At 36.0% G+C, this 72,089-nt stretch overlaps 1 protein-coding gene across 4 annotated transcripts; it reads left to right on the top strand.

Annotated features, from left to right (window-relative positions):
- The first annotated feature begins 37,619 nt into the window (after positions 1-37,619).
- Positions 37,620-71,464, top strand: LOC141539648 (mitochondrial amidoxime reducing component 2-like). Of its 4 annotated transcripts, none has more exons than XM_074262702.1 (8): positions 37,620-38,094; positions 46,239-46,412; positions 47,216-47,378; positions 48,018-48,158; positions 60,084-60,145; positions 60,235-60,306; positions 61,234-61,370; positions 70,047-71,464. In XM_074262702.1, exons 1-7 carry the CDS (start codon positions 37,802-37,804, stop codon positions 61,358-61,360), a joined length of 1,032 nt encoding a protein of 343 aa, XP_074118803.1. In that variant the 5' UTR covers positions 37,620-37,801; the 3' UTR covers positions 61,361-61,370; positions 70,047-71,464. The 4 variants fall into 4 exon arrangements, with proteins under 4 accessions (XP_074118803.1, XP_074118804.1, XP_074118802.1 ...); XM_074262703.1 differs by having other exon boundaries at positions 37,626-38,094; positions 61,234-61,396; XM_074262701.1 differs by lacking the exon at positions 70,047-71,464 and having other exon boundaries at positions 37,626-38,094; positions 61,234-61,464.
- The last annotated feature ends 625 nt before the right edge of the window (positions 71,465-72,089 follow it).

Below are 72,089 nucleotides of genomic sequence, written 5' to 3'. Positions count from 1 at the left end.
TTACTGCCTTCCCTCTGAGATCACCCCTACTTTAATTTGCTCTGTTTCATTTATACATTGTTGTTTGCTTGCTGTATTTGAAGGCTATTTTTTGTTTTTGTTTTTCCCTGTCTTTATATACCAAGCGATATTAACCGGCACTCAGTATGTGCTTAATAAATGCTTGTTGAATGACTGGTTAGGAAAATGAAGATTGATCTTTAGAGTAACGCCCACATAGTAAATAGTCTGAACTTTCATTGTTTCTCAAGGAAGCAACAGTACCAGTAAGCTTGGAAACTCTTATCTAGTCAGCAGCTATCCTTGGAATTTCCTGGTTAATTGAGCAGAAGTCCTTTTGGCCAGGAGAAAGGAATTAGGAATGGTATTGAAGGATTGAAGGATGTCAATTATTTTTCCTACTCTTGATCTCAGTTAAGAAACTTTTTTCAATGTCTCTTTTTAAAAATGTTTCTCTCATGGTTGCATAAATTATGGTATATGAAAGTTATGGAATAAATATTATTGCTCTGTAAGAAATGACCAGCAGGATGAATTCAGAAAGGTTTGGAGAGACTTACATCAACTGATGCTGAGTGAAATGAATAGAACCAGAAGATCACTATACACTTCAACAACAATGCTGTATGAAGAGGTATTCTGATGGAAGTGGAAATCTTCAACATAGAGAAGATCCAACTCACTTCCAGGTGATCAACGATGGACAGAAACAACTACACTCAAAGAAGGAACACTGGAAATTGAATGTAAATTGTTAGCACTACTGTCTATCTACCCAGGTTACTTATATCTTCGGAATCTAATACTTAATGTGCAACAAGAAAATTGTATTTACACACATATATTATATCTAGGTTATACTATAACACATATAAAATGTATGGGATTGCCTATCATGTAGGGGAAGGAGTAGAGGGAGGGAGGGGAAAATTTGGAAAAATGAATACAAGGGATAATGTTATAAAAAAAATTACTCATGCATATATACAGTCATAAAAATTTATAATGATAAAATTTTTTAAAATTTAAATAAATAAAAAAATTAAAAAAAAAGTTTTACAAAAAAAATGTTTCTCTCATTGTCTCACTATTGCTTGTTTATTTATTTTGCCAGATCTCCAATTTGACCTCTTGAAAGGCCCTTATTTATATCCAATACCAACTTCTCACAATGCACTTAGACCTTTCCCCTAAATGCTATACCATGATACCTGGGCAGCCTCTCTGATAGAAAAAAATCTAGGAGCAACTAACTTTTCTCTATATCTTGATAGCATTCTGTCTTAAGGCATAGCCTAAACTACTGATCCCAATGAGCATGTACTTTGAATTGATTTATCAGTGGCGGAGTTTTTTCTGATTTACTTACCTGGGCTTCCTGTTTCCCTTTATAGAGATGACTAGAAAAGATTAGTATATACAAGAGAGTCTTTGGGGAAATCCAGTTTTCCCCTATGTAAGCCTGAAACATGATCTTCACCCTTAAGGACTTACAAAATGAAATAAATGCTTAAGGCTTGATACTAAGACCTAGATTTGGTAATCATTCCATTCAGTTTAATTCAACAAGCATTTATTAAGTGCTTACAATGGGTTAGGAACAATATGAGGATACAAAGACCAAAATGGCAGATCCCACACATAAATTTGACACTTTATATTTCACAAAGCTATGACCATCACAACAAACTTACCATACACATAATATGTATATGATCATCCCCATTATCTGATGAGAAGCTGAGGCTCAAAGAAATTGCCCACGGGTACATGCATAGTAAGTGTCAGTGTCTAGAGATGAGACTTAAATCCAGGTTTTCTGAGTCCATTCTATCACTACCTTAGATGCATGAGTATACTGCTTGACATCTGTTACATATAAATCAATATTCCATTTTTAGAAATCCTCAATTTTGGAAGGTGTAGATATTAGGGAGTATTGTTGGTACAGATGCTACCAACCAAAGCTACCATACAGGATTAAAGATGGAGATTTAGAGCAGAGGTTCTCAAACTACAAATTACTGGGAGTCCCAAAGAGCTTGTGTTTATTTGAGTTGTATCTGTCAATGTTTACTATATAGGAAAATAAAATGATGCATTTAAAAAAGTTTATTTTAATATTAATTAGTATGGTTAGGTAGTGCAATAGATAGAGTACTGTGCTTGGAATGAGGAAGACTCATCTTTTTGAGTCCAAATCTGGATTCAAACACTTACTAGTTGCATAGTTAAGAGCAAGTCACTCAACCCTGGTTGTTTCAGTTGTCTCATCCACAAAATGAGCTGGAGAAGAAAATGGTAAATCACTCTAGTAGCTTTTCTAAGAAAACTCCAAATGAGATTATGTATCAGTTGGACACAACTGAAATGATGGAACAACAACAAATTTAAAAATAAGAATAAAATAATCATGTGTTAATATAAATGTTATATTTTATGCAAAAATCCCTATTTTTCAAAACAAAAAAATTTAGTGAGAAGAGTAGTATGGTTTTATATATATATATATATATATATATTTTTTTTTTTTTTAATGTCTGGCTTAGTAGAAGACATTTAGATTCTCATTTCTGCTATTTTCATGAAAAGAAATGAAGAAAATCTGGCTTCACAGTCATGTAGTCTGAAAAGAGAGGAGCATTTTCATAGGCAAATAATAGTATTTTTTTGGAAATAATTTTGATCTCAGAAATCTTCTGAAAGGATGTAAAGGGATTATCCAGAAGTTCACAAACCATACAGTTGATTTAGGCTTATATTCTTTTAGGTTTTTATGCCCTAATATATGGCCAATTTTTGTATAAGTTCCATGAACTGCTGAGAAATATTTTTTCTGTCTCCAATCAACTTTCTCCAAAGATCTATCATACCTAACTTTTCTAAAATTCTATTTACTTCCTTAACTTCTTTCTTATTTATTTTGTGGTTCAATTTATCTAATTCTGAGAGAGCAAGGTTGAGATCCCCCACTAATATAATTTTGCTGTCTATTTCTTCCTGCAGCTCTCTTAACTTCTCTTCTAGGAATCTGAATGCTATACCACTTGGTGCATATATATTTAGTATTGATATTGCTTCATTATCTATGGTACCCTTTAGCAAGATAGTTTCTTTTCTTATCTCTTTTAATTAGATCTATTTTTGCTTTTGCTTGATCTGAGAGCAGGATTGATATCCCTGCTTTTTTACTTCACCTGAAGCTTAATGGATTTTGCTCCAGCCTTTTACTTTTACTTCTGCTTTAAATGTGTTTCTTGTAAATAACATATTGTAAGATTCTGGCTTTTAATCCAGCCTGCTATCTGCTTCTGTTTTATGGGACAATTCATCCCATTCACATTTACAGTTAAAATGACTAATTTTGTATTAATCACCATCTTATTTACTCCAAGTTATGCTTTTCTCTTTCCTTTCCCCCTTTCCCTTCTCCTCAGTATTTTGTTTCTGACTGTTACCTCCCTCAAACAGACCATCCTCCTTTATAGCTCCTCCCCTTTTCTTATATCTTTCCCCTACTACTTCTGTTTTCCCTTCTTTAGCTACAACCTTTCTTTTTCCCTTCTCCCTCCCCCCAATTCCCTATAGGATGAGACAAGTTTCTCTGTGGAGCCAAATATGTCTTATATTCTCTCTTTGAGCCAAATCTGATGAGAGTAAGATTCATACAATATTCATTACACTCCCTTATTTCCCTCACTTATAATAGATCTTCTGTACTTCTTCATGAGATGTAATTTCCCTCATTTTACCTCCATTTTCCTCTCCTTTCTATCTCTAGTTTCTTTTTTTATATTATCACAATAAAATAAAATTATACCTGCCTTCTCTAGGTATAACAGAGATATAGTTCTTAAGAGTTCTTTCCTTTTTACCTTTTTATGTTTAAGTTCTGTATTTGGAGTTCAAATTTTTTGTTCAACTCTGATCTTTTCATCAGAAATAAATTAAACTCACCTATATCATTGAATGTCCATCTTCTTCCCTGAAAGATAATGCTCAATTTAGCTGGATAGTTGATTCTTGGCTTCAATCCAAGTTCCTTTGCCTTTTGGAATATCAGATTCCAGGTCCTTCAATCCTTTAAGGTGGAAGCTGCTGAGTCCTAGGTAATCTTAATTGTGGCAGCTAGGTGGTGCAGTGGATAGAGCACTAGCCCTGAAGTCAGGAGGACTTGAGTTCAAATATGGACTCAGATACTTAACACTTCCTAGCTGTGTGACCCTGAGCAAGTCACTTAATCCCGATTACCTCAGCAAAAAAAGAAAAAAAAAAAAAGATATTTGAATTGTTTCTTTCTGGCTGCTTGCAATATTTTTTCCTTAGTCTGATAATTCTGAAATTTAGCTACAATATTCCTTTGGGGTTTCTTTCAGAAGATAATCAGTGAATTCTTTCAATAATTATTTTAGCTTCTGATTCTAGAACATCAGGTCAGTTTTCCTTGATTTCCTGAAAGATAATGTCTAGGCTCTTTTTTTCATCATAGTTTTCAGGAAGTCCAGACTTATATTCTTTTAAAAAATTATTTAGTATTTTGCTTTTCCCCAATTAAAGGTGCAAACAATTTTTAACATTCATTTTTAAAATTTTGAGTTCCAAATTCTCTTCTTTCCTTCTACCTTTCCCCTTAATTGAGAAGCCAAGAAATTTGATCTAAAATTTACATGTATTAGATTAATATTCTTCATCAACTATTGTGTCAATCACTATTACTATTCTTGACAGAACAAAGGGTTATCACCAGAAAATGTTTTTCTAAGTGTTTTCATTCACATTCAGCTATGCCACAGAGTGTCCAGTAGAGAAAGAAGTGATGCTTATTGCAATAGGGTAGATCAGCACAAGAAACAGAGTGAAACAGATGGAGTTTATTTTTTACAGCTCCACTCCATCCATGGTCATTTTCTCTCTCTGAAAGAACCCCCTGCCTTCTGGTTGGAGGGAGGGTATCACATTGTCCAGGGCTGGCTCTCCCTTATACAGCACAGTGAAGAAAAACTTGAATAAGTTTTTGTGTCAGGCAGATAGAGAAATAAAGTAATACTTGGTCACTCCAAGCAGATCAAATATTTTAAGAGGCCATTGCAGAGCTAGCCTTATAGCTCACTTACATCTGAATAGTGGTTACAGAAGAAGCCTAAAATACCTCCCACATTTCATCAGAATGTAAGGTTTGACCCATCCCTTCTGCTTGTGCATTAGATTAATTCTAGACCAAATACAGAAGGTGCAATTCCATTGGCTATTTCTCATAAGGTGTGTGCAATGATGGAGAAGCCTCACCTGATGGAATCATGGAAGTAGAATTAAAAGGGTCCTCAGAGATCACCTAGAAAGTCCTCTTCATTTTTACAGATAACTTTAACAACAGGTGAAATTAAATATTGTTCCTAAGGTCATGCAAATGATATAACAGATATGTGATTGGAACTCAGGTCCTTGGACTTCAGATCAAACACTGGCTATTTATATTGCATGATGGAATTCTGACATCCAGTGTATCTTGTGGTACAATGGGGAAAGAACACTGGATATGAATCTGGGTTCTGATCCCAGCTCTAATCTCTATTATCTGTGTAACTTTGGGCAAGTTACCTATACTGTAGCCTTATTTTCCTTATTTGTTAAATGATACTTAATTTTTAGATTCCTTTCCAATTTTTAATCTATGAATTCACTTATAGTCAATCAACAAAAAAATTATTAAGTGCTCACTATGTGCCAAGCTTCATGCTTGGTATCTCTGTATCTGCTTGTGCACAAAGAAGAGCTAAGAAGAAAAAAGCTAAAGAAAACCTGGAAGGATTAATTGGGTATAGATGAATCCATGAAGAGCTGTGTCTTTGGCACTTACTGACTGTCATGGCAGAGAGTCTTTCAAAGAACTCCATACATAGGGTCATGGGTAGCTAGATGGGTGTTGACAGGGGAAAACCTGAATTACTATAAACAATATGGAAACCTAGTTACTCCCTGAGGCCAATGGGAAGGAGGACTGATAGGATCATAAATAGACTTTTCATTTTGATTAGACCTTTTGTTCAAGTGAATTTTTATTACAGCTCCACCTCAGAGGGCTTTGATGGGATTCTTAGCTGAATTCTTTACATTGATAAAACCATCATAATTCCACAGTTACTGTATTAATTCAGAAAGCCAAATTAAAAAAAAAAAGTTTTACTTCCCCCAGTTACATGTATGAACAATTTTTAATATTCATCTTGAAAACTGAGTTCCAAATTCTCTTCTTTCTTTTCTTTCACCTCCCCTCTTAATTGAAAAGCCAAGCAATTTGATATGGATTATATATGTGTTAAACTAATATTCTTAATCAATGATAGTATCAATCTCTATTGCTATCGCTATCACTATCACTATCACTTGCTAATAAGGTTTATTACCAGAAAATGTTTTTCTAAGTGTATCCATTCATATTCAGCTATGCCACAAAGTGTCTAGTAGGGAGAGCAGAAGAAATGCTTCCCCCACCCCCAGGTTATATTTCCCCCATAAAAGACCCACTCCCTAGTTCCCTCCTCTCTCTCTCTCTCTCTCTCTCTCTCTCTCTCTCTCTCTCTCTCTCTCTCTCTCTCTCTCTCTCTTTTTCCGGCCTTTCTGAAATCATCCTGTTGGTCATTTCTTACAGAACAATAATATTCCATAATATTCATATACCACAATTTATTCAGCCATTCTCCAATTGATGGGCATCCACTCAGTTTCCAGTTTCTGGCCACTACAAAGAGGGCTGCCCCAAACATTATTGCACAGACAGGTCCCTTTCTCTTCTTTAAGATCTCTTTGGGATATAAGCCCAGTAGTAACACTGCTGGATCAAAGGGTATGCACAGTGTGATAACTCTTTGAGCATAATTCCAAATTGCTCTCCAGAATGGCTGGATGTATTCACAGTTCCACCAACAATGTATCAGTGTCCCAATTTTTCCATATTCCCTCCAACATTGCACATTATCTTTCCCTGTCATTCTAGCCAATATGACAGGTGTGTAGTGGTATCTCAGAATTGTCTTAATTTTCATTTCTCTGATTAATAATGACTTGGAGCATCTTTTCATATGGCTAGAAATAGTTTCAATTTTTTCACTGAGCATTGTTCATATCCTTTGACCATTTATCAATTGGAGAATGGCTTGATTTCTTATAACTTAGAGTCAATTCTCTATATATTTTGGAAATGAGACCTTTATCAGAACCTTGGATTGTAAAAATGTTTTCCCAGTTTATTATTTCCCTTCTAATCTTGTCTGCATTAGTTTTGTTTGTACAAAAACTTTTAAATTTGATATAATCAATTTTTTCTATTTTGTGATCAATAATAACTTCTAATTCTTCTTTGGTCATAAATTCCTTCCTTTTCCACAGGTCTGAGAGGTAAACTATCCTATACTCTTCTAATTTATTTATAATCTCATTCTTTATGCCTAGGTCATGAACCCATTTTGACCTGATCTTGGTGTATGGTGTTATGTGTGTGGGTCAATGCCTAGTTTCTGCCATACTAATTTCCAATTTTCCCAGCAATTTTTGTCAAACAGTGAGTTCTTATCCCAAAAGCTGGGGTCTTTGGGTTTGTCAAACACTACATTGCTATATTTATTGACTATTTTGTCCTGTGAACCTAACCTATTCCACTGATTAACTAGTCTATTTTTTAGCCAATACCAAATGGTTTTGGTAACCACTGCTTTCTGGTACAGCTAGGCCACCTTCGTTTGATTTTTTTTTTTTTTTTTCATTAATACCCTTGAAATTCTTGACCTTTTGTTTTTCCATATGAACTTTGTTGCTATTTTTTTAGGTCATTAAAATAGTTTTTTGGGAATCTGATTGGTATAGCACTAAATAAATAGATTAGTTTAGGTAGTATTGTCATCTTTATTATATTTGCTTGCCCAATCCAAGAGCATTTAATATTTTTCCAATTGGTTACATCTGACTTTGTGTGGAAAGTGTTTTATAGTTTTGCTCATATAGTTTCTGATTTTCCCTTGGCAAATAGATTCCTAAATATTTTATACTATCAGTAGTTACTTTAAATGGAATTTCTCTTTGTAGCTCTAACTGTTAGATTTTGTTAGTGAGAATGCTGATGATTTATGTGAGTTTATTTTGTATCTTGCAACTTTGCTAAAGGTGTGGATTATTTTTAATAGCTTTTTAGTAGAATCTCTGGGGTTCTCTAAGTATACCATCATATCATCTGTAAAGACCCTCCTCTCTTTTTAGGGAATTAAATTCCTTTTAAGATTATCATGGCTTAATCTCCCTTTTCCCCCAATCCCTTTTTGGAGTTAGCTGGCTTGCTAAGCATTGAGGTAGTTAATACCTATTGGGACTCTAACTCCTTTTCAGCTTAGTTGGTCAATCAAAACTGGTATAATCCTTGACTTACCATTCCATGCCTCGTTGGTATCTTCTTCCTGGTTAATTGCTAAAACCCTCTTTCCTTACTAAAAACCCTTATGGATTTAGCTTGATGTTAGTAGCTTAATAAAATCTTTGTCCCTTGATTTGGTGAAGGTCTAAGCCTACAAATTCTTTTGAGACAACCCATGACATCAGTTTTTAACTTCAATATACTTTTGGGATATTACCTCACATCCCCTTCATTTGTTGGCCTAACCCGATATTTTGATGGCCTTGTATGGGGAAAGTCTGACTGCATCTCATAACCTCAACAAAATTGCCCTGTGATTTCCTTTTAGCCTTATCATAATACTGTAAGCAAATCTTGAATTAAGAATAGGGAGCATTTTCTAAGTAATATATATTCACTCACTCCCTCTCTTCAGACTACTTTTTTCCCCATCCCTCTACCATCTAGAAACACTCAGAGAGACTTGCCTGGTAGTAAGAGCAAGAGGTGTGGCTCAGGTTTCTGGCTCTCCTTCCCAAGTAGAGTAGGTAGAGGAAATGACCTCTGATCAACTGCTATTTTCAATTTAAGGAGGTAGGAATCTTTAACAATGTGAAAAGGGTTTGTTTCTTTGAGTCTAAGCTCAGACTTCTCTTTATTTGCTTAAGCAGTACAATGTCCCTAGGCTATGCCAGGAATCCAGAGGGGCCCAGAACTCTCAAGGCTATTTTTCAATGTAATATTATTTTGCCTTTGAGTTTCTGAAAGATACACATATCTGCACATGGATTCCTGACCTAGGCCCCTGCCCCCAAGGCAGGCCTTTTTGTTCAGTTGTGTCTTATGATTTGTGACTCCATGTGAAGTTTTCTTGGCAAAGATACTGGAATGGTTTGCCATTTCCTTCTCCAGTAGATTAAAGCAAACAGCATTTAAGTGAGTTGCTCAGTCACAGAGCTAGTGAATATCTGGGATCTGAAGTCAGGTATTCTTGGCCTGACCCTCCCTGACTCAACCTTTAAATACCTAGATGCTCCTTAAAATCATGATAGGAGGTGGGGGCATGGGACCAAAAAGTACTTTTCCCTCTAAACTTCTTCTGTCTTTTTTTTCCCTTTAAAGCTCCTTTGTTAATTGTTAGTGAGTGCTGCTCTGACTATGATTAAACAGTAGAAAAATAGATTATAATATCAACCTTTACAAAAGTAATAGAAGGAACTTCTGAGTTTTCTATTACAAAATTATGCAATCATTAAAATTTGCCTTCATCTCCAACCTACCTACAATGGCAGAGGTATTAGGCACTCCACTGTTAAAAGATATATCCTGATTTGAGCTTCTCCCTGGTTAATTAAAGGTAAACTCGGGAAATAAGACAAAAAGGTGTTTATTGCCACCTTCCACACCAAGCAGTTGGAATGCTGAGGGCAGCCAAATCCAAACTCCAGTCTGCTTTTATAGAAAATAGTGAAACAATTTATACATAAGAGGAAGTCAGTTCTGATTGGTAGACTTTTTAAAGAGGTGAGATGAATGCCATCTCAGTTTCCCCATTGTGGCATAATGGGAGGTGAGAGTTCTTCTTAGGTAATTGGAGTGTGCAACAGGATGGGACTTCATCCTCTCCTGCAGATAGGCTGAATACCAAAAATGAGCAAGGTTAAAATATGGTGGTTACTCAGATGGTATTTTGCCTAGTGGCCTGACTTATTGAAGTCTATCCTCCCTATACTGAAAGTTTCAACCCTTCCTCCCATTCCTCGTTACCTAGTCCCTTCATGGATAAGCTCCACCAAGGTTGCAACTCTGTTTTATTATAGCAGTACTCTCTAACACGTTCCCTTCTAACCTTTAACCTATCTCACAACAACCCTGAAGATACATGCTATTATTGTTTTCATTTTACAGATGAGGAAACTGAGGCAGATACAGGTAATGTGATTTGCTCAGAGTGGAAGTTGAATTTGAACTTAGGTCTTCCTGAGAGAAAGATATCCAAAAAACAACCTGGATGCAAACCCAAGACTGTACAAAGAGCCCATCAAAGAAAAGGGACACCATACCTAAAGGGAATGTCTTTAGGACTCCAGCAAAAGAACTTCTAGGAGCCCTTTGGCAGACATTAAAGATTCATCCTGGGCACTGACCAGTCATCTTGACTTTTGTCTTGCCACTGGACTTTAGTGTCTCAATAATAGAGTGAGCCTGATGACTCTGTACAATTCTGTTTTACTTAAATCCAATTCATGCAGGAGTCAAGACATCACCAGGATGTCTTTGGTCTTCCTAACCAAGCTCTGAGCATTTCACAATGCCTGCTTAATCTGCCTTCTTGGACAATGGAACAAAATGTTCCCATCCATTCATTTTAACAGAAAACGTCTTCAGGGGCAGCTAGGTGGCGCAGTGAATAGAGCACCAGCCTTGAATTCAGGAGGACCAGAGTTCAAATCTGGTCTCAGACACTTAACACTTCCTAGCTGTGTGACCCTGGGCAAGTCACTTGACCCCAACCTCAGGAAAAAAAAAGAAAAAAAGAAAAAGTCTTCATGTAGTTGGGTTAGACATCTCCCTAACTCACTGATTGGTTGAGACCTGCCAAAGATAACTTTGACCTGATTTAGCCTGTTTCTTGAAATTTTTTTGGGCCATTGTGCAAGCTATAGATTCTTGGAGGTATAAGGCAGAGTTAGGTGGACAAGAAAGGTGGATGAGTAGATCTGAAAAGGCCTCACGAAACCTTCATATCAGAGGCATTAGTACTCTCTGATATCTTGGAAAAAGAAAGGGTTAATTGAGTAAATCTAACAGATTGAAAGTAATTGATAACTTCCTGATACTTTAACCAGTTGAGAACAAATTTTAACCTATCAATCAATCATGCATTTTGGACTAAGTGAGATAGGAATATTATTGAATAAGAAAAGGTTTTGGATTGCCTGAGAAAATTTGGCAATGCCCTGTGATACCTAAAAACACCAAAAAATAAGTTCAAAATTTAGAAAATTGGCTAAATACCTGAGAAGTATTAAATTGTGGGATCAGGGCTGTGAAGCAAAGAAAACCTTTGGTTTTGGCTTCCATCTTCCCCCTTTCCCTTTTAAGTGGAGAAGGACCTTATGAATGTCTAAGGCCCTGGGGAATTTGGGATTTCCCATCTTTCTATCATATCATAGCAGCATCCCTAAAATAGCTGACACTAGTATCTGTGTTCAGAGTCAGGGACAATCAAGGGATGGTGAAAGAAAAACTACATTGTACCTAAGGACACCAATGTAAGGACTTCAGCAAAAGGACCCTTAGGAGCCCTTTGCCATATATACTTTTAAGTTTTATTCTACTTTCCCCTGGACTCCAGTGTGTCACTGACTTTTGAAGGCTGTTTTTCTATCAATTTATTATACTATCTTATTATGTTTATTATACTATCTTAGTAATAACCCTTTCTAAAAACTAGTGGAATCCAATTTGAATTTAGATCTTTCTGACTTCAGGTCTAGCACTCTATGTATTGTTGTCTACTTTGATTTTCTTCATTGTTAACTTCTTGGGGGAAAAGAATAATACATGTATAACTCATGCAGATTCTATAGTTACAGTTCTGACTTCCTTATTCATTGACAAGTTCAGCCCTCAAGGCATGGTTATCTATTTCCTTTCAGAGTTCTAAAATTAGTCCTGATTAATTAGACATTTTTCCATTGTTTAAAAATGTTTTCAATTTAATTTTTTAACTAACAAAAATCTATTTTCTTACCTCTCATATTCCCTACATTAAAACAAATAAATAAACAAACCCTTGATCATATTTATAGTCAAGCAAAGCAAATTCCTACATTGGCAATACAATACAATGGCAAAAAATGTCAGATTTTGAATTGATTCTATCACTTCTCTGTCAGAAGGCAGGTAACATGCTCTTTCATCAACTCTTTAGAATTATGATTAGTTATTGCATTGTTCAGAATTCTTAAGTCATTCAAAATTGCTTGTTTTTGCAGTGTTGTTGTTATTGTATTCCTTTCATTTGTCATGGCACAATTGTATTCCATTACATCTATTTACCATAATTTGTTTAGCCATCCTCCGATTGATGGATAGGGGTTGTTTATTCTAATATTATTGCTCATGAATCCCTTTTGATATACTTCTTAACAGACATTGATGTTTATCAATCAGCTAGACTCAAATTAGGTTCTTAAAAAGTTTTGAAAAAGTTTAAATTTCTAAGATAGTATGGTAAGAATAATTGATAGAAAAATAACCCTTAAAAATCTTTGACATCCATATGGAAACTAGGGGGAAAATAGATAAAGCTTAGTGAGTATATGTGGCAAAAGGTTCTTAAAGATCATTTTACTGGAATCCTAAGACATTTCTCTTAGATATAGTGTCCCTTTTCTTTGATAGGCTCTTTGTAGAAGCTTGGCTTTGTATTCAGATTTTTTTTTTTTTTTACTGAGGCACTTGGGGTTAAGTACAGCCAGGAAGTGTTAAGTGACTGAGGCCAGATTTGTGTTCAGGCAGATTGTCTTTTTGATAATATCTTTCACTCTGCTTCTCCTGACTATTTTTCACTAGTAATATATAGCAACCAACTCACATATGGCCTTCCATTGCTCTTCAGGTGACTCAGAACTTTATTTCTTCAGAGACTGGGATATTCCCATATAGCCATATAGCAAAGGAGAATATTGTTGTCAAAAATATGAGTCTTGAGTTTGTAGCCAAAGCCCCCTATTATAAAAGAGCCAACCTGGAGTCCTCTCTTTGCAGAGGTCCCAAACATGGCAGCCTTACATCTACCATGTCAAAGGATCTCTGCCTGCTGGAACTCTGGTTCTAGTGCCTTTTATCTCTACCTTCAACTTTACTAACTAGACTTTACTTCCAAACCCCATAATAAATATCTTTTATCAATCTAAAAAAAAATTATGAGTCTTTGTTTTAGACCTTCATTGGAACTAGATGATGCAATTGATAAAATGCTGGACTTGAAGTTGGAAAGACCTGAATTCAAGTATAGTCTCAGCACTTACTAGTTGTGTGACTGCATGGATAATTAAGGTAAACCTCTTTGAGTGATTGTGAACCTCACAGAAGAGTCTTAGAAATCTTTAAGACTTGAAGTATTGCTTATAGAGGTAGAAATAATGTTAAAGGAAAAAATATGGGAAGAAACACTATATTAGATCAGAGAGGAAGTCTTTATTATAGGTGGAATGGTATTAAGTCAGTAAGTCATCAATTTTGAAATTGTTTGAAAGAGTGGAATCTCAAACATTTGTCACAGATCACATACTTTGTTATTGTCAGAAAAAAGTGACAAGTAGAATAACAATAAATCTTAATTATTACTAAACTATATACTCACTTTCAAATCTAAAGAAAAATTATGAGAATAATCTACAAAGACACCAAGGGAATTCTTGATGAAAGTATAAGAAATATAAGATTTTTTTTTAGCCTGAAGATGCAGAAAAAATAAGTTTCCACTATGTTTATTGTTTGTTAGCTTTTTTTTTTTATAATTAAAGCTTTTTATTTTTCAAAACATATGTTTGGACAGTTCTTCAACATTAGCCCTTGCAAAACTTTGTGTTCCAATTTTTCCCTTTTCCCCTAACCCCTCCTATAGATGGCAAGTAGTCCAATATATGTTAAACTTGGTAGAAATATATGTTAAATACAATATATGCATACATATTTATATAATTATCTTGTTGCACAAGTAAAATCAAATCAAAACAGAAAAAAATGAGAAACAAAATAAAATGCAAGCAAACAACAACAAAAAAGTGAACTCACACTTTTTTGTGTCCTCTTTTTAGGTATAGATGGCTCTCTTCATCATTAAACCATTGGAACTGATCTAAATCATCTCTTTGTTGAAGAGAGCCACATCCATCAGAATTTATCATCGTATAATCTTGCTGTTGCCATGTATAATGATCTCCTGGTTCTTCCCATTTCACTTAACATCAGTTTGTGTAAGTCTCTCCAGGCATCTCTGAAATCATCCTGTTGGTTGTTTCTTATAGAACAATAATATTCCATAACATTCATATACCATAACTTATTCAGCCATTTTCCAACTGATGGGCATCCACTCACTTTCCAATTTCTTGACATTACAAAAAGGACTACCACAAACATTTTTGCACACATGGGTCCCTTTCCCTCCTTTAAGATCTCTCTGGGATATAAAATATAAGACATCTTTGAGATAATTTGTTAGCTATTTTTAAAAGCATTGATTCAGTAGAGCTAAATGCTGCCCAAAATATCTTTTAATGAATCATATCTTATTCATATATCAAAATCACAAAATTATTTTAAAGTAGTAACAACAATCAGTTTTATTAATTGATCCTCTGATTATTAATATTAAAGAAGTCATAAAAGATGTATATATGTTTATCCCTATCCAGTGCACATTCTAAATAGAATAGTGATTTCTTATAGATTATTTGATTCTATTGATACATCTACCAAGATGAGATCTTTTGATTGCAGTGCATTGAATATCATTTATAGTAATAATTGCTGGGTCTTGAAAAAAATTCTTGAGAAAGATTTTCTAACCTCTCAGACAAATAGCATCCTGTAGACCATCCTGTTATTGCATACTTTTCTATTCCTCAACAGGACATGTGCTGCAAAAATAAAAAAGCAAAATCCTTTTGTGACAGCCAAAGAAAACAAATGCAGGGCAAAAACACTCCAAGGTCTCAAGGAGGAAGCAGGCAGCTGCAACTCTGCCAAAAAAACTTTGAAAATCAGAACAATAGACATGATTACTGAAGGAATTGTGTTGGCACTCCAGATATATATATAGTGCTATCAGGTTCAAAGGGGTCCCTGTTCTTTTAAAATTATGATTTGCCTATGAATCAAATAAGAAAAATAATTGTTTATATTAATATTAGGTTTTGAAGTTTGAGAAGTTCTTTCTGTATATTATCTAATCTGACCCTCTCAAAATTCCTATGAGAACAATGGCATAAGTATTATCTTTCTACAGATTGGAGATTTTGAGAATTAATCATAAATCTCTACAACAGTTCCTACCCTTGAGAAGCTTGCATTTTATTGAGCAAGACATAAGTAGTATTCTATTGAGTAAGAAATAAGCAAGATTATATGGAGAGAATGAATACAAAATAAATGGAAGGTAGTTTAGGGAGAAAGGGAATCAAAAAGGACTTTATGTAGCAGAAGGTGGTACTTGACCTGGGTACTGAAGAAAAACAGAATTCAGAGATGGAGGTGAGGATGAGATGCATTCAAGTCATGGGGTCAGTTAGTACCAAGGTAACAGAAATGAAGAGATGGGCAAGAACCCTAGTTTGGCTAGAGCGACTGTAGAATTTGTGGAAGAGTGCAATGTGAAGCCAAATGGAATAATTTATTTGAACCTGGGGTTTATTAAGTAGGTGAGTGGCTTGGCCAGATCTGTGCTTAAGGAAAAATAACTTTAGAAGTTACATAGAGAATGAATTGGAGTGTGGAGAAACTTGGGATAGAAAGAGAAATTAAGAGGCAATGAGTGGTCCAGGATAGACATGATGAAGACCTGAACTAAAATTATATGAGATGAAAAGAGAAATTGATGAGAGTAATGGTGTGAAGGTAGAAGTCACAAGATTTGGCAACTGATTAGATATAACAAGTGACAAAGAATGAGGAGTCAAGGATGACATCAATATTGAAACCTTGGGAAACTGGAAGGATTATGGTGCCCTTAAAAGAAATAGAGAAGTTCAAATGATGATAAGTGGGAAGATTTGGAGGAAGAAATCCTGAGCTATTTTGGACATGATGGGTTTGAGATGTTGATTAGAAATCCTGTTTGAAATAGTTTGGCAGCTGTTCTCCCAGGATTGGAGCTCAGGAGGGAGCCTGAGGGTAGTTATGTGGATAATTATGATAATTGTTATGGCAATAATTGCTAGCATTTATGTGCTACTTTAAAGCAAGGGATTTTTACAAATATTATGACATTCAATCTTCACAACCGGCCAGGAAAGATAGATGGTATTATTATTTCCATTTTACAGATGAGGAAACTGAGGCAGGCAGAGATTAATTGACTTGCCCAGTGTCATATAACTAATAATTGCCTGAGACTGGCTTTTAATTTGGGTCTTTCTGACTTCAAATTCAGTGCTCTATTTACTGTGCCATCTAATTTCTTCCATAATCTTTGTGGAGATGATTATTAAATTTGTGGGAACTGATGGGGACACCAAGTCAGAAAGCAACAGAGAAGACAAAATCACCTAGTAAAGAATCTTCAGTTATATTCACAGTTAGGGGATGTGATGTGTTATAGACACATATCTTGAAATATTGAAGAAGTTGACACCAAAGAAAATTGAGTTTGTTATTCTTATGCTGACAAAATTCTAACAAGTTGTGTCTTTCATTGCCTGCAAATTCTTCTTGAACTTTACTTATGTATAAGAACCTATGGAATACAAATTTTTTTTTCCAAATTTCAGCCAATGAGACAACTATCCAACCAATCAACCAACCAACTAACCAACCAATAAGCACTAAATAAGAATTGACTCTATTCCAACTATATGGCAATTAGATGGCACAGTAGATAAGATGTTGGACTGGGAGTCAGGAAGTCCTAAGTATGAATCCTGCCTCAGATGCTTATTAGTTGTGTGATCCTGGGTAAATCACTTAATTTCATCAATGAAATAGGTGTGATACTAGTACCTTTCTCACAAGGTTGTTTTCAGGATCAAGTAAGATTATATATAAAGTACTTAATAAAATCTTAAATAATACTAATAGTCTGCTTTTATATAATGCTTCCCCTCTCTCCCCTGGGGTTAAGTGACTTGCCCAGGGTCACACAGTTAGGAAGTGTTAAGTGTCTGAGATCAGATTTGAACTCGGGTCCTCCTGAATTCAAGGCTGGTGCTCTATCCACTTCGACACCTAGCTGCCCCCTATATAATGCTTTAAGGTTCACAATGTATTTTACATATTATCTTGCAGCAATTTGATCTTCAAATCAACCCTGTTAAATAATTGTTATTATTATCATCCCCATTTTATAGCTAAGGAAATCAAGGCTGAGAAAGATTAAATAATTTGCACGGAGTCACACAACTAGCAAGTGTCTGAACAAGATCCAAACTTAGAATTTCCTGACTGTAGGTCCACCACTCTATCCACTGTCCCATCTAGTTGCCTTAAAGCACTATGTAAATGCTAATCATTATAATCATTGTTTTTGTTATGATGATTAGAAAAAATTTAAAAAATGAAATAATTCCTACTTTTAAAAAGTGCTTAAATTCTATTAGAGGAGTCAATACACTGACCTAATATTAGAACATAACAATAAATTTAGGAGGCTCTCTAACTTTTTTAAAACAGGATCTGACCTACAACAGAAAAGACTCCTCTTTTTCTTTTCTCTTCTTTTCCTGTCCCTCCCTTTCCTCTTCCCACCTAAACAGAGCCTCTTCCCGTTTGCAAAATTTGGCTTTGTTTCTTGGCCTTCAAATTCCAGTAGGTCTTAATTCTAGATCTTTGCTGGGTTGAATCATTTAAGCTACTCTTTGGTTTCAAAGAATTTCCTCTGTAGAAATATCCAGGAAGCCAACAATAGTTTTCTTTATTGTCCATCAGTAAAAGCAGAAGGGCAAGTTCCTTTAAATTCTTTTTCCCTATTCCATTCTCCAGACATACTGGTCAGAGCTCCTCTCTGTGGATACCTAAAGCAAGTACACTGTTTGCTAATAGAGATTTTCACTTTTAAAATTTTATTTATTTTCATTATACTGAAGATTTCCTTCTATGGATAGATCAACAAAAGTACCTGTTCTTTTAAGGAAACAAAAAGATCAAAACAAATAAAATACCATTGTTGGGCTTTTGTCATTATCATTGATCCTTATCTTTCTCCCCTCTGACTTTGTTCATTTCTGGATTTAGAATGTGTTATAGGAATGCTGATGCTTGATGTGGATTTACTTTATATCTTCTTGCTTTGCTGGAATTACTATTTCGATTAACTTTTTAGTAAAATCTTTAGGATTTTCTAAATATATCAATAAATTATCTGCAAAAGGAGATAGTTTTATTACTCCATTCCCTATTCTGATTCCTTCTATTTCTTTTTTCTTTTCTTATTGCTATTGCTAGGATTTCCAGAACAATATTTAATAATATTGGTGACAATGAGCATCCTTGTTTCATACCTGATCTTACTGGGAAGGCTTCTAGCTTACTTCATTACAAATAATGCTTGCTAATGGTTTTAGGTAAATGCTTCTTATCAATTTAAGTAAAAGTTAATTTATGCCTATGCTTTCAAAGTGTTTTTTTTTTAAATGGAAATAAGTGTTATACTTTTGTTATATGCTTTTTCTGCATTCACTGATATTATCATATAATTTTTATTACTATAAGTATTAATATAATCAATTATGTCAGTCGTTTTCCTTATGTTAAATTATCCCTGAATTCCTGGTATGAATTCCACTTGGTCATAATGTATAATCTTTGTAATATATTTGCTGATATTTTATTTAGGACTTTTGCATCCCTATATTCATTTATGAAATTGCTCTATCATTTTCTTTGTTTTTTTCTTTTACTTTTCCTGATGCTTCCATCAGTATCATATTTCTTTCATAAAAGGAAAATTCCTTTTATGAAAAGACTCCTTCTTTGCCTATTATTCCAAATAATTTATTTAATACTGGAATTAGTTGGTCTTTAAATACTTGATAAAATTCATTTGTAAATCTGTCTAGTCCCAGTGCTTTTTTCTTAGGCAATTCATTTATGTTCTGCTCAAATTCTTTTTTCTATAACTGGTCTATTTAAATACTCTATTTCCTGTTCTACTAATCTGGGAAGTTTGTATTTTTGTAAATATTCTTCCACATCACTTAACTTGTTGAATTTATTGGCATATAATTGGGCAAAATAACTTCTTGTACTTTGTTTTCATCATGTTTAGCAGTATATTCACGCTTTACATTTTGAGATTAATAATCTGATTTTCTTCTCTTTTTAAAAATCATATTAATCAATGACTTATCTACTTTATTGATTTTTTTCATAATATCAATGCTTAGTATTATTTATTAAACTACATATTGGGAGAATGTATGACTTAAGCTTCTGACCTCTTTTGTCCTGTTGCTTTCGCAGCTCAATCTGGGATCTGCAACCTTTTAGTGTTTCCAAAGTGATGTGATCAAGAGCAAAGTCTGTTTTACAAATTCCCAAACTGGTTTTGGGCTAGTTGACTTGTCTCTGGTTAGATGTTTTGGCACAAGACCCTGAGTTAGGTCCTTTGGTTGGCAAGTAAAACCTTGAGGCTGGAAATATGTTGGGTGATGGAAGATGGGGTGCTGAGTGAGTTCAAGGCCAGCTTTAGTTATTCAGATTTCTTTTTACTTACATTCACTTGATATCCTAGATCATGGAGAGAACTGAAGTTGCTTTATCTTTGGTGTGTAATTTCTGTTTTGAGAGGTTGTGAAGATCAGAGAAAATAAGTATTTCTCCACTTGTTGGTTATATGACCTAGGCATGTCAAGTATAGAGTCCATAAAGCAATACAAGGATGTGCTGGTGAATTATTTAACAAGCAGACTCTCTAGGGAGGAAAATATACACACTCATACTATTTAGGCTTAATTTGCATTATGAACACTTTCTTAAATCTCAACAATCAACAACACAATAAATCAAGCCCTGATTTGTAACTGATTCCTGAGATGTGATTAAAATTTAAGACTTGGTTAGAGCTAGCCCCAACACACCCTTTCAGGTCATCTTTGAAGTGCTACAAGAGCAATAGCAGCTCACATCTGTCTCGACTACTTCTTTCTATACACTTACAAAAAAGCAACCCAGGACAAAGAAGTCAGGTGTCTGTGAGCTGTCATTGGTACCAATAATAGGCTCTGTCAGGGCTGCTGGAGTTCTGCCCATGGGCATCATCCTCCTAGGGTCTTCCTCAGTATATATCAGGAAGGTTGGAACATCTTCTAGACAGTGTGGACTTGACTTTGAAGATCTGAGAGATGAAGTTGAAATTGTTAAAGTTGAACCTGAAATCAAACAAAAAACGCTTGAAAATAAAGATGTGATAGTTCAATGAATTCATTTTGGTGAACTTGGGAGTAGTAGAAATGGCATTAATATGATTGAAATTTTAGTTGTCTTCATTGTTCTAATGAAGATTATGTTGCTGTTACAAGGAAGGCCCATAAAAACCATGAAAAATTACTCCATCTCGGAATTTTTTTTTTTTTTTTTTCCTGAGGCTGGGGTTGAGTGACTTGCCCAGGGTCACACAGCTAGGAAGTGTTAAGTGTCTGAGACTAGATTTGAACTCTGGTCCTCCTGAATTCAGGGCTGGTGCTCCATCCACTGCGCCACCTAGCTGCCCCCAATCTCAGAATTTTTAGGCAGGGGATGTTTTGATTGATGTGTATTAAGGAGATAAGGTTCTTCTGAACTAAATGGCTTAGTAGCTACATTCAAAACAGCTAATAAGAATATTAATGGGCAGCTATGACACCATGGTGGACAACAATGAAGGTGGCATTAAACCTGGCATTAATGTTAATTAAGTGAATAATACATGATTCAGACAACTGAGGACAAGTGATCAAGCATTGCAGATACATTTTACTTTGGTGGAAATGTTTGGGATTATAATAACTATAACATCAAGACTATAAAGGGCGGGGCAGTTTGGTGGTGCAGTGGATAGAGCACCAGCCTTGAAGTCAGGAGGATCTGAGTTCAAATGTGGATTCAGATACTTAACACTTCCTAGCTGTGTGACCCTGGGCAAGTCACTTAACCCCAATTGCCTCAGCAAAAAAAAAAAAAAAAAAAAAAAAAAAAGAAAGAGAGAGAGACTACAAAGGGAAAAAGTTTATCTGGGTAGAGAAGCCTACTAATTAGATAGCTTATCCCTCTACACAACATCTTGGTCATTCCAGGCATGTCTGACTCTTGGCAAAAAAGTTTGCCATTTCCTTTTCCAGCTCATTTTACACATGAGCAAAATAAGGCAAACAGGGTTAAATGATTTGTCCAGGGTCACATAGCTAATAAGTATTTGAGGCCAGATTTGAATTCACTAAGGGACATCTTGATTCCATGCTCAGCATTCTATTCACTGCATGATCTACCTCCCCTCTTTGTGACGAGTACTTAACTGGCTTTGGAAATCTTTCTGTAATGTATTTCTTTCCAAGTGCAAGAAATTTCATCAACAAGAGGTTAATATAATATGTGGGGAAGGTTTCAAAGTACATGTTTGTAAACTGGTTCAATGTATTTGCTGTTTTTGTGGTTCTGGAATTGTTCTCACATTTGGAAGCATTTTTCAACTGGACCAGAAGGCAATGTAGAAGGGTGACAGAAAATGTTTGGTAGATGATGCCCAGTTTGGAGGTGAGATAGAAAACCTGATCTTATCATCCACAAAAGTTTTGGAATAAATCACTCAGTGCTAATATTTTCAAAAGAGAGAACAAATATTTTTGGGTAATTATTTAACTGTAAACTTTATAAGAAATCTTATTAATAATTCTAAAAATGTAATATTCCCCCAAAGCAAAAGCATCCAATCTCTTTAACAATTTATTAATTCATTAACAAATGGGTGTAATATATATATTGTACACCAGATGGCGAGATGTAGGCTTTGTCAGCATGGATCAAATATGTATGGTTCTCCCATTGATTGAATACTGTCCCAGGCCTAGAAGGCACTCTCCCCTCTCCTGACACTCCCTTTTCTTCACAGAACCCTAATTTCCCTGATAGCATCACGCAAGCATCAGCTTTTATATGAAGTCTCTCCTAATTCCCTAACTATAAGTACCTTTCTCCCACTTAATGTATGGGAATATATATGTGTGTCTATCTATCTATCTATATTTATATCTATCTATCTATCTATAAATACTTTGTACATATATATACACATACAGCATGTGTGTGTGAAATATGTGTATTATATGTATATTTACAGTATGTATAGTAAAATACTATGTAGGTATAAATAGGGAGTTTTTTCTGTATATGTTATACTATGTAGTATTTAGTACTATTTTTAGTATTACTATATAAATACATATTTATTTAAAATTTATTCTGTATATATTTGTAGCAAGGTTTAGGAGTCAATCATACTCACATGTACATTAAGTTTAATGCTGCTTACCAGAGGGTACTCAGCCAACAAACTCTTAGTTGGCCTTTCTTCTAATATCTCAGAAACTAAAGCATTTGTGACTATCCATCTTTCCCTGCTGAGAGTAGCCAATCAGTTACCAGTCTTGCCACTGTATTTCTTTTTTCTTTCTTTTTTTTTTGGCTGAGACAATTGCAATTAAGTGACTTGCCCAGGGTCACACAGCTAGGAAGTGTTAAGTGTCTGAGACCAGATTTAAACTCAGGTCCTCCTGACTTCAGAGCTGGTGCTGTATTCACTGCACCACCTAGCTGCCCTCTTGTCATTATATATCTACATTATCTCTCCCATTCAATCTCTTCTTGGTACACCTGCTTCAAGTTTTCCTCATCCTCAATTCATTCTTTACACAACTACTAAATTCCTTTTCAGATCATGTCACTCTTCTAATCAATAAACTCTTTTGCAGAAATTCTTAACTTTTTTTGTACCATGGTAGTCTGATAAAGCCTATGGACTCTTAGAATTAAAAAAAATTCATAATTGAAGGGAATGCTAAATTTCAGTTAAAGATTAATGAAAATAAAGTTGCATTTTTTTTACTGCGCAAATGCAAATTCATGATCCTTGTAAAAACCCCCAGCTTAAGAATTTCTTCTTTAGTATCTACCTACCTAGATCACATATAATCTGTTTAAGTTTTTATATCCCTTAATTTTCATCTCCAAACCGCATTATGCATTATATCTCTGTACCTTACATAATTTTGTTTTGTTTTGGTTTTTGAGACAATCAGTATTAAGTGACTTGTCCAGTATGACATAGCTAGGAAGTATGTGAATTTGAATTTGAACTCAGGTTCTCCTGATTCCAGGGCTGGTAGTCTACCCACTGGTCCACCTAGTGCCCCCTCTTATACACTTTTTCTATCTCCAATCATCCTCCATGTCTGGAATGTATGTACTCTTTCCTTACTTTTGCCTCTTGACATCTAATTACTTTTTTTTTTCTCTTGCTGAGGCAATCGGAGTTAAGTGACTTGCCCAGGGTCACACAGCTAGGAAGTGTTAAGTGTCTGAGATCAAATTTGAACTCAGGTCCTCCTGACTTCAGGGCTGATGCTCTGTCCACTGGGCCACCTAGCTGCCCCCATCTCCTTTACTTTAAGATACATTTCAAGGATCATTTATAACATGAAGTCTTTCTATTTATGTCAGCTATAAATGTTCACCCCCCACTAATTATCTTTTATTTATTCTGCATATATTTATTGCAGGATTTGGGGATCAACCATACTCACATGTAGATTAGATATTCACTTCTCTCTTTCTCTACCTGCTCATGGTCCATGTTCTTTATTAATTCTTAGGCTTTTTTTAAAATTTTATTTTCAATTTAAGGAATAGAACAAACATAACACAACACAATTAAAAAAATGACTGCACACAAAACTGCAAATTTATCATGTACTCACAACTTGCAATTCCTTTCAAATATATTACATTATTATTGTGTACATTTTTTCTTTTTTCCTTTTTTTCTTCCCTTTCCCACTCTCCCTCCTAGAGATACTACTATTAGACACAAATAGGGCATGTGTGTGTGTAAAGTTATTTTATATAAACTTCTATTTGTTATTTCTTTCTCTTAATGCAGATAGTGTCTCTATTTGTCTTTTCCTTTTAATCTGTGCATTTATAATAGCCAAAATGACAGACACTCAAAGTCATTCTTCAAATAATATTACTGTTATTGATTATAATCTTTTGGTTCTGTTTATTTCGCTCTTCATCATTTTCATGCAAGATTTTCCATGCCTTTCTAAGATTGATGATCTTATTATTTCTTATAACACATAAATATATTTCTTATAACATAAATTCCATTACAATCACATACCATGACCTGATCAGCCATTCCCCAGTTGATGAGGATCCCTGCAATTTCTAGTTCTTGACACCACAAAGAGAGTTGCCATAAATATCCCATTCACATTCGAAGTTATAATTACTATTTATGGATTTCTCTCTATTTCAATTTTACTATTTCTTTTTTAGCCTTTGTTTTTACTCTATCCCTGTTACCTCATCTTATTTTATTTTTTTATTTTTTTGCTGAGGCACTTGGAGTTAAGTGACTTGCCTAGGGTCACATAGCTAGGAAGTGTTAGGTGTTTGAGACTAGATTTGAACTCAGGTCCTCCTTACTTCAGGGCTGGAGCTCTATCCACTGTGGCACCTAGCTGCCCCCTTATCTTTTCACTCCACCTTGACACTCACATTTCATGCACCTCTCCAAGATTCCCCCAATCTTAATCTATATGGTCCTCCAAAATCCCCCATCCTTTCCCCAGTCCTCCTAAATCTCAATCCACACACTGTGGATCTAAAATCTAAAATCTCTAAAATCCCTTCCCCACTCTGTCCCCCAGTTTTCTCACCTCTTTACATGTTCAGAAAACTTCTGCACCTTTCAGATGTGCATGTTGTTTCCTTTTCATCCCAGATGAGAGTAAAATTCCAATATTACCAGCTTTCTACCCTCACTTCTTCCCCTGTATATTAGTTCTTGCTACACACCCCAGTTTTTATAATCTGTTTGGCCCCTTTTGCTTTTTTCTACACAATTTTGTTTTTTTTGGAATCACTCCCTCACTCACAACTATATTCTAAGAAAATTGGGGAATATGTTTTGCTAGTACCACATTGGCTATTAAAACTGAACAACTCTTTAATCAAATTGTTCTGAACCCCCCCCCCCAATTTAATGATATTTATTTATTAAACTGGAGACATTAATTTGGTATTTTTCATTTATATCCCACAGGGAGAGTAGAAATTATTTCATTTTTTTATTTTTTTATTCTCAATACCTAGCACAGTACCTGGTGGATGATGGCAGGTGCTTACTAAATGCTGTTTAATCAATTGCCAATATGCCCTGGCACTAGCCTTAATTCAATATTAATTGACAGGCAAGAAAGAAAAATTGAATGTAATATTGAAACATTAAAATTATGGAACTCTAAATTGGCTTTTCCCTACTCCTTTTTGGGAAATTTCCTTCAATCTAGTGAATCCTGGGGCAACTAGTTGGTTCAGTGGATAGAGCACCAGCCCTGAAGTCAGGAGGACCTGAGTTCAAATCTGGTCTCAGACACTTAAAACTTCCTAGCTGTGTGACCCTGGGCAAGTCACTTAATCCCAATTGCCCCAGCAAAATAAAGAAACAACCAAATAAATAAACCTAGTGTATCTTTACATTATTACACTGAAGTGCTAAACTATTTTAACTTTGCAAAGAAAAATTTCATAGACATTATTAGCAAGTTATGGTCATGAAGAATTGAACATGAGTGAAATTATTGAATAACCACAAAACACACTGTGGTCACTTGGTTTAATGAAACAAAATGTAATAAAATCACCAAGCAGCTACTTTATTCTTGTAGAGGTCTTCCCCCAATTATCTCTTTCCTCTCCTCTTCAACCCACACCAAACTCCTCCTAGTGTCCAAAAGAAAGATTAACATAAAGAAACTTGTGTTTGGAAATGAACAGCTATGGTGGATAGAACACTGAGTCTGGAATCAGAAAAGACTGAGTTCAAATATGACCTTATACACTCACTATCTGTGTGACCCTGGCCAAGTCAGTTAACCTGGCTGCCTCAGTTTCCTCAACTGCAAAATGGGGATAATAATTGTGTGACGTCTGGGCTAGCTCCCTGGAGGCCTCAGAATCAGCCAGAGTCAGGATAAGCAAAAGTCCTTGGTCTTTAAGGGGAGAAGTGAAGGAGACAGACAAAACTGCCAGGAGTTTTGCCAAGGATCCTTTCTGGATTCTAGAAATCAGAATCTCCATGAATCTCCACACTTTTCTCCTCCTCCTCCTGAGGCCAAGTGAAGTTCTTTGTCCTCTCTCACTCCACCCCCTAATCCTTCCCTACAATTCTCTTAACCCCAAGCATTGAGCTGGCATTAACTATGAGAAGAGAAATTCTAAATATGCTAATAGAGTTATTGTCCAATGGGTAATTAGCCTTAAGTGCTGGGTTGTCTGATTCACCTATTCAGAGTTTCATCCCTTTACATAATAGCATCTCCCTCCCTGGATTATTGAAAGGATCAAATTAGATAATATTCAAAAAGTTCTTAGCATAGCACATCTGGCGCTTAATAGACAATATAAAATGTTTGTTATTATTAATAGGATGAACTGCAAATGATGAAGAAAAGAAGATCTGGAGTTGGCTCAATCACCTGGCCCAGTCTTACTGACTGTCTAGGTCTATGTCAATACGACTGCCTCTTGATGAAATGTTATGTTACTTCAACCAGTCTGTGGTTTCCTATCTCACCCTGGGTCTCCACCACTTTCAGCATAGCTAAAATAACTACCATCTGTCCCCAGTCCTGCCTCCAAGGCTTCCAACACAGCATCTGCCTTCTGTCCAATCAATAGCTCTATACCTTCTCTTCTCTGTTCCTGGCTTTATGGAAAGAAGGAAGGAAGGATCTCTTTTAAAAGCAAGGAAAGAAAAGATCAAAATGGTAAGAGAATGTCTCTAGTTCAAGGATTGTATTTTTACTTTTATTCTTAAGATCTCAGTAAATATCCTTAGAAATTAATTGATTTTAATTGATTAAATGATACTGAGATGCTAAATAGGTATATTAATGATATTGGGAAGATATTAATTGTTATTGATTAGATGATATTGAAAAGAAAATTGAGGGTTGATTTTGGGAAGAAGACCTGATGTGATAGCATAGGAGAGCCACTTGAAACTACTCAAGGATACCTCTAGGATTCTTTTTTTTTTTTTTTTTTTTTTTTTTTTTTTTGAGGCTGGGGTTAAGTGACTTGCCCAGGGTCACACAGCTAGGAAGTGTTAAGTGTCTGAGACCAGATTTTAACCCGGGTCCTCCTGAATTCAGGCTGGTGCTCTATCCACTGCACCACCTAGCTGCCCCCATACCTCTAGGATTCTTAGGAAGAGATGTAACCAACCTGACTCTGGGAATTCAACTCATTAGTATAAATGGGAGTTAGCAATAAGGACCCTTCATAATTTATTATAAAGTTTATGTAATCTAGGCTATCTATATGGGTTATCAACTACAGATCCTTGACAGTCACTGAAGTATCCATCCAAGGACTCTACCTACAGCTCTCCTAAGTTTGTAAGGGAAATGAATAGGGAAAATCAGGGCTCAGAATCCTTTCTTGATTACACAGGGCTAGACAGACCACTATATGCCAATCCATCCCATGAAACAAAAAAGGAATAAGGATACTGCCTCCCAAAACTAACAAATACATTTTGCATTAACCTACTTATACCTTAAATGCCCGGTAAATGAAAATGTTACGGATTTGTTTTAGCAAATATAAAACTTTGTCTTGTATGGCAACAAGAGCCACTGTACTGTTTAGCACTTACAGATGGAATAAGTCATATATAGTATGTGTATGTAGTCTGTTCTGCTCAAGATATAAGACATTTAAACCACTTTTATTTCCTTAGATTTTGAGCTCAAAATCATGAATGATTTTGTTAAATGCTAATCTACTGAAGCTTATAACATAAAACTTGGTGCAGATTTCATTGCAGTATTGTTATCCAGAATATATTTTTCCCCAATAAAAAGATGACCTTCTTCCTGAGCAACTTGTTATATTTAGATTCAAAAAGGATTGAAAAATTACTTCTCCATTAATGAAAGATAACCTTATTATACCTTATTGCCCTTCACAAACTCTATCATCCAGGTCAACTATTTACTTATTGTTTCTCACAAACAGGTTCCTTTGTTTAAACTTTAACTCTCACTGACTAAACAACAAGGTACCAGACTAAACCTCATTCAGTCATTGGTTGTGATAGCTCAGAATGAAGGTAAAAAAATAATTATTTTTGTTTGGTCAGAAATCCTGAGGGTCTTACCCTCCCAGATTGATTTTTTTTTAGCTAGGTAAAAGAAGCCATTTTTTGCCTGTTTTTTTTTTTTTTTTTTTTTTTTTTTTTTTTTTTTTTAACCTAGACTTAATCAGTGAATGGGCTTTGTCTCAGTCAAATGGAGACCTTGTAAAGACTTTAGCTTAAAAAGACCAAAGTATCCTATTGCATCTGCAGCCATCTCTAGTCATCCTGATCTATATCTGATGGTTAGATCCAGATGACTCTGGGGAAAAAATGAGTCTGATGACTTTGCACAGCCCTCCCTCACTTAAATCCAATTCACTTGCATGTCACGACATCACTTTTTTGATGTCATTATCACCTTCAAAAATGAAGGACAACCAGCCACAATTGTCCTTAAGCCTAAAATGAACTCCTTCTTTGTCCCTGACTCTTAGAATCCATTTTCCTTCAAATATTATCTCATATGTCACTTCCTACACGAGGCTTTTCATGATCTGTCCAGTTGGCAATTCCTTTCTCTCCCCTCTAAAATTACTTTTCATTTATTTTGCAAATATTTAGACACTAAGTATTTAAGGAACAGCCTTAGGTCTGTACTCTTCTCACTTTGAGAAAAGTTTAGCCTCTGAGACCTGTACTCATACTCCTAAGTACCTTGTTTCAATGACTCATTCTCTTAGAGAATGAGTACCAAGTACAAGTGAGTGCCAAGTTCAGGTTTTAGGTTTCTGTTTAGGAATTATAGGATCATTCATCAAACCAAACTATGATTCAATTGCCTGAAGGAGATCCTAGCCTTCCACACTAAAACTATATGGTTCTGGTGGAGATGGCGTGTGAAATAAAAATCCCTCCAGGACAGTCCCTCTATTCATAACCTAATCTTAAATAAAGACATGAGAGAAACAGAGAGAATGAACTAATTTATAAAAAAGAATCATGTTTACAGCATGTCACCATCAGTGGTGGGTAGCAAAGTAGGACACAGCTGGAATTTTTTTCACTTCTGCCAAAATATAGAGAGGGAAGGAGAAAGAAGAGATCCCACAGCTTTTGTTCTTTGAAGTTAGGTGGGGGAATCTATTACCTATCAGGTCCTGTCTCCAATTAGGCTGATATAATCTTGTCTGTTTGTTGTATAGGATGATGTTGGCTACTCTAAAGTGACACAGTTGATTTCCATTCCATTAAACTACTTCTTTGTTTCCCACTCTCCACAGTCTTGGCCAGCTGTATTGCTTTTCCATGATGCTCTTCTTCTCTTCCAGTGCCCCAAACTTTGTACCAAGATAATATAGCTTGTTCCCTCTCTACCAAATCCCAGGCAACTTCTACAGTCAGTCCCTTCCTCTGGAGAGCAATCTCATTTGGTCCATGAAAGCTTGTAAAAGCTGCAATAATCGAGTTGTCTCTCCCAGTAGAATGTAAGTTTCCCCCCCCCCCCCCACTTGAGGCAACTGGGATAAATGCTTTGCCCAGAATCACACAGCTAGGAAGTATTAAGTGTCTGAGATCTGATTTGAACTCAGGTTCTCCTGACTTCAGGGCTGGTGCTCTATCCACTGTTCCACTAGCGGCCCTAGAATGTAAGCTTCTTGAAGCTAGGGCCTGTTTTATTTTTCTCTTTGTATACCCAGCACATGATAAAGTGACTGGCACAGAGTAGACATTTAATAAATGTTTGCTGATTGATTAATTTGTTATCATTCCCTGTGGTATACTTTTTTCACCTGAATTTGTTTGATGTTATCAACAATGCCAAGTTCTAGATCATCAGTAGTATTAATCCTGATATAATATACATGTAGATATATTTACATATATATCTGATATATTTCTTCAGACGTTTTATTCTTCCATTTATTTTGTTTTTACAAAGGGATTTGAACCATTTAAAGAAGAATTTTATAGAATTTTTTTATGCAAGATTACTATTTTTATTTAGCCAATTTTGTGTCCATCTATCAAAGGAAGAAAGAATTCTATTTGAAGTGACTTCTAGTTCTACCATTCACTAACTGTGATCTTAGTCAAGTCACTTTTCTCTGAGCCTTGGTTTCTTCACCTGTAAAATGAAGGAGTTAGACTAAGCTTCACTCCATCTTTAAATCTATGATCCAGTCATGATTTGTCTTTTATTCACACACTTGTAGTAGGATTGTCTAGCAATACTCTTGGGTCTTCTTGGTTTCATAAAACTCATCTATTGAAGAATTTCAAAAATTTAGGATAAATACAAACCCTAGTTCACTTTCTGCTGAAAGCCAGCTTCTCTCATTATCAGCTTATTTAATTATGATTGGCATTGTCTATATAGTGAAAGAATCTTGGATTTGAAGGAGGAATGCTTGGATTCAAATTCCAGCTCTTCTTCCTGTGTGATATTGGGTAAGACATCCCAATTCTATGATCTTCAGTTTTCTTAACTGTAAGATGAAAATTTAACATTTTAAAAAAACACTAAAAATTCTAGATGGCAGGGGAGGAAATAGTGTATGCTAGTTATGGATGATGGTCAGTGAAAAAGCATTAAAAGTTATAGGATCATTTATAAAACTAAACTGTGATTTAACAGTCCCAAGAGAGAGAGAGAGCCTTGAATATGAGAAAGCCATTTTTGACTACAGAATAGAAGAAAGAGAATATTATACAATATAATAAAGCTCGAAAAGTAAAATGGGCCAATTTGAGAATGGATTTAAAAGTCAAAACAGAAGATTATATTTTATCCTAAGGACATTAGGTTGTTAATGGAGTTTATTGACATGATCAGACTTGTGTCTTATGAAAATCATTTTGGCAGATATGTGGGTAATAAATTATAATGGAGACAGATGAGGCTGTAAACCAATCAATCTATTACAATAATTGGGTGAAAGGTGATAACCTTTTTTTTTTTTTTAAAAACCACAAGGATGGTAATTGGAAGAGTAGAGACAAAAGGACAGCTGTGAGAAATGTGGAGAATGGACAAGATTTGACAACTGATTTTGTAAGAAAAGAGTGAGGAATCAAAGATGTCTCTAAGATTGTGAGGTTGGGGTAATTAGAATGGCAGTACTGTCAAGGGAAATAGGAAACTTTAAAAGGGGAGGTCAGGTTTGGAAGGAAAAAAATAATCACTTCTGTTTTGAATCTGAGATGGATAAGTGATAAGTTGAAAATATCTATTAGGCAGCTAGAGTACATGAATAGAGCTCAGAAAAGAGACTAAAATTTGAAATCATCAGCCTAGAAACAATAATTTTAAAAAACCCATGGGAACTTAGGAAGTCATAATGTAAAAATATCAAGAAAGAAAAGAGCTCAGTGTAGAGCTTCGAGGTCCATCCATAACATTACATGGATGATGAACCAGCAGATGAACTGAGTAAGAAGAGAAACAAGAAGCAACAGTATATCACTGAAAATTGAAAGGAAAAAGTGTTGAGGAAAAGAGTGATAAAACTGTCAAAAGCTAGCCTCTTCTAGGGCATGGAAATAGAAAATGGAATGCTGACTTAAAGAAACTGTTCATTAGGCTAGTTTGAATGGAACATAGATTATATGAAGTTGAGTAATATAACATGAAGAAGCAAGTTACAGTCAGATTGGGAAAAGCTTTAAAGCGTAGCTTGAGGACTTTGTGTCTTATTGTATTGAGGAGACAAAGAGAACCAAAAGTGGTTTTTGAATAGCAGAATGACAGTTACACCCATTCTTTAATGTTATTTTGGCATATTTTTTTAAACATTAACTTTCCTTTTTATTTTCAAAACATATGCAAGATAATTTTTCAATATTGACCCTTGCAAAACCTTGTGTCCCAATCTTCCCTTTCTTCTACCCCTATCCTAGATGGCAAGTAATCCAATATATGTTAAACATGGTAAAATATATGTGACTCCAATATAGGCATATATATTTATACAATTATCTTGCTGCACAAGAAAAATCAGATCAAAAAAGAAAAAAATGAGAAAAAATTCAAGCAAACAACAACAAAAAAGTAAAAATGCTATATTGTGATCCACTCTCAATTCCCACAGTCCTCTCTCTAGATGTAGATAGCTCTCATCCCAAGATCATTGGAACTGGTCTGAATCATCTCATTGTTGAGAAGAACCACGTTCATCAGAATTGATCATCATATAAATTTTGGCAGAATTTTTATAGGATGTATTGGAGAGGAGAAATCTAGGCACAAGGAGACAAATTAAGAACTTATTGTAATACTCCTGATAAGGGATAGTGAAGATTTGATTTAGGATGGTATCTTCATAGTAAAGAGAAAGAGATGAGTATATTGTGGAATTTTAAGTTCTGACAATTAGTAGGAGTAAGAGTAGGAGAGTGAGGAGTCAAAGATGTCTCCAAAGTTGTGGATCTGAGGTGCCTAGAAGGATAGTAATCTTGTTATAGGAAATAAGGTTTGGAGGAAGGTCAAATATAAGAGAGAAATTAATCAGTTATGTTTTGGATATATTAAGTCTGAGGGACCAATTGGACATCCATTTAGAAATGCCCATTGCTTTTTAAAATTTTTTTTTATTTTTTATTATATATATATATTTTATAATATTATCCCTTGTATTCATTTTTCCAAATTATCCCCCCTCTCCTTCTACTCCCTCCCCCCGATGACAGGCAATCCCATACATTTTACATGTGTTACAATATAACCTAGATACAATACATGTGTGTAAATACCATTTTCTTGTTGCACAATAAGCATTAGATTCCGAAGGTACATGTAACCTGGGCAGACAGATATTAGTGCTAACAATTTACATTCACTTCCCAGTGTTTCTTCTTTGGGTGTAGCTACCTCTGTCCATCATTGATCAACTGGAAGTAAGTTGGATCTTCTTTATGTTGAAGATTTCCACTTCCATCAGAATACATCCTCATACAGTATTGTTGTTGAAGTGTACAGTGATCTTCTGGTTCTGCTCATTTCACTCAGCATCAGTTGATGTAAGTCTCTCCAAGCCTCTCTGTATTCCTCTTGCTGGTCAAGAAATGCCCATTGCTTTTTAAAATTTTGTTTAGGTATTTTTTAGGTTATACATATACATTATTTCTTACATATTTCTATATAAGTCATGTTGGGAGAGAAAAATCCAAACAAAAGGGAAAAACCACAAGAAAGAAAAAAAAAAGATGAAAAAATGGAAAATAATATGTTTCGTTCTGCATTTAGTTTCCATAGTTCTCTGGATGTGGATGATAATTTCTATACAAAATGTATTGGAATTTCCTTGAATTATTGAATTACTTAAAAGAGCTAAATTGATTGTAGTTGATCATCACAATTTTGCTATGTACACTGTTTTCTTGGTTCTGTTCATTTCACTCAGCATCAGTTCATCTAAGTCATGCCAGGCTGCCTCCTTGTTTTTGAAAATGAGAATGATTCAGGTTGGAAATAGATAAGTTAGGAATCATCTGCATAGAAATTAAAATGAAACCCATTGAAAGCTGATGATTTGACCAAGAAAAAGAAGGGAAGAATGCTCTGAATGGACATTGGGGAGTACCTAGTTAGAGTTTGTGATATAGATGATGATCTAGCACTTGTGCATTGAGCACAAGTGGTCAGGTAGGCAGAAGAGCAATCAAAAGAAAGTAGCATCACTTGAGCTGAAAAAGGAGAATTGTCAGGAAATGGAGGGAGTGATGCATAGTCAAAAGGTGCAGAGATCAAGAAATCTGAGGGCTGAGAACAAGCCCTTCAATTGAACAGTCAAGCAGGGATTCTCAAACTATGGCCTGTGGGCCAGATGAAGTAAAGTTGAAGTCTAGTTAATAAAAGGTGAAAGTAGAGATAAAAGAGCACCACAAATAAGATTCCAGTGGACAGAGATCCTTGGCAGCCAGGGGTGAAGCTGCTATGTTAGGAACCTCTGCAAAGAGAGAGCTCTACTTTGGCTCTTTTATAATGAGAGATTTAGCCAAAGGGGCCTGTGGGTGGTGTCCCAAGTTGATTCAGATCTGGGTGAGGGTTGTGAGAGCCCAGATCTCCTATTGGGATTCAAAGGGGTGCTTTTGGCAGGATTTGTGTCCTAGCTTCTTGAATTGATAATGCATCAGCTAGGAGGGGCTGGGAATCAGAAAGGAATAAATCAGTCTGAAAGGATTAGTTTCTTAAAGGGAGCACAACCCACATCAATAGAAGAGGCAAACTTCCAGAACAGATGAGAAAGGACAGGTTCAAGATTACAGGCTGGCCTTGGAAAGGGGAAGAGAGCCTCTTTCCCAATAAATGGAGAAAATGATAATAGAAAGCCACAAGGTTCACAGAATCATAGATTTAAAACTGGAAGGGATCTTGGAAGCTGGAGTCTAACTTCTTCAATTTACATTTGAGGAAATTGAGGCTCGAGAGGAAGGAATAAACATTTATTAAGTTGCTATTATTTTTTATAAATATTTTCTTATTTGATCCTCACCACAACCTTTGAGGTAGTACTATTATGATTTTCATTTTATAGATGAGAAAAGTGAGACAAATAGGAAGGAACTAATTGACTTTCCTAAGGTCACATGGCTATTAACAAGCTGAGGCTGGTTTCCTGACTCCAGGTTCAGCATTATATCCACTGAACTACCTCAATTCCTAAGTGCCAAGATGCAGATGAACCTACTGGCATTTCAAAATAAATGATAATTACTTCTGCATAGTTTTTAAAGCAAAATGCAATAATTGTATTGCTATCAACTGTGCGTTTGTTATATCAAAATGTTTTTGAGTCAAAAGAACTGGAATTTACCTTTTTTTTAGAATTTACTTAATATGTACATTAATCTGTGTTATATTAATTGTATTTGTATTGCATTAATTGTAATTGTATTAATTATATAGCATCCTAGTCATAAACTGGCCTCCAAAGAGTACAAGGATCCAAGTTCAATAAAAGTAATAATAATTTATCTAAGACTTTAATGTTTATGAAACTCTTTTCTTTGTAAGTTCAATAAATATCCTTACTAATCAGAGCAGTAGATATGGGTTGTCCCAAAAATCTTAGTAAATTTTAAAGTTTAAGATTAAGCTTTAAAATGAACTGAGACTTCTGGTTCAACTTGTATAAGTCCTGTTCTTGCCCTTAGGTTCTTTGAAACACAAAAAGAGATAGGCTAATCGTTCTATGTCTGTGTCTTTCTCTCTGTATGTCCCTCTGCCTGTCTCTCATTCTTTGTTTCTTTATCCCAGTTTTTGTGTCTGTCTTTCTGTCTCTCTCCTTTTTTTTTTCTCTGTCTTTTGTCTCTCTCTCTCTCTCTCTCTCTCTCTCTCTCTCTCTCTCTCTCTCTCTCTCTCTCTCTCTCTCTCTCTCTCTCTCTCTCTCTCTCTCTCTCTCTCTCTCTCTCTCTCTCTTTCTCTCTCTCTTTATCTTTCTGCCTGTCTCTGCCTCTGTCTCTCTCTGTATGTCCGTGTCTCTGTCTTTCTGTCTGCCTGTCTCTGTTTTTCTCTCGTCTTTTCCTTTCTCCCCTAAGCATGAACTGTAGGAAATGAAGGGAATAATACTTAAGAGTCCTTAGACTTACTTAGAAGTATTTAAAACCCCTTTAATATCTGAGGGAATAAACTGGAAATATTGCTTAATGTGTGCATTTATCTGATAACTGCAAGTCTAAAACTGGCACCCCCAAAATACAACATTTAAAGTTTAATAAGAGTAATAATGATTTATATGTCAAAGATGTTTCTTTCTTTTGTAAGTTCAATGTTCACACAACTTTTGCTAAATACAGTCCAGGTTTTCATTCCCACTTTCTTATAATGAAGACTTACTCAGGCCAAAGTCTGTTCTGTGTTTTCCAGTTTGTTAGAGCACCGAAGGTTTCTCTATAGGAGGGCGGGACTGGAAACAGCCAATACCAGGCTTGGGAAGGTGCCTGCTTCCCACTTGAGCCTATAATTTTCCGAGTCTTGGGACACTTTCAAGTAGCCCCAGAGACACCATTTTAAAAGAGGACAGTGTCTCAAAAAGCAACCCAGACCAAAAAGGTGTGTTTTGAGAAATAGGTGAATTTTGGTCACTTTAGACAATATATCCTGGAAAATAGTTCTATAACTGTTCCCATCCTTTTTTGGGGGGTGGGTGGGGGATGTGTCCTCTCAGCTGCCCGATCACTTATGTCTCCATCCCCGCCCCCCTTTCATACTCATGTAATGTTAGAAGGAATTTTAGAGAATCATGAAGTCAATTTCGTTTTATTATCGAAGATTCAGTTTTCTAAGAGTGGAAATGTCTTGCCTAACGTCCCATGGATGATATAAAAATCAGGGGCAGACTCGGAAGACTTAGGTTCAAGTCCAACAGCTGGCTACTTAATGTTCTGGGACCGTGAACAAATCACTTTAATTTCTTTAACTGTAAAATGAGGTAGTTGGAGTAGGTGATCTCTAAAATCTTTCAGCTCTGAAACTTTTAGTCATTCTAATGAATCTGAATGGAAGAAAGTGATACTTTTCTGGGGCAAGGAAGGGGAACGGTATACAACTGAGAAGGGGATTGGGAATGGGAATGGGAATGGCGACCAAGACGGGAGGGAGGATGCGAATGGACATGAGAGTGGGAATGGGGACGAAGATGGGGATGGGTTGAACATCAGAGGATCGTTAAAACAGAGAGGGAATGGAAAGCCTCTTCTACCTCCGGAGAAAAACAGGAACCGGTGGGTGAGAGCGTAATTTCGATTCCCAGGGAAAGAGCTAGAAAAAGCACGTGACTAACAGTTGGGATGAGTTTGGTGGAAAGAACGTCTGGGAAGTTTGCATTAGAAATTTAGTGTTTTTCCGTACTTAGAAGTCCTTCAATATCTGAGCAATAAAGTGGAACTTATTTAATGTGCGCATTTATCTGAGACTGCAAGGTAGTCATCCTAGTCTAAAACTGGCATCCAAAAAGTACAATAGTTAAAGTTTAATAAAAGTAATGATTTATGTATCGAAAATATTATTATGTATAAAACACTTTCCTTTGTAAATTCAGTACATATGCTTACTAACCCGTACTGAACATTTAATAAGTATTAATGGATGTCCTCCAGCGCTTTCATTTCTCTTTTGATCAAAATCTACTTTAAGTTTGGGAAGGGGCGTGTCTCCTCCCCCTTCCTCCCACTCTTCCTTGTCTCTGGCTCTCCGCCCCTCCGGAGAAAGGGAGAGTCCCAAGGTGAAGTTCTCGCCCCTCCTGCCTCACACTAATTTCGCTTAGGGTGCAGTGCCCTTCTCCAATCTATTTGTGCCAGACAACCGCCGGCCGTGTCCGCTTTGCACTGCCTTTGGAGATTTAGGAGCTGCAATGGGCGCCGCGGCCTCGTCGGCTCTGACGAGCCTCCGCCTTGCACTCCCAGCCTCGGCTCAAACCAGGGCCGCCTGGATCGGGGCTGCGGCGCTGGGACTGGCCGCCGCCGCGACTCTGGGGGCCGCGGCCTGGAGCACTAGGGACCGGCGGCGCCGGCGGCGGCGGAGCCTCAAACAAGTGGGCACTGTAGCGGAGATCTCTATCTACCCCATCAAGTCTTGCAAGGGAGTGATTGTGAATGAGGCCGAATGCACGGAGATGGGGCTGCGCAGCGGCAACCTGAGGGACAGGTACCATTAGGCCCCGGGCACTATCCCAGTCTCGGGATTGGCAGGTGGCGGGCGGGCCTGTGGAGTCCAAAAGTAGAGAGAATTAGGATGCGAGTGCGAGGGAAAGCCCGGGCTCCGCTTACCCGGAAGAGGAGGATGGGGGACAGGCAAAAGGGAGACAGGGGGATACTCACTGGGGACTTGACCTTGAAGGCTGGAGTGTCTTCTAGTCTAACGCAACTTTAGTGACCTGGTTTCTTGTCAGAAAGTGACTGTGCTTTTGGCAAAAATAATGTAAAATGATTTCATTGCAGGGCACTGGAAAGTGATAATTAAAGATTGATCAAGATTTCCGAGGACTTCAGACCAAAGTGTTATTTTCATAGGAGATCATTAGACTGAACCTGTGGTTTTATTGATATACTGAGCTCCCAGATGAGGGAGAACTCCATCTATGAATGTAGATGTGGCACGTGCTTTTCAGCGTAGTCTTAGAGAGTAGTCTAAGAACAGTAAGAGTCGCTTGCTCAAAATCTCACAGTTAATGTGTCAAATGTGAGATTTGAACTTAGGTCTGGCTCCGAGACTGTCTCTTCATTGACTATATGACAATACCTCTTATTGTTGTAGTACTGTTTTGCATCGTGTGGCCTAAAGAGGAAATAATGGATGTGTGAATAGGATGGTCTCTATGTATACTTCCATATAGAAGAATAAATCATTCTATATACTGTATCATACATCTCACTCAGTAATAGTATACAGTAGTATATAATAAACAGTAGTAAAACCTACCCAGTCTTTGGCACATAGGTGATTTTTGGTTGATCAGGAAACGGGGAACTTAGGAGGTAAAGTGACTTTGCAAGATTTGTGCAGTCTGAGGCATAATCCACATTCTTTCCATTCCACCACGGGGAATAGGTGTATACAGACAGAGTAGTTTAGCTGTGGTCTTATTTAGGATTGTAGAATATGAGCAAATCAGCCTCAGGGACGCTTCCCACTCTATGACTATGTGATTTATTTATCTATTCATTTTCTGAATTGTCCACTCACCTCTGCTGAATGTTTCAAGGTAGATTGATAAAACACACTCAAATGAATGTCTAGTCGCTGGCTGAAGAAGCAGTGACTAAGTTATGAAAGTTCAGCCTCTCAATTATATTCTTAATTCTCAGAGACAGGCTATGGATTCCTGCTGGGTTACTTTCAGTAAACAACCACCTAAAATAAGACAAAAAGAAAAAAAAAAAGAACAACCAGTAATATGGCAGGAACTTTTCTTTTAAAAATGTTTTTATTGATGTCTTCTGTTTCTTATATCATCATAGTAATCTCAAGTATCCTTTCTCTTCTTCCTCTCCCAGAACCATCTCACATAACAAATAGCATTTTTTAAAGAGGAAAAAAAATAAATACAAGTAATAGATACATTGAAAAAGTCTGAAATCATGTGAGCAGTACATAACACCTGTATACCTCCCATGCCTATGCGCCTCTCATATCTCTTCATTTAAACTATACTTAACTTAATTTTTATAATTTTGTTACATTAACTTTTGATTTTTTTTTTTTGTTGTTGTGTATTTCTTTGCATTTACATTGTAGTTACTATGTTTTCTTGACTCTGCTTACTTCACTCTGCATTAGGGCATGTAGATTTTTTTTTTCCAGGTGTGTCTATATTAATTGCACCATTTTAACAACACAGTTATATTTCATCATATGCATGCAATACACTTTGTATCCATTCCCCAATTAGTCAGCACCTACTTTATCTCCAATTCGTTATCACAAAAAGAGCTGCTATAAATATCTGTTGTATATAAGGACTTTCTTCTGATAAATGTCTTCCTTAGGGTATAAACCCAGTAATGAAGTCTCTGGTCTAAAAGGTTTAAAAACATCACTTTATTTGCATAATTCCAAATTTCTGTCTGAAATAATTGTACTGTCCTATAGCTCTACCAACAATGTATTATTAGCATATCACAATTCCTTCAACACTATTGACATTTTTTGATTATTTTTATTTTTGCCTATTTTCAGAGTGTTAGATAAAACCCCAGGGTCGTGGATTTTCTTTGCTTTTATTATTAGTGATAAGAAGAAGAAGAAGAAGAGAAGGAGGAGGAGAAGGAGGAGGAGGAGGGGGAGGAGGGGGAAAAGGGAGAAAAGGGGGAAGAGAGGAAGAAGATGAAGAAGAGGAGGAAGAAGAGGAAGAGGAGGAAGAGGAAGAAGAGAAAGAAGATGAGGAAGAGGAAGAAGAACAGATATCTCAGCAAAACTAAACAATACATTAGCCAAATCTGCAATGTTCTAGTTGAGCATGGATTATTAGATTAGTCTCTCGAGTGGTTGTTGAAGATGTCTTGTAGTATTACAGGCTTGATGCAATAGATACTCAGTTTCCCAGAGTCTGGCACAACACTTAGCACATATTAAGTGATTAATAAATGCTAGTTGATTCATTGATCACAGTAGGTGCTTATGAATTGAATTAAATCAACACATGTATGTGTGTGTATATATATGTATGTATATATATTTAGTGCAAATATTTTTTTCTATTTGATTGCATATATATATATGTATACCCATGTATGTGAATATATCTATAAAGCCAAATTTTCTCTCCACTAGTCAAGCACTTCTCTGTTTTCATCAAACAACAAGCATAGTAGAATCATGCATTCTCCACATCTCTTAGTCAATTGTGTTACTGTGATGGTATAATCTGAAAAAGCCTGCCTTTATCTCTCTTATGCATTCATCAATATACCATTCATTTTCATAAGGATGTCATAGAGTTGAGCATGGTGGCACATGAGTAGGTAGTTATTAATGTCTTCTTAATTGCTTTATAAATATATTTTCTTTTTTCAATAATTTATCTTTTTTTTTTTGAAATTCTTAAAATTGGTTCATCAATAATTTGAAAATTACATTGTCTCCAACACTAATTTCACCTGTGTCTATTTAGTCAAGTTCAGATACTTTTCTTGGATTCATCTTAAGTGCCTTTTCCATTTTTTCTCCCACTCAGGAGGGATGTGAGTATGAATTCCACCTTTGACCCTTGCTAGTGGTGTGACTATGTGCAAACACCCTAACCTCCCTGAGAATTTTTCCTTATCTATAAAATGAAGAAAAAGATATCTTTGATATCTAGCTCAAAGCCTGTTTTGAGAGTCAAATACAACAGTAAAATGCTTTATAAAACTTAGGGGCAATATATAAAATCAGTTACCTTTTAACATCTCCTTGTTGATGAGAACCAACTGCTACAAAAATGCTGTCAAATCTGTTCCATTTTTGCATCTATTTGTTGTTCCCTCAGTTTTATCTATAGATGTTCTCTTTTCTACTACTTTAAAAAATAATTTAAAGTCCTTGAGTCATTCCAAGGGATTTTGAATTGAATGAGTATTGTAAGTTTAGTATCCTCAAATGAAAAATTACTGATAGTTCTTTTTATTTGTCCCCAAATTATCTCATGTTTCATAAAAGGTGTCTGTCTTATAGTTTTCAGGATTTGATGAATATGTCCACATTCATCCTATCTATATTACTTATCAATTTTTTTTCAGATAATAAAAAGTTGGGTTTGGATATAGGAAACCTGGATTTGAATTTTGGCTTTACCATTTACTTGGCGGGTAACCATCAAGTCACTTAACCTCAAATATATTAGCCTCAGATTACTTGGCTATAAAGGAGAATAATACATGTGCTATATATATCACAGGATGATTGATAAAAATATTTTGTAAACCTATGTAAATATGAGTTGTCATTACTGTAAATTATAATAATATCTTCAGATTTTACCTTTTTATTTTCTTTTTCTTAAATTTTTTTTCATGAGAAGTTGATATCTTTTTAGTTTATCTAATATCCCAACTTTCTCCCATCCCATAGTCATTTGCCTTTTTCTGACTATTCCATAACTCTATTATATCTTTATGTAATGTGGTAAATAGAACAACTAATTAGCATTTAAGAATCAAGGGCACAATAATTTTAAATAAAGCTAGAATAATGTTTTAAATGTGAACCAATTTTATAAAAATTTGAAACAAATATGTTGTAAATGGTATAGCCTTTGACTACATTTTAGTTGTTGATAACATGGACCTGAATAACCACAACATTACTTCCAAATAAGGTAATATCTACTAATTTGCGGGACAACAGTAGTTTGTAATGGATGATAAAGGTTATTTTTTGAGCAGAAAGTAATAAATATTATTACCAGTTTATTTCCTTAAGTTGTGATTGGAGTATTATAGAAAACACATTTTTTTTTTACCTTTCATCTTTATCCTTGAATAGGATTATGTAAGAAATAAAACATATCTATCAGTCTATTTATCTATCACGGATCAACCAATTTATCTCTCTAGTGCTACATAAGGCTGTTTTTTTTTTTTTATCTGTGATTACAATGTGAGAAATATTGAAAAGCTGGGTTTCTACAGAGTGTTACAAGCTTCCAGGTAGTATAGTATAGTGGATACCACTGACCAATACCACTGATGTTTTCAGAACGTGAGAAGTTAAGAAGTTAAGATTACACAGAATAATTAAGTGATCAATAGAAGTCTTGAGCCAACAAGGAATTGGGAAGCTAGGAAGGCATAGATGGATTCAGCAAATCAAAAAGAGTCTTGTGGTTTTAAGAAAAATCACAAACTTAAGATAATAGCTGATCCAGCTCAAACTAGTTGGGGTCAATGTTTTGACTTGACCAAATCACTATTGTTCCTGCTTGATAGGCTAATTGAATATTAAACATCAATCTATAGGAGGAGTTTTAAGCCATTTTTGAACGTGGGATGTATGATGATGGAGGGAGAACATGTTTATACATATTTAGGGGAAACATGTAGTGGGTGTATCAGAAAGATTGTAACCTTGAAGGGAACAGGCCAATCCAGGCTCTGACTGAGAGTAGGACTGAGTCAAGTTAGGGAGTATAAAGTTTCTCCCACTTCTGTGCTCAGGGCTCCCTCTTCCCAAAAAGGAGCAGAGCCCACTTCTTGCCAGAAACATTAAAATGATTCTTTAAGATTCTGTTAAAACAAATTTTCCGTGAAATCTGATTTTTAGTATTGAGTGTATTTCTAACAAGCATATAACCTTTCAACTAATCTGAGATTTAATGGTATAGAGGCAAAAGGGCTCTCAAGATTATTTTCTCCATTCCCTTTTTTACCTCATACCTAAACCATTTAAGACAATGATGTTCAAAGCATTTCACCATGGAAAGAGAGCATTCCAAGAATGGGGAACAGCCAGTAAAAATACTTAGAATCAGGATACCGAATATCTTGTTTGAGGAATAGGAAGGAGGGCAATGCCACTGGATCAAAGAGTATATACAGTGTAAGATGTAAGAAGGCTGGAAAGATTATCTCTCTGTGTATAATACTTAGGTTATGAAAGACTTTGAATATTAAATAGAGGATTTAATTTTGGAGGTGAAGGGGAGCCACTGGATTCTATTGAAAGGGAGGCAGTGTGACCTGGTTGAACTTGTACTTTGGGAAAATCAATTTGAAGGCTGAATGGAGGATGTATAGACCTGGGGAGAAACTTGTGGCATGCAGATCAAGCAGCAGGATATTGTGTTAGTCCAGGCATAAGGAGATGAGAGCCTGCACCTAGGTGGTGATTGCTATCAGAAGTGATAGAAAAGTGAACCTTTTTGTAGTGGCAAGAAACTGGAAACTGAGAAGATGCCATCAGTTGGAGAATGGCTGAATAAATTATAGCATAATGTTATGGAATATTATTGTTTTATAAAAAAAAGATCAGCAGGATGATTTCTGAGAAGCCTGGAGAGAGTTACATGAACTGATACTGAGTGAAATGAGCAGAGCCAAGAGATCATTGTGTATGGCAACAAGAAGATTATACGATGATCAATTCTGGTGGATATGATTCTTTTCATCATTGAGATGATTCAGATAAGGCCCAATGATCTTGTGATGAAGAGAGCCATCTTCATCCTGAGAGAGGACTGTGGGAACTGAATTTGGATCATAACATAGCATTTTCATTCTTTTTGTTGTTGCTTGCTTGTATTTTATTTTCTTTTTCATCTTCCTTTTTGATTTGTTTTTTCTTCTAGCAATATAATTATATAAATATGTATGCATATGTTAGATTTAACATATATTTTAACCATATTTAACATATATTACTTGCTATCTAGAGAAGGGAGTGAGGAAAAGGGGGGGAAATTGGAACATAAGGTTTTGCAAGGGTTAATGTTAAAAATTATCCATGCATATCTTTTGAAAATTAAAAAGCTTTAATAAAAAGAGAAAAGAAAAGTGAGTCTGGAGCTCTGAAGAGAGTTCAAAGCTATAAGTTTAAGTGGAGGAATCATCTGCCAAAAAATGATAGATGAATTTCTGAAGAATCATCTGCAAAGAAGTGGTAGATGAACCTCTGAACATGAAAGAGTTCACCAAGGGAAAGAGCAGTAAGAGAGAAAGAAAAGGTGGATAGAGACAAAACCTTGGCACTTTCAATATCCACTTTCAAGAGGAGGAGGATCTTTTGAAGACGTTGATCTGGTGATTACTTTGCAACATTAACCCACTGTCTAGAGCCTGAGTTTGGAAGTCTTAGTACAGCTCTCTATCAAACTGGTGTGGTAAAGCTTTGCTTCTTAAACTAGGTCAAGGTTATGAGAGATTTCAGGATACTGAATAAATATGTGAATGATTCATGACGTAATAGTCAAGTACATTAAACAGAACTGAATTTGAATCACAGATTTAAGGGACCTTACAGGATGTGTAGTTCTAACTTCTGCAAGTAGGGGCAGCTAGGTGGTGCAGTGGATAGAGCACCAGCCCTGACTTCAGGAGGACCTGAGTTCAAATGTGACCTCAGACACTTAACTTCTAGCTGTGTGACTCTAGGTAAGTCACTTAACCCCAATTGCCTCAGGGGAAAAAAATTAGTTACAAAGTCCTGCAAGTAGTAAGGCATAAAATCAATATTCGAATTCAGGTACCATGACTCCAGATCACTGTGCTTTTCACTACAAAACAGTTCTATCCCAGAAACTGTATTGTGGAGCTTTGGGTGCAGAAGCCTGGGATCCCTACATAGGAGATTCATTTTACATGATAGTAATCCTGGGTAATCCAGAATAATCCCATTTCATTTTAGGTCAAAAGATCCTAGAAAAATCTTGATCTTTTGTCACTCCTGTTTAGAGTCTGGTATATCTAGCTGGGAGCTGGGGAATGGGGTGAGGGAGAAGATGAAGGGGAGAGAAAATGGAGCTTCTGATGAATGACTTCCTCCACTCACTAAAAAAGCTACTTTATAGAGAAAGACAAGAGCTGTTCTGCATAGAAAGTCAGTTGGACCTGAATTTAACTATCAAATGACATTGTGTGATCTTGGGGAAGTCATTTCTATGTTATTGAAAAGTTGCTGACCCATTGTCCCTGGAATTTTCTTATTTGAGAGGTTTTTATACCTTGAAATAACAGATCCTATCCCTCTATAGCCTCTATCATATTCCATGAGATAAAATCTCTAATCTTTCCCCCGCTCTTGACATCTGAAAAGTTGATGATTTTCTTGGACTATATCTGGAGAGAACATATAACTATAATAATAGTTAGCAATTTCATAGCCACTTTAAACATATTTTCTCATTTGATCCTCATAACAACCTTGTGAGCTAAGTGCTATTATTATCATCCCTGTTTTACAGATGAAGAAACTGAGGCTAAGAGTAGTTAAAATATTTGTTTAGGAACACAAGTTAGTAAATGATTTGAATTCAGATCTGTTCCTGGCTCTATCTCCCTGTGTCATAGGAACATAGATTTACTGCTGAAAAAAATCTTAGAGTTCATCATTTTACACATGAGAGATTTAGTGATTTTTCTCAAGGTCACATAACTATGACAGAGGTGGATTCAAACCTAAGGTTTTCTGACTCCAAATCCTGATCCATGAAGTTTCAAGAAAACATAACCAATCTCTAGAAACCATTATTGTGCCTCTTGGCATTTTGCTGCTCGCTCTTGCCACTTCCCTGTATTTCAGAGTGAAAAAAAAAAAAAAAGGGGATCAGGGAACCAATAAAGAAGGTATAGAAACGTTTTTCTTCTCTGTGTCTGTAGGTTTTGGCTGGTGATCAGGGAAGATGGTCACATGGTCACTGGAAGACAAGAGCCTCAACTGGTGCTGATTTCCATAGCATGGGACAATGACCAAATGACCCTCAGTGCTCCAAATATGGATGATCTGATTGTTCCTAGAAAAGTACCCTCTACCAATGCTGTTCGGAATTGCAGGTACTATGCCATAGAGAGATGGGGATATAGGTGGGAGGAGAAAGGTTCCACTCTTTTTCTTTGGGGATAAAAACTGGTTTTTCTTTTTTTCCCCCCTCAATAGCATTTTATTTTTCCCAGATACATGTAAAGATAATTTTCAATATTCATTTCTGTAAGATTCTGTGTTCTAAATTTTTCTTCCTTCCTTCCTTTCCTCCCATCTGGGGCCATTTCCCATAATCCTTATCTATATTTGGCCATTGGACCCAGATGGAGCTGGAGGGGGAAAGCAATGCAGGTGACCTTGCACATCCTTCTTTCACTTAAATCCAATTACTTACATGTCATTGCATCATCTCTCTGATGTCATGGTCCTCTCTGAGAATGAAGGACAAACAACAACAAACCTCCTCAAGATAGAGAGCTATGAAACTCCATCCCATCCTTACAGCAAGATGTGTGAATTGAAGAATAAAAAAATATCAAATGTCTTTCCAAGATTTTTGGTTTGGGGAGTAGGTCCTTGGCAGCAGAGGAAATTACTCTGATCAGAGAGCCTGAGTAAATATTTCATAATATCAAGCCATGAAACTCCTGAGCTCAGTCACAAATTGCAAAAGGCTACACAGGCTAAATGGCAAAGGCCATATAGGCCTTGGGATAGTCAAGTCCTGACAGAAGTTTTGGTCAGGTCATTCACAATAAAAAGAATGCAGTTCAGTATTTTTAGGTTGTAAATTTAATTTTTTTATTTGTATTGACAGTTACTCTGAGAACTGACCTCCTTGTGATCTCCATTTTCTTTTGTAACTCTCCCTTAGGATATTTGGCGTTGACATTCAGGGTAGAGACTGTGGAGATGAAGTATCTCAGTGGATCACCAGCTTCTTAAAAACAGAGACATGTCGACTGGTTCAGTTTGAAACCCACATGAATGGAAGAAAGTCAAAAGAAATTTTCTTTCCCTTTGTTCAGAATTACCAGGTGACATGATAGTGTGGTTTTCCCTGCCCCAACTTCTAACACCTTTTTTTGAGGGGAGATAGTAGAGAAAGGGGTCAACTTTTCTTTTCTCTTGTGTCAGTTTTAGAACTTAATAAGGCCTCTGAAAGATGATAACCGAATCCAGGCAAAGTAGAGCTAGAAGACTTAAGACACAAACTTATTTAATGGCGAAGCGACCGAAATTTGTTTCTTTTATTTTCTTGCTCATTTTTTTTCTCATGCTTTTTCTCCCTTTTCTATGCCTTTGCCACATCTACTGAGAAGTTGCTTCTGTCATGTAGCCCAGACAAAACTCCAAGACATGTTTCTTCCAGCATTGTGAAGCTTGAGCAGAGGAGATAGTAATAAATACATGACTGTGCTAGATGAGCAACAAACTGTGAAGGCTGGATGTATATAAATAATTCAGCGTTGGGAACAAAAAATCTTTCAGCAAAGTTAATCTGACAAAATAGGGAGAACACTTTTCTTTTTGATTACCCACTTCTCTGGAATGAGTTATTTCTGTTTTTCATATGGGTTTTCCTTGCCCAACCAAGCCAAGCTTTGGGTGAAATTGAAGTAAAGGACCATCTTAGGACTCCCCCTGATGGCCATTGTGATATATTTCTATGCTAGGTGGCTTATCCTGACTGCAGCCCCATCATGATGATCTCAGAAGCTTCCCTGTCAGATCTTAATACCAGACTTGAGAAGAAAATAAAGATGGAACAATTTAGGCCAAATATAGTGGTGACTGGTTGCAATGCTTTTGAGGAGGTAAGTTGTGAACTTCATTTGTAACATCTCTCCTGGAGTTGTCTCACAATATGATGTGAATGGATGTCTTTAAAAAAAAATTTAAAATTCCTAATGGTTTTAATTTTTAAACAATTATAGCTTTTTATTGTTCAAAATACATGCAAAGATAGTTTTCAACATTCATCCTTGTAAAACCTTTTTTCCAAAATTTTCTCCCTTACTCTCTTCCCCTCTCCTAGACAGCAAGCAATCCAAATATTGGTTAAATATGTGCAATTCTTCTAAATACATTTCCATATTTATCATGCTGCACAAGTAAAATCAGATCAAAAGAAAAAAATGAGAAAGAAAGAAAAATCAAACAAGCAAACAACAACAACAAAAGTGAAAATATTATGTTGTGATCCATATTCAGTCTCCATAGTCCTCCCTCTGTATTCAGATGACTTTCTCCATCACAATTCTACAATATCCTTTTTTAAAAAAGTTAAATATTAAACCAGAAAACATTAATACTTGTATTAGTCAGTATAAAGGATCTTAAAAGAAAGACTCTCTTAGTTGAACTGATGATCTCGATTTAGCTATGCCTGGAAGAGTAAGGATAGATATGTTTTTAATATCCTTATAAACCTATTTTAACATATTTAACATGTATTGGACTATTAGACTACCTGCCATCTAGGGAAGAGAGTGGGGGAAAGGAGGGAAAAATTTGGAACAGAAAGTTTTGCAAGGGTCATTGTTGAAAAATTACCCATGCATATGTTTTGTAAATAAAAAGATTAATAAAAAAATTTACACCAAAAATATATCTTTATATACCTTCCACTGCCCCCTTTCATACACACACACACAGACACAAATACATATGAATTTCTCTTTTTGCTGGAGCAAAATGCTTCCACATATGTTTTTGAATGTGTTGTCCTTGTGGCTGTTGTTTGTCCTTCTTTCTTGAAGAGGACCATGACATCAGGCAAGTGATGTCAGGATATACAAGTTAATTGGATTTAAATGAGGGAAGACTGTAGCACGGTCACCCGCCTCACTTTCTCCTCTGAAGTCATCTGAGTCCAATGGCAATATATAGATCAAGGTGACTGCAGATGCCCTCTCTCCTTATGGATTTGCTTTTTCAAAAAGTTGGATGTAATATATTGGATAATGAGTGCAAAAACAGGAATTTTCACTATATGGGAATATCTCTTGCTGTTGCTCATACTTAGACTTAAATTACATTGTAATTTGTTTTTTAGTTGTATAGCACACAGGGTCCCTTTCACTTGCAGACTCATTCAGAGTGTTGATTCCTCCAGTATTAAAGTAGCTCATGGGTCATAATTCACTCAAACTCAGAGCTTGCAAGCCCCCACTGATGTACTGTTTTTGTTTTTTACTAGCACAACCATACTGAATTTAAAGCAAAATATGTTTAATTAAACAATCTAGCAAAATAAATAGCAAGAAAGATTTTACTTTCTCCTCTTAACCACATAGGAATATGCTCTCCCAGAGGTTACTACCCCACTAGTGAGAGAGGGAGCACATTTAGGGAACATGTGAGGAGCAGGTATTGAGGATCATACAGGTAAAGAACATACATGATCAAGAACATGTGAATCCAGTGTCAATGCTTGCCATGACCTTCTAGGATTATATAGGTGTCCTATGGTGATGTTATCACACTACTCTCTGCTAGGCATCTCCACTAAATTGCTTTCTTTACTGGATGTCTTTGATAACCTCCCTACTATCATTAGCTCATCTTTGTTTGGCTCCTTTGCTGAGCTGCTGTGGCTCTGAAGAGATCATATACCAGTCAGCTATAAAAAGACCTTATAAAAAGCTATACAAAGAATTTAAGATTGTCCATCTGAATTGTGCTCTCTGCTGTTTTTAGTTCAAACTCAGTATAATTTTTTTTCTGAGTTATGGTCAGAAAATTCCAACCCTTGGTCCTAGTAAATGATTCCTAGTTGTGCTAAGAAGAGAAAAGAGAAAAGATTGGTGACTGTTGTTGGATTCCTTCATTTCATCCTCCCAGGAACAAAATCACTGCCCTACAGTTGTTTAATGCACATTTATTTTGTCTCAGGTAGATTCTGAGAGATAATATGGTGTAGCAAATAGATAACCAGCCTAGAAGCCAAGAAAACCTAAGTTCAAGTTTTTTCTCTGACATATACTAGTTGTGTGATCTTAGGCAAGTCATTTAATTTCTTAGCAACTCTCTAAGCCTAAAACTTGCAGGGAAGATATTATGTTGCATTGGTGGCAGGAATTTCCTCACCAAGGAATTCTCTATATCAATAAAGTCAAAAGATCTGGTCTGTATTCCTAACCAAACTTTTAGAGAGCAGGACTTATGCTTTCTTTTTTTCCTTTTATATTTTCCCATTTTACAGTTGAAAAAATTCAATAATGTTGGTTGAACATTAAATGAAATAAATGCTTAGTGTGCACTAATCTACTCAACAGTCATTTATTCCTGGACTTGACACTGCGACAGTTATAGAGTTTAGATAAGACACAGTCCCTGATTTCATACAGCTTTCCATTTGGTGGTGAGTTAAGTAACTATCATATATGATACTTTAGTTTCTTCTTTGTGCCTTTGCATAGACTACTTCTATGTCTGGAATTCACTTCTTCCTTACCTCTGCCTCCTAGACAGGGTTTATCTCAAGTGTCACTTACTCCTAAAATGCTTTTTCTTTTTAATTTTTTTTTTTACTTTTAAAAAAAATTATCTTATTTTTAATTTTTGGAACAAATACTTCTATAATATAGTAAAATAAAAAAGACTGGATATGAAACTGCAAGTCTACAAAAACATATTTGTGTCAAAAAAAAGGATTTGGTGGAATTCATTCTTTTTTTAATTTTCAAAAAGAAGTTTCAATAGTATTTTATTTTCTCAAACATATATAAAGATAGTTTCATTCTTCATTCCTTTATTTCCTCCCTCTCTCTCTTTCCCTCCCTCTCTCCTTCTCTCCCTTCCTTTCTCCTTCCCTCCCTCTCCCCTTCCTTCCTTCCTTCCTTCCTTCCTTCCTTCCTTCCTTCCTTCCTTCCTTCCTTCCTTCCTTCCTTCCGTCCTTCCTTCTTTCCTTCCTTCCTTCCTTCCTTCCTTCCTTCCTTCCTTCCTTCCTTCCTTCCTTCCTTCCTTCCTTCCTTCCTTCCTTCCTTCCTTCCTTCCTTCCTTCCTTCCTTCCTTCCTTCCTTCCTTCTTTCCTTCCTTCCTTCCTTCCTTCCTTCCTTCCTTCCTTCCTTCCTTCCTTCCTTCCTTCCTTCCTTCCTTCCTTCCTTCCTTCCTTCCTTCCTTCTTTCTCAATAATATTTTATTTTTCCAAATATATGTAAAGATAGTTTTTAACTATCTTTAGTAAAAATTTGTGCTATGCTCTAAAAGACTTTTTCTATGACATAGGTTGATGTGCTTTTTTCCTTCTCAAATGACTATACTTATTTGCTCTGTCTGTTTACTTCTTGGATAAGGTCTTTGAGTGCTGGAACTATTTTCATTTCAGTTTTGGTTTCTTCAGGGCATAGCACAGTATTTTACACATTTATTGTTGTTCAATTATTTTTCAGTCATGTTTAACTCTTTGTGACTCCATTTAGGATTTCCTTGGCAAAGATACATTTCTTTTTCCAGTTCATTTTATAGATGAACTCAGGCAAACAGGGTTAAGTGACTTTCCCAGCATCACACAGTTAGCAAGTGTCTAATGTCTAATTTAAATTCAGGAAGATGAATCATCTGATTGGATGATCAGAATTATATTCAGTGCATGGTCTGTCATATAGCCTTACAAGTAGTAGGTGCTTAAATCAATTGAGTTAGTTGACAGTTTGTAAATCTGAAATCTAGTCTAATCTTTGTTACCAATTCATTATATGAGTTTGAATTTGTTGCTTGTATCACAGGATTAGTAAAATGAAGTGGTCAGACTACATGATCTCTAAGTTCTCTTACAGTTCTGTCCTTTTTGGGGTGGCTAAAAACCTTTTCCTATAGGAATCCTCTACTCATCAACCCATTATGTTCTGAGAAGCTCTATCTTTGGGAATGAAATATTCTTGGGTTTATCTTGGCTAAAAGGCAAATTATTCTAACATTCCTTTTAGGTTAAAAGTCTTACATTTATATTTAGGGAAATGACTCTTAATATTTATTGTGTCATGGATTCCCTTTTGGGCATTCTAGTGAAATCTATGGACCTCAGAATAATCCTTTTTAAATTGATTAAAGAAAATATATAGGACTAGAATGGAAACCAATTATATTGAAAACAAAAAAAAAAAAAAAAAAGAAAAAAGATGTGATTTTTTTTTTTCATTTAAATTCATGGATCCCCTGATGGAGGATCAATCAAAAATCTCAGGTCTCATGGTCTTTTTGGACCACTCTGGGGAGCTGCAGCTGGGTAAGCAGTCATGCTCTCCCTGGCCTTCAGTTCTCTTACACTGACTCTTTGCCTTCAACTCCACCATTTCCTTTGTGGCCATGACAAAAGAGGCAATCCTCCTTTACAGAGGACTTCCTAGATGGTAGCATTTCACTACAGTTTCAATGGCCCCACTGAAATAGTCAAATTTCTCTAGTAGGTAAATCACACAAGTAAATTACTACTAATAAGCAGTTTAAAATATAATAGACTGTATAGTCAGAATCCCAAAGGAACAAGAGTATTTGTGGAGGAAATCTGGAGAACCTAGACATTTCTGACCCACTCTTCCATCTTCCCAGAATACTCTCTGGCAGAGTAACTTAACAAAGGTCCTTAGATATTTCACCCCACCTAGGCCCTTAACTTTGCCTTTAAGGATAAGTAAAAAGCAGGTATTTTGGGGATTTTGAGCAGTTTTTTTTCAGAGATCCTTCTAGGGAACTCACCACAAGTCATTTTTTTCTACCCTGGAATTGTTAGGAGTGCCCTCACCCCATTGTAGCTATAAGATCTAGTTTACTAAAGCAGCAGAGTCCTGCTTTGCTGGGGCTCAGGCAGGGGCTGGGGCTCGGGGCAGGGCTGTGCTGACATAACTTTCACTGGGATTGTACATTGGACTCCCACCATGTTGCCACAGACCTTTTCTGCTGACCTGGGTTGAGATGTCTAGTAATCATCAGTACTGATACTGATTCAAAGATCCCTAGACCCATTCCTGCTTTCCTGGCATGGGCCAGGCCTGGGGGAAGGAATGGACTATGTCTTCACTGGCCCAGCCTGCCCCGGGATTGCATGCTAGACTCCCATCCTTGTGTAACAGACTTTTTCTGCCGACCTTCTAAATTGCCTTTGGCTGGAACATTGTTCAACTCCATTTTTTGGGAGGTGTTCTGACACTCTAAAATTTGTTTAGAGTCATCATTTAAAGGAATTTGGAGTAGCTTGGGGTAGAGGTTGGCTGAGTTCCTGCCTTTACTCTGCCATCTTGGCTCCATTAAGTTTTCAATATCTTAAAGTAAGGACTTATTATCTATAGAGCTGCATCCTTGGGAATCCATGATACAGTATAGGACTTCCAGATGCTAAAATCATTCAGATTGTAATAAATTGGATGACTGCACAATCAATTTCTGCTGGAGTAGTTGTTCCTTCTCTCTCCCTTTGATATGATACGGTGGTGAGTGATGATGCAATCTGAGTACAAGAGAACTTGTCATGTATAATAGGACAATTGACTGCTGGAGAAAGATTGCTAAAGATGAAGGTGATACAGAACTAGAAAATGGAAGGAACTAGTTGAAAGGAGGAAGCAAAAGCTCAGAAAGGGTAAGCAGTTCATCCTAGGTTATACAATTAGTTCATATCAGAGCTAGGAGAGATATTAAATCTTGGCTAAACATCTGGAGTTTTCAAGTCTTAGGAAAAAAACCATATTATTGTTTACTTCCTGTTGCTCTCTGATCCTTTTTTTCCTGGACTGAAGAAATGAGTTGTCAATGGCCCAAAGAAGCATTTATTGAAGGACTGTTACAGATGTCACAGCCCTCCTTATTTTGTGCTAAAAAAGGTTGTATATGGAACAACAATCAAGGCATTTATAAAGCCAGGCTGACAATAAAGATCTTTTGAAATAAAAAAAAAAAAAAACACTACATCTAAAACTAATAAAATATAAAGATTTATAAATAACCAAAAGATTATAAATGACAGATTACCAATAAAAATATTTTTTTTGCTTTTGTTTTTCTTTACCATAAAAAAAAAAATGAAGGTGATAAAATTTTCTTTGAAGGTTCCCAGTCCAGTATTCTTAGAGGTATGAGTGAAGATTGTATTCTTGTCCTGTACAATGAACTGAAGAAAGTAATCTAAGTATGTCCTACTTCCAAATGGAGTCATGAAGAGTTGGACATGACTGAAGTAAAAAACAAATTTATTTTAAATAAATTATGTCTCTCATTTGTATTTAAATACCAAAGATAATTATTTTTCTGCAGCTAAATATTTATTAGTTATGATCTGTGTTGAGTGTTTTGCTTTAAAACAGTAAGCACACAAAATACTGTAAAAAAAAAAAGAGCTTAGAGTTTAGGGGAATTCAGGATATTTTCATATTCCTGGCTGGAAGCAGTTGCATATTCTAGTGACTTGACAAACTTGGGAAAAAGACAATACAAACTTAAATACCACTTTTTAGATGGATGATGTTTGTTTTTTAATTATAGGTGAGTTTTAACTTCTATAAATATTCCAATTGTAACTTTAGTTACTCTTCTTTTAATAACAGGGCAAGTTTAAAGGAACCATTGATGCCTTTTAAATTATGAAGCATTTTGTCCTTTTTGTATAGTAAGTGACTTTTATCTTCATATAGGAATATATGGCCATTTTAATATTGTGGCCAACTAAATAAAAATAGCAGAGTTCTGCAACACAGGTGAATTAACATAGGAAAGACAATGTAGGCTGATGGTTTTCCCTGGATGATGCTCACTTTTAATTCTTCATACACTGTTGCATTCAATGGTGCAATATGGTCTGCATATTGAATATTGAGGGCCCACTATTGACCTATTTCTGAAGCAGCTTGGTGGAACTTTAGATAGATAAGAAGATTTCAGTTAAATACCATCTCATACCTTTTCTAGCTGTGTGATCTGGATGAATCAATTTCTCCCAGTTTCAGTTCTTCATTCACAAAATGAAGATAATGATAATGTCTACCTCCCATGGGCCTTGTGGGGGGGTATTGAAATTATATCTGTAAAATAGTTTATAAATTTTAAAACATTAGATAAATGTTATATATTATTATTATTCATAAATATAGAAAAAGAATTCCTAGGAAAAATAGGTTTCAAAAAAAGTGCAATTTTGTCCATGAATTCATGCATCCACTCTACAAACGGAGGTTTATGGTTTTAGGCCTGATGAAGCTTGGGAGACCAATTTCTGATTTGCAAGGCAAGGTACAAGGGGTAAGGGGCAGGTGATGAAATCACAAAGGCATTCTCTTTGCCAAAAATTACTTTTATTCACAAGAAAAGGTGAGACATGCTTTGAGGGAAAGGACCAGAGATCAGAGAAGGAGAGAAATAAAGGTGGGATCATTGGGAGTTACAATGATGTGTATTGAGATGTTGAGATTATCTTAAATATAATTTGGGAAAAATTGAGTTCCCATCAAGGTTGTTGTAGTATACTAATGAAACAATGTGGGAAAACTTCAATTCCTGACAGTAAGATGGTTTTGAGTTCACATTGCTTAGGACTAATAAGGTAGTCTGGAGAACTAGTTTCCTTTTTGAATGCAATTATGGTTGATAGAGTTAAAGCTGACCCTTTTGTGTACTGGTAATGGTTGATGATAACAGAGTGGGCTTCTTTTAGCTTCTCCTGACAAGGGAAGAGAATAAGCTTAGTTTCAAAGTCCACATCAGGCTGATTGCTGAGATCACAGAGTAGAGGCAATATGGTACCATTGAAAGCATGCTGGACTAGGCTTGGCTTCAAATCCTGACATCTCCCTTTGTTTCTCACTTGGCTACTTTTCTGGACTAAACTCAATATTCAGCAAATTGAAATTAATTCAAATTCTCACTTCTTCCATCCTCTTGACCTTCTTTTCTAGGAGAGAGACATGCTTCTACTTTGCGCAGTGATGACTAGCCATAGGGAATGAACCTATGCCTTCATAGATAAAAGAAATTTCCCATTTATTGGGAATGTGAGGAAATTCCCATCTGCAATGCAGGTTGCTACCATTATAACTCATACATAGACACAAAGAGTTACCTAGAGCATGGAGAGGATTAAGGGTCTCATGGCCAGTAGGTTTCAGAGGCAAAATCTGAACCCATATATTGCAGGATTTTTGTTGATTATCATTCATTCTGAAAGAGAACCAATGACATCATCAAAGTGATGTCTTGGCTTGCAAGTGAACTGGATTTTAAGTGTGATGGGGATGTAAAAAGTCATTAGCCTCACTTTCTCCTCCAAAGAAATCTGTGTTCAGTGGCAAGATATTGGTCAGAATAAATGGAAATGTCCCCAGAGGTAGTGAGAAGAACTTAGCAATTTTAAGCTCTTTCCCAGGTCTCAGGTTGTCTGAGGCGACACCCATTCAGTGATTTAAAGCTAGGTTAAGAAATGAGGGAAAGGATACCTCAGAGGCATCTCCATTCACTAAGCAAAGCTGTCTTAATTGATAAATGATAAATGATCTCATCAATCAACTCAGATCAGTCATCACTTCTTGTGTGAAGTATTCTTTTATTCCATAGTAGACTTTTCTTTGTCCTTCTGTAAACACTATAGGAGATCCATACAACTTGCTGGTAGGAATTTCTTTTTATCTTTTAACATTTTTTGAATGTTTTTGGTACATATGGCCTGTCCACTGGTCATCTTTTAGTCTTTCTACATGACTTCCTGCTCCTTAGTTGATCATTCATCTCTCTAATGATATCTTTTAGGCTGTTTCTTGTGTATAGTCTTTTTTTTTTTGGTAACATGCTGCAGATTATTTAGATTCACCATGTGTATATCTACTGCCCTTGAAGTGATCTGCATTTAATTTCATTTTATTCTTTTTGTTTTGCAAACTAGTTACCACATATTAAAATCCTAGCTTTATTTAACACACACACACACACACACACACACAGAGGGAACTCACAATAATAAACAAGTCCAAAAGATCCCAAGGTTAAAATTTCCAGCATCACTTTGTTATGAATAGTTTTTGTTTTAAATTCATATTCACTTCTGAAATTTATCTTCTGATTCATCCAAAGAGTCAGTCCTTGAAACAAAAAGTTTAAAAAAAGAAAGAAAAAAGTGTTCTAGAAATTCAGCAAACATTTACTGAATCCCAAAGAATTAGTCAGAGTTTCATACTCATAGACTATCTCTACAATAAAGGGAGAGAAATACCTTGCAGGCACATAGAGTGACAGGATAATTCGAATCTCAAACACTCTCTGACTTAAATGGGCAAGTCACTTAAACTCCATTAGCCTCAGTTTCCTTAATTGTAAGTGAGAATAATAATGTCACCTCTCAGGTTTATTGAAAAGCTTGAATGAGGCAATACATTTAAACTTTGCAAATGTTATCTTATATAAATGTTAGGTATTATCTTTTAAAAACCATAAAAATATTTCCCCCTTCTATATATCTTTCATCCAGTAAAATATGAAGCCTGTTCACACTTTCCTAAACATATATTCTTAAGAACATTTATTTATTTATATTTATATTTAAGAACATTATTTATTTAATTTTAAAATTTTTTTTGAGGCTGGGGTTAAGTGACTTGCCCAGGGTCACACAGCTAGGAAGTGTTAAGTGTCTGAGATCAAATTTGAACTCGGGTCCTCCTGAATTCAAGGCTGGTGCTCTATCCACTGCGCCACCTAGCTGCCCCCCTAAACATGTATTCTTACTTTCATGTAAAATATGAATTTATTTACAAATGTTAAATAATGCTTTTATTTAGGAGGAACCTACAAGTTTGATATCTAAAGCTACCAAAAAATTGTTTTGAAATTTAGGCAATTTACTTCCCTGCATGTGTTTCAAGAGCTGAATAATATGTTCAGTAAAGATTACTTATCACCAAATCATGGCTGTGAGAAGCCTTTCACTGAAATTCATGACTCTGTGGCTTTAAATTCACAACTACAATTTTGAATTAACATAGATTTGTGGTTTCAAATTGCTGAGATCCTCATTACTTGTCAGAAAGGCATTGAATTGAATGCAACCTAAGTGTTAAGACTTTTAGAAAGGTAACTACAGGTGTATTTGTAAGTGACTGCATTGCCCTCCTGTGGTGAAATGTATAAGATCTGTTTTAGCTGATGTCTTGAGCTCTCTTAACACATGATCTATCTCAATTATTATAATGAGGCAAATGCTATTATATCTGCAAATTATCATGTCATCAGTTTTTACGGTTTTGACTTCTTTGAAATAAATGGGATATCAGAAAATGATTTGGAAATATTTGTTTTTCCATCAGTCTCCAATTTCAAAATGGATTTTGATTGCAAAACTTTGTTTATAAGTCAACTTCTTTCCCAGAGAATGAATTTCGTTCTAGAAACGGTGCAATAAAGGATAGCTAAATTTCCTAGACCTAATTACAAAGAACGATTTGATTCAGTCATTGTAGAGATACAGATAATTTTTTTTTAGTTTTCTGCAGTTTATTGTTTGATTTCTTTTTTTAAAATTAATTTTATAATTATAACATTTTTTGACAGTACATATGCATAGGCAATTTATTACAACATTATCCCTTGTACTCCCTTCTGTTTCGAATTTTTCCCCTCCTTCCCTCCACCCCCTCCCCTAGATGGCAGGCATTCCCATATATATTAAATATGTTATAGTATATTCTAGGTACAATATATATGTGCAGAACTGAATTTTGTTATTGTTGTTGTTGTTGTTGTTGTTGCAAAGGAAGAATTGGATTCAGAAGGTAAAAATAACCAGGGGAGAAAAACAAAAAAATGCTCATAGTTTACACTCATTTCCCAGTGTTCCTTCTCTGGGTGTAGCTGATTTTGTCCATCATTGATCAATTGGAATTGGATTAGCTCTTCTCTATGTTGAAGATATCCACTTCCATCAGAATACATCCTCATACAGTGTCATTGTTGAAGTGTATAATGATCCCCTAGTTCTGCTCATTTCATTCAGCATCAGTTGATGTAAGTCTCTCCAAGCCTCTCTGTATTCATCCGAAATCTAAAAGGAATAACCACATTATAATCTGAGGCTTCCCTGGAAGTATTCAAGCTTGTCTTAAAAGGGATTCCTATTCAGGTAAGAGTTTGATTGGATGACCTTATAGGGTCTATAGCTGTGTAATTGTAACCCTGAGACTTGAGCTCCCCTAAAATTTCCTATTAAGAATGTGCATGTCAGAATCCTGTCCCTAATCCCATGCCTTGAAATTCTGATCTCCTGAGAGGGGAGATGATAGAAGACAGAGGTTCTAGTGATTGGTCTATTCTTTGGACACAGCATAGTTAGTAGAATGCTACAGTAGCCTCGGGCAATTAAGTAGCATAGTGGAAAGAGTATCTGGGTCTTAAGTCAGCAACATCTGATTTCAAATACTCTGTGACTTTGAGAGAGGTGTTTACTCCTATTTGTTGCAATTTTCTCATAAAATGAGCTGGAGTAGGAAATGGCAAACTACTGTCTTTGCCAAGAAAACCCCAAAAGGGGTCATGAAGAGTTAGACATGACTGAATAACAACTATCTGGTTTCTCTGCAAAGCCCTGTTAGACTACACTGTCTCTAAAAACTTCCCAGAATTGTGATCTTTATAAATGGCTATTTTTTTTTTAAAGGGAGGAGAGGAGTTGTTTGCGACAATCCAGCTACACTTGCTTCCAACTAGAAGTGGTTGCAAAGTCTGATGATACTTTTATTCAAAAAGAAAACTTATCTTATCTCTCCTAGGATACCTGGGATGAAATCCTAATTGGGAGTGTTGAAATGAAAAAGATTTTGTCTTGCCCCAGGTAAAAGTTCTAACCAAACTCAATACTTACAGCTTTGCCTAATTGATTATTGTGCATATTCTCTTAACTTCATCTTGCCTGTGTTGCAGATGTATCATGACCACAGTGGACCCAGACACTGGGATCATAACCAGGAAAGAGCCCCTGGAAACACTGAAGAGGTACATCATAGGCTGAGGGAGTGGGGTTAGGGGACTGGGGGGAAAGGATCTAACACTTCTGATATTGTCATGTATTATCATCAATATTTTCATGGCAGAACTAAATGTAGGTTTAAACATGTAGATAGTTAGGGACTGAATTGAATGAATCTAGAGCCCTTCACATCTTAGATTTTTAGATGCAATGAAGTTAGTTTCTTCACTTGGAAGTCCTAGACTCAAGTTCTGCATCAGATTACATCCCAAGTTCCTGTTAATACCATCTATGTCTTCATAGTTAATTGTTCTGTTCTAGAACCCCAGTGATTGATTCATTGTTAAGTTTATAAATTTGTCAGAATCCTAAGAGAATATAGTGGATAGAACACCAGGTCTGGAGTCAGGAAGTTCTGTATTTAAATTCAGTCTTAGACACTATTTGTGTGATCCTGGGAAAGTCACTTAATCCTGTTTATCTCAGTTTCCTCAAATGTAAAATGAACTGGAAAAGGAAATGGCAAACCACTCCACTATCTTTGCCAAGAAGACTCCAAATGGAATCACAAAGAGTTGTACATGACTGAAATGACTAACCAACCAAGGGAATCTTGAGTCATTTCTTTTTTCATCTTTATTCCATTCAAAGTATTATGCAATTGAATTATGTAGGTAGATAACCTATTTAGAACAGGTAAATTAAAAGGTTTTTTCTAGTGGCTTTCATGGAGGTCTCTAAACATAGGTGCAAATATAATGCTTTTAAGTCCATTTATAATAACAGGATACTCTTGGGAGTGCCAGAAATGTCTTTCTTGAACTTTAACTCCTATTAGTTTTCCAAGAGAGGTTTTAGAAGTTGTTTGCACAACTCTCTGGGGTAGTGTATTTGTTTTATATTACATTTTCTCCCTGTGCTTTAAATTTTTTTTTTTTTTTTGTCCCCTTTAGTTACCGCCTTTGTGATCCAGCTGAGAAGCATATATACAAGTCATCCCCACTCTTTGGGATGTATTTTTCAGTGGAAAAAATTGGAAGTCTGAAAGTTGGTGACCCTGTGTATCTGATAACTTATTGATGGAAATCAGGTGATAAGTGCCACATAGTTGATATGGTAAATGCAAAGCTTCCCTTCTGCACAAGATTATGATGAAACAACAATTAAATTGGCTTATGTTGGAAGATTTTCCATTTTGCTTTCCTTAGTTTCTGGAGAGATTCTTGATATTATTTTGAAACTTGCAGACATTTCTTTCTCTCCTTTATTTTGACAACTAATTTCTACTTTAATCTTACTCATTTCAACTTTCCATTAGATTATAAAAAGTTTTCACTAGGTTCCCTAGTGAAATGATGTTAATTGGTTAATATTTCTAAATTCAAATTTCATGAAAAAAATTTAAAATTTGAGCATTTTCACTTGAGGGCAAAGAACTATTTTTTTTTTGAGTGATGGTGTAGTACAAACTGAGAAATTAGAGGCCTTTTGCTTAAATTCTCACTCTATCATTTACTACCTCTGTGATTTGAGGTAATTTTTAATTTCCTTCAGCCCCACTTTCCATATATATAAAATGAAGAAATTAACTTTGATGATCTCAAAAGCATTTAAGCTGTGAATGTGTGATCCTAGGCTGTTATAATATCATATGTTACATAAGGGACCTGTTTGAACAGTATTAGCTGAAACATTTCCTTTCCTCTTGGCCAAGGAACCTTATCCTCAAGGTTGAACAGGCTCTCCATAGACCCTTAAACAACATTTTCTTTCAAATAGACTATAGTAAAGTCATTCCAGGAAGAAGACTATCTCATCATTTCATCAAATTCAGCAGGGAAGATGTTTCTCAATTTCTTCCCTCAGGATTTGTACATTTCTTCACAATGTGGTATTATACTCCAACTATTATTTTCTAATGTAGCACTATCTGGGATATCCATCTCTTAATTTGTGCTCCCAGAACTAGATGTTTAGAAAAGCATTTTGTATTCTGAGTGCAAAGTGTCCCACATCTAGGTAACTAAAACAGCTGACATAGAAGAAATTATGATGAATGTATTCTGTGTATTCTTCTGCCCCTTTACACATTTTATCATAGGGTACATATGAGATAAGAAGATGGACAAGACCTTATTTTCTTCCCAAGGAGCTTGAAATTTAGAAAAGAAGAAAATGTACAAAATGACCACAATACAACTCATGAATGGAATATTAAGGATATAGAAGAGTTAATAGCATTTGAGCTATATCTTGAAGGATGGATAGAATTTCTATAAAGAAGGATTGGGAAGTGGGGTTTACTGTAGAATGAGAGAGTGATATGAACAGGTGTATAGAAGTTAGAAATGATATGTAGTATTTAAGGAATGAGTATTCAGAACATAAAATTCCTATAGGGAATTAGTGGCAAATTGGCAGAAAAGAGTAGATTGGGTCAGGTTATAGAAATCTTTGACTGCTTAAGTAAGGAACACAGAGTTTATCCAAAACACATCAGGGATGCACATTAATTTTTGAGAAGAATAGTGCCATGATTGAAGAAGTGATTTTTGGAAAGTTAGTCTTGTAGTGGTCTGTAGGATAAGTTAAGGAAGAGTTTGGAAGCACTATTTATTAGTTCAGGCAACAATCATGGGTGGGTGGTGGCAAAAGAAATAGAAATTAAAGGAGAGATCCAAGACTGGCTGTGAAGGACAAATCAACAGGATTTGGCAGATGATTAAGAGTGGGTGGCAAAGAAAAATGAGATCAAAGATAAGCCTGAGTGACCAGGAAAATGGTAGAATCATTCAAGGAAGTTAGAAAGTCATGAAGAGAAACTGGTTTTGAAGGAAAGCCTGGATTGGTTTTAGACACATTGAGTTTGACATGTTAGTGGCATTTCTAGGTGGAAATGTCCAGTAGATAGTTGGAAATATAGTACTAGTGCTCAAAAGAGTGCCAGAAATCTCTATATTTAATAATCAGTGATGTTAGGGGTGTGCTGGAGCCAGCTCCTACCAATTCTATGAGAGCTGATTGTTAAATTTTTGTGGGTTTATACACTTTGGAAATTGGCTTTGCTGATTGTTAAACCTTCAAGTGATGAAGAAAGTGTTAATGATACAGATTAAACTTAAAAATGTGATGTTCATACTGTGTTCCCCCCTTTTAGAAGTTATTGTTAAATATTTACCAGCATACTTCTAGGAGTTATTCACATAAAGATGGTAGTTGAAGCTTGGCAAGATCTCCAAGGGCAAAGACAGAAAAAAGAAGCAGGCTGAGAGCAGAAGTGGGAGACTACCTACATTTAGAAGTGATTAGAGAGAAGTGGGACAAAGAAGTGGGATAATCAGGTATTGATAACAATTGATAAATGATAACAATTACTGAACTATTCTGTGCCAGGAGTTGTGCTAATTGCTGGGAATGGAGAAATAAAAAGGTCCTTGCTCTCAAGGATCTTCTCTGGGGATTTGTATATGGGACCAAGAGACATGTTAGTAAATAAGTATATAAAAGTAGGAGTATATAAGCACATAAATAAATAAAAATAAGTATACAAAAATAAATACAGAGTAATTTGGCAGGGATAAGGGGTGGAGGGAGATAGGGGAAGGAGTTAGGGACTAGTAGAATCAAGAAAAAGCCTCACAGAGAAAGTGGTACTTGAACTGAATTTTGAAAGAAATTAGCAATTCTAAAAGGTGGAAGTATGGAAGAAATGCATCCCAGGTATGAAGATCAGAAAGCTTGTGTAAAAACAGACATGAGAGAGAGAATGATATGTCTGAGACATAGCAAAAAGGCCAATTTAGCTATTTAGAAAACATGTGAAAGGAAATAATGTGTGAAAGGCTTGGAAATGTAGGTTGGAATCAGGTTATGAAAGACTTTAAATACCAAATAGACAAGTTTCTATATGATACTAGGGATACTAGGGAGATACTAGGGAGCCACTAGGGAGCCACTAAGATTTAATTGAGTAGAAGAATGACATGGTCATTCATATGGCTTGGGAATATCACTCTGGCAACTATAGTGTTAATACACTGGAGAGGGAAGAAAGTATGCAGGAAGAGCAATTGAGAGGCTATTGCAATAGCCCAATCAACAAACATTTATTTAATCCCGGTTGTGTGTCAAGCACTGAGCTAAACTTTGGAAATGCAAATAAAGTCAAAAGGCCAAGTCTCAAGGAATTCAAGAGTTGAATAGTGGAGAGACCAGGCAAACAACTATATACAAAGAAGCTGTAAGCAAGACCCATTGAAGAATGTTAACTGAGGGAAAGCATTATCTTTAAGGAGAATCAGGAAAGATTTCCTATAGAACAGAGATATCACATAAGAAGCCCACATTACTTCCAGGTCCAGCCAGAATCAGAGTAAAATATAATTGGCAAATATTTCACGAAATAAATAAAAATACAATAAAGCACAGACAACATTACATTTTAAAATTTATTCTATGCAACCTGCAGGGATCCTTATTATGGTTTCGTCTTTTTGACAAAAAGAATGTCAAAACTTCTTTTTGAGTATGACACCACTGCTATAGAAGGTGGACTTTTGACTGGTATTTGAAGGAAAGTGGGAGGCAGACATAAAGAAGGGAAGACTTCCAGGAATGGGAGAGAGTCAGAGAAAAGAGACAATCTTGTTGTGAATGGAGAAAAGCAAGATGGCAGGTGTGTTGCTGGCTCATAATGTATGTGGGGCAAGGTTTTGCAAAGGTGAACACTGAAAACTATCTTTGAATATATTTTGAAAATAAAAAGCTATTATTTTAAAAAATAAAGTATGTGGGAGAGAGTAAAGTATAATAGAAGATTGGAAAGGTATGTGAAGGACTTTTGATGTCCAATAGAATTTTTCACATTTGATTTTGGAAGTCATAGGGGATCATTGGAGTTTATTGAGTTGGCAGAAAGGATTGTTGTGATATGATCTGACCCCTTGAGTGGAAGAAGGACTGGTATAGGGAAAGAGATGGAGAGTTTTTAGGGAAATTCAAAGTAGAGATTAGGTAGTGATTGAAGTGATGAGGGAAACAGAATCTCAGAATTGGAAGGGACTTTAGTGGTTATCTAGTCTAATTTAGGGGCAGGATAGTGTAATGGATTGATTGTCAAGCCTGAAGTGAAGAAACCAGGACACTTAATCTGGGTGATCTAGAATACAAAGAAGGTAATCTTGAACAGTAATCTAGAATGCAAAGACATATTCAAATTACATATTCAAGACAGGTAATCTGGGATAGTTAATTTAGGGCAATCTAGAATGAAAAAAATGCAATCTGGATGATCTAGAACACAAAGACATGTAATCTGGGGCAGTTAATCTGGATGATCTGGAATGCTAAAATGTAATCCAAATGATCTAGAACATAAGGACATGTAATCTAAGATAGGCAATCCGGGACTGCTAATCCAAGTGACCCAGAATGCAAAGGCATGTAATCTGGGACTGCTAATATAGGTGATCTAGAATGCAAAGACACAATCTGGGTGACCTAGAACACAAAGTTGCACAATCCAGGACATTTAATCTGGGTGATCCAGAATACAAAGAATGTAATCTGTGACAGTGATGTCCTGGGCTACCTGTCCCAGATCACATGTCGTTGTGTTCTGGATCACTCAGACCAACTATCCTGGTTATGCATCTTTGTGTTCTGGATCACCTGAATTACACATACCTCAGATAATGAGTCGTGTTCTAGATTATGCCAGAATGTGTCTTCATGTTCTAGATCACACAGACCACCCATCTCGGAGTTCTGAATCAACTATCTCAGAATTACCAAATCAACTTCCTCAAATTACATGTCTTTGTGATCTAGATCACCTGGATGGTGTGTCTTTGTGATCCAGATTACCTCAGATTGTTGGGTCTGTGTTCTAGATCACCCAGCCTATTTCATATTATGTGGTTTTGTATTCTAGATCACCAAGGCAAACCACTTCATATTATGTGTCTTTGTGTTCTAGATCACCCCAAATCACAAGTCTTCATGATCTAGATAGCCTGGGGTCATGTGTCTTTGTGTTCTAGATCACCCCAGATTACATGTCTTTGTGTACCAGATCACCCAGACCAACCATCTCAGATTATGTGTCTTTGTGTTCTAGATCACCAGGATAAATGGGTTCAGATTATATGTTGTGTTACAGATCACTCCAGTTTACATGTCTTTGTGTACTAGATCACCCAGGCCAACCATCTCAGATTACATGTCTTCGTATTCTAGATCACCTCAGATTACATGTTTTTGTGTATTAAATCACCCAGACCAACCATCTCAGATTATGTATCATTGTGTTTTAGATCACCTTGGATTATATATCATTGTGTTCTAGATCACCCAGATAACCCCCCTCAGATTACATATCTCTGTGTTCTAAATCACCTTGTTGGATTGCATGTCTTTGTGTTCTAGATTTAATGTCTTTGTGTATTGTGAAAAGAGTATTTTCTGGATTGAAACTCTATACAAGAATCTATGAAAGAGTTTTCTAGAGAGAGACTCCAGAAAAGAATCTAGAACATGGTGTTTCTGGATTGAAACTCTAAAAATAATCTAGAAAAGATTGAGGATATGGAAAAGAAGTTCAATGTGGAAAGGCAAACAGAATGATCTAGAATGCAAGGGCATATAATCTTGGTGCTTTAGAACACAAGAATGTAATCTGGGCTAGGTAATCTGGGTGACCTAGAACACAAAATACTTGCCTCAGGTGATCTGGATCACAAACACATGTCCAGGATAGTTAATCTGGGTGATCTAGAACACAAAGGCATATAATCTATGTGATCTAGAATGCAAAGACACCCATATCGGGTAATCTAGAACACAAAATACATGTGAGTTGGACAGGCAACCCAGGGTCTGTAATCTGGGTGATCTAGAATGCAAAAATTTATAATCTGGAAAGGTAACCAGGATGATCTAGAATGCAAAGACACACAACCTGGGTGATCTAGAACACATAGGTGTACAACCCAGGACACTTAATCTGGGTGATCTAGAACACAGAGAATGTAATCTGGGATAGGCAATTTAGAACAAATGGGATAGCATGAATTTATTATTCATCCTTTCAGATAGAGGTGCATAGTAAATGGTTGTTAAATGAAATTGAATTAGATCAGACAAAGTAATGCTTTCTTATTCTGTCCAGTAGTTATTTGATATCAAGAAGAAGGAAAAAAAAAAACAAATTGTAGTTGTCTACATTTTGTAAGGGCCCTTTAAATGGGTGGACACAGTGCATCGGGATTGAGGCCCAGAAGTAATTTCTGTGGATATTAGGACTGCCCTTGGGCGGGATCCTGGCCATATTGAGATAGCTTCGTAATGGGTGACTCTCTCGCTGATTGGCTGTGTGTGTGACCTCACAGGCCCTATATAAGCCCACTGCAGGCAGCAACCGCCCTCTTTAACCTCTGTTAACCTGCTGTTCACCCTGGCTCCCCAGCCTGGGTGGCCAAGCCAAGATGGGTAGCCAAAAGAGGTAAGGGTTTTGGAAGTGAACACATGGGAATTGTGAAAAGTGCAATAGGGAATTGTGATAAACTAGAATTGTTCTAGGATTGTGAAAAGTGCAATAGAGAATTGTGATAAGCTAGAATTGTTCTAGAATTGTGAAAAGTGCAATTGAGAATTGTGATAAACTAGAATTGTTCTAGGATTGTGACAAGTGCAATTGAGAATTGTGATAAGCTAGAATTGTTCTAGGAGTGTGAAAAGTGCAACAGAAAATTGTAAGAAACTAGAATTGGTCTAGAACTGTGATAAATGTAACTAGAATTATGACAACATACCTACTGATATTTGTTAACTAGAATTGTGATGTTTTACCTTGTTGACTTCCCACCTCAGTGTTGACATCCTACCTCATTGGCATCCAACCTCTTTGGCCTATTATCTCGAGTATGACTTTGATGAATGGGTTGAACATTTGGGCCACTGTTGAGCCTGGTTCTCATTGTCATACTTCTGTTTACTGATCTGCTGCTTTGTACCTCCTTGGGCATAACACTCTGTCATCTCATGGACCAAGTGAACTATAGCTGGTGCTAAAAGTTTAGCTTGGTGAGATGTGCGGTTCCCGCAAAACAAGAGAAAGGGAATTGTAAGGGCCCTTTAAATGGGTGGACACAGTGCATCGGGATTGAGGCCCAGAAGTAATTTCTGTGGATATTAGGACTGCCCTTGGGCGGGATCCTGGCCATATTGAGATAGCTTCGTAATGGGTGACTCTCTCGCTGATTGGCTGTGTGTGTGACCTCACAGGCCCTATATAAGCCCACTGCAGGCAGCAACCGCCCTCTTTAACCTCTGTTAACCTGCTGTTCACCCTGGCTCCCCAGCCTGGGTGGCCAAGCCAAGATGGGTAGCCAAAAGAGGTAAGGGTTTTGGTAGTGAACACATGGGTCTTCTGACCAGGTGTTCACTTGGGAACCAACAAGTCAGGGCATCAGTTAGGGCATTATGTGAGTAGGTATAATAAAGGCTTTTAAGATTACACGTGGCTGTTCTTGAGTGCGCTACCGGTTATTAAGCTATAGATTCAAGAGATTGTGGCCAGAGACCTTAGAAGGCCTCAGAGGAGGCGAGCCGGGTAGAGCTCACACTGCAAAGGACAGTGGTCAAAGGTACTCTGGTGGGTCTAGGACAGACTAGTAATTGTAACTGCCAGGAGAGCACATTACAACATTTAGAAAATCTGCTGAAACTTTCAGATAGTTAATAGAATAGGATTTGAGATTCTAAACACCTTGAGTCTCCTATACTGCTTAATTACTGAGAAATATTGTGACCAAATAATAGTTGTCAGAGGATATAGAAAAGATACTAGGTCAGCATAGAAATCTGCATGGAATTTCATTTAAATAAAAAAAATGTTATTCCTATTATGAATCTCATTTTATATTTATTTTGTAATATTCCCATCATGCTTAGCAAATGATTTGACACACAGGAGGCACCCAATGAATGCTTTTTTTGCTTTTTGTAATTAAATGGATAAAATCTAGAATTCAGACACTATTCTATTCCTTTTAAGTTTGCATTCCCACAATTCATCCTCACTCTCACTTCACACACTAAATCACTCAAAAATCTTGTGGTTTTTACCTCTAAGTCATCCCTCAGTCCTCTTCTCTGCTCTTAAGTAGGTATCACCTACTTCAGGTCAACATAATCTCTTTACTGTGTAATAGCTTTTTAATGGATCTTCCTACTTAAAGTCTCTCCTTAATCCAGTCCATCCTCCACAAGGCATCAAAATATCACTCCCATAAATTGTAATGTTTTTTCATTGTCTCTAATAACAAATATGAACTCCAATAGCCATTTAGAGATCTTTACTACCTGTAACCATCTTATTCTCCAGTCTTATTACACATTACTCCCTTCCCCAAACTCATCTTGCTGACACTCCAGGTTCCACCTTTATGCATTTACTTTAGCTGTTTCCCATGTTTGGAATGCCCATTGTCCTCACATGAGTCTTGCAATACCTTTATGACTTTAGGCAAATCACAACCTCTCTGGGTCCCAGTTTTCTCATTGGTAAAATGATAGAATTAGATGAGATGATCTCTGAAGTGCTTTTCAACTTTAGTTTATGAGTTAATTGTGAGCACCCAAATAAAAAAAAACAGATTCTCATCCATTGAAGTGACATGAGGTGGGAGTGCAGGCTGTGATTTTGCGGTATTATATTTGTGATCTAGGAAGCAAAATAACCAGAGTCTTTTTGTAATTCATTCAGGTTACAATACTGGAAATGGACTGATCAGGATCACACAGCAACATCTTGACAGACCCGATAATATAAAACCTTTTAGTAAATTTGTCTTGGAAAAACCTTATACTACTTCTGACTGTATTGACATGTATGTTCTGTATGTTAATATGACAAAAGGGAAAGGTCTGGGGGATAGGGTAGGGGAAGAAGTCCTAATAATAATAGGATAAACTTTAGATGCCCATTTATTGGGGAATAGCTAAATGAATTTTGGTATATGAATGTAATAGAATATCAATGTGCTATAAGAAATGATTGGGGATATTAGATGGCATGATGGATATAGTGGATAGGGCATTAGCCTTGAAGTCAGGGGAAACTGAATTCAAATTTGATCTCAAACACTTAACATTTACTAGCTGTGTGACCATGAACAAGTCAACTCCAATTGCCTCACAAAAAAAGAAGAAAAAGTGATGAATGTGATGGAAATAGAGAAAGATCCACATAAGCTGATACAGAGTGAAATAGAAAAGAGAAAACAGTAACTACAATGATTACAATGATACAAATGAAATTAAACAGAATTAATGTCACTGAATGAGACAGAAAGAATAACCACAAAATAATCAAAAGGAAAAAAGTTCAAAATTTGAAAAGAACAAGTATGACCCAAAAGATAGAAATAAGAAGACACCCTTCTGTCAATCCTTTGAAGAAATGGGATACCTACAGGTGTGCTGTGTTGCACATATTTTCAGACTTTTTTTGTGTGTATTGATCAGTTTTGCTGATTTTTTTTCCTTTCCCCCCTTTTTCTTTTTTTCCCTTTAAAAATATTATTTGTAATATGGCATGACTCTCAGATGAGAGAAGAGGAGAAATTCTGATGATATAAAAAAATAAAAAAATCAATAAGATCCATTTAAAAAGAAGTGAATTAAAATGACATCTTAAATCCCTAACTTTGGTAGTATTGAGAAAAGGTAATGAACCCTAATTACCTTGCAAAAAAGAGGGGCTTCTGGGTGGTACAATGGATAGAGAGCACCTGCCTCAGAATCGGGAGGTCCTGAATTTAAATTTGGCCTCAGACACTGGACACTTACTAACTTTGTGACCCTGGGTAAATCATTAATCCCAAATGCCTTGCCAAAGGAAAAGAAAAGCAACAGAAAGAAGTATCAGTAAGCTTCAAAGTATAATGTTTCTGACATTTCCCTATTTGAGGATAAATTGAAGCTCAGACACTTCTTTTAACATCTTTCTACTATCTTTATATCACTGGTAAACTGTTCACCTTTATTTTTCTGCCAGTAGGAGTAATCTAATCCTAGCTGATATGTGAGTTTTTAATATGGAGAGATATTATTTTGATTTTATAATATTTTTATTGTAACAAATATAAATTCAAATTAAACATTCTTAAATTTTGAGGCTCATGGGCTTTTGTTTCTGGTTGTTTTAAACTTTTCACCATTCATCTTTCTTCAGTCTTTGTGAGTTAAGAACACAGTAACTTTCATAGAGATGTCCACCTCACTTTACAATGACTACTTTGTGTCTTCATATCATATTAATGAAATAAGGAATTGGGGTGATGGGAGGAACTTACTGATTTTGTCCATTATACAAAAGCAAATGTTTTCTAATGTTTGGTGATTTGTGGTAAGTCGGAAAATGAAAAACAGCACATATGCCAATCTTACTTAAATGAAGCTAAATTACTGGAAGGATATTTGAGGGACCCAATTGACTGGCTTCAGTCTCTAGGCAAAGGTATAGGAACTTAACACTTCCAGCGGAGGCTATGTTCTAGCAGGTTTTGGGGGTAAGAAATGTTTCTTGTCTTTGGGTTGTAGTTGATGCTTCCCAATATTGTGATTGAATCTTGGGATGAAGATCTGTGAAGAAAGCAGTAATTCAAGGGTGAAGGCTTCCAGCATTAACTTATGTTTAGGAGAAATATTATCTCCCCTAATTGGATATGATTCTTCTCAGGAATTTTTTTGTTCAGAAATTATAGGTCATGAGTCACAAGATAGTGACTGGACAGAAGTAGAAAAA

Source organism: Sminthopsis crassicaudata, chromosome 4, assembly GCF_048593235.1.
Source record: "Sminthopsis crassicaudata isolate SCR6 chromosome 4, ASM4859323v1, whole genome shotgun sequence".
Classification (NCBI taxonomy): domain Eukaryota; kingdom Metazoa; phylum Chordata; class Mammalia; order Dasyuromorphia; family Dasyuridae; genus Sminthopsis; species Sminthopsis crassicaudata.
The sequence above is the reverse complement of the archived record's forward strand: the minus strand, read 5'-3'. Positions and strand labels throughout refer to the sequence as shown.

What these genes read in the sequence shown, in the direction of transcription:
- LOC141539648 (XM_074262702.1), top strand. Translation starts at nt 37,802, where the DNA reads ATGGGCGCCGCGGCCTCGTCGGCTCTGACGAGCCTCCGCCTTGCACTC. An exon ending in CCTTTGTTCAGAATTACCAG is followed by an intron (nt 47,379 to 48,017) that starts GTGACATGATAG and finishes TTTCTATGCTAG; the next exon opens with GTGGCTTATCCTGACTGCAG. An exon ending in GTTGCAATGCTTTTGAGGAG is followed by an intron (nt 48,159 to 60,083) that starts GTAAGTTGTGAA and finishes TATCTCTCCTAG; the next exon opens with GATACCTGGGATGAAATCCT.